This window comes from Chelonoidis abingdonii, chromosome 14, assembly GCF_003597395.2.
Source record: "Chelonoidis abingdonii isolate Lonesome George chromosome 14, CheloAbing_2.0, whole genome shotgun sequence".
NCBI classification, from domain to species: domain Eukaryota; kingdom Metazoa; phylum Chordata; order Testudines; family Testudinidae; genus Chelonoidis; species Chelonoidis abingdonii.
The window spans coordinates 36,994,339-37,065,517 of record NC_133782.1 but is presented as its reverse complement, the minus strand read 5'-3'; the positions used below and the strand labels follow the sequence as shown (position 1 = coordinate 37,065,517).

Genomic DNA, 71,179 nt, shown 5'->3' with positions numbered 1-71,179 from the left:
ATTCCAGCCCCTTGTGCCCTTTGAGACTCTCCTCCTGGGTTAGAAGCCAGAGCAGCTCCACCTACAGAGAGTTAACAAAGGGGCTGTCTTTGAAATATGTACATAAGAACATAAGAATGGCTGTACTGGGTCAAACCAAAGGTCCATCCAGCCCAATATCCTGTCTACTGACAGTGGCCAATGCCAGGTGCCCCAGAGGGAGTGAACCTAAACAAGTGATCTCTCTCCTGCCATTCATCTCCACCCTCTGACAAACAGAGGCTAGGGACACGATTCCTTACCCATCCTGGCTAATAGCCATTAATGGACTTAACCTCCATTAATTTATCTAGTTCTCTTTTAAACGCTGTTATAGTCTTAGAGTTCACAACCTCTTCAGGCAAAGAGTTCCACAGGTTGACTGTGCACTGCGTGAAGAAGAACTTCCTTTTATTGGTTTTAAACCTGCAGCCTATTAATTTCATTTACTGGCCCCTAGTTCTTGTATTATCGGAACAAGTAAATAACTTTTCCTTATTTACTTTCTCCACATCACTCATGATTTTATATACCTCATTCATATTCCCTCCTTAGTCTCCTCTTTTCCAAGATCACAAGTCCTAGCTTCTTTAATCTCTCCTCATATGGGACCCATTCCAACCCCCTAATCATTTTAGTTGCCCTTCTCTGAATCTGTTCTAGTGCCAGTATATCTTTTTTGAGATAAGGAGACCACGTCTCTACACAGTATTCAAGATGTGGGCGTACCATGGATTTGTATAAGGGCAATAAAATATTCTCTGTTTTATTCTCTTTCCCATTTTTAATAATTCTTAACATCCTGTTTGCTTTTTTGACAGCCACTGCGCACTGCTTGGACATCTTCAGAGAACTATCCAAGATGACTCCAAGATCTTTTTCCTGACTCATTGTAGCCAAATTAGCCCCCATCATGTTGTATGTATAGTTGGAGTTATTTTTCCCAATTTGCATTACTTTACATTTATCCACGTTAAATGTAAGGGTTGGAAGGGTTGGAAGTAATATCCTGGATCCTGTGAAAATTACTGGCCTGTAGATAAGCAGAGTTTGGAGATAATTAGGCTTCGCAGATTTGATTTTTTAAAAATAGTTTTGACAGCCAATATTGATGTCTATTTGAAACCATTTTTGATTGTTATATAGTTGCACAGAATTGTGTGTTTTCAGCATGATTTTACTTTGAGAATTTGTAAATTTCAATGCTGGTGGATGGTAATATGTTTTCGAAGGGGGGTCGGGATTCTGTATTTGATGAAATTCAGGTTTACCAACTTTTATCAATATAAATCTGCTCTGTCCAAGCCTGCAGATAATGCAAGACCTGAGATATTAAACACCCTGTTCCCCTTTTTGTGCCAGGCCCGCGTTGCTCTGCGTCATGGTGTATCAGGCTCAGTAATAGGTGGCGGTGTCTGCAGCTGTCAACGAGCGGAGCTGCAGGGATATCTGGTTCTTGGAGGAATCTGCTGAGAGGGTGACTCGACCCTTGAGGGACGGGGCATAACTTGTACCCTTGCTATTTGGAAGTAGGAGTCCCATACATTCCAGCCCTTTCCCAACAGCCTGTCGGATCAATTGCCAGTAGTAAGTGCCATCAGTGACGGAGACCCTGGAAACAGCACAGGTCAATGCAAGGGTCTCTCTGGGCCTCACTACTCCAGGGCCGGACTGGACCAGCCACACCTGGGAGAAGGAAACAAAGTGAAGAACGAGTTAGCCACTGAATGTCTCTCTGTGTGTCCCTAATTCCCCCATGTGTCCCAGAGACACTCACAGCTGGGGGTGGAGAACAGGGAAAGGAAAAGCAACAGAGATTTCATTCTTGTTTTCATGCAATGAGGCAAACTCTCCAGGGGTAGGACTGGGCAGTTCAGTGTCTGGGGAGAGACTGAGGCTCCTAGAACCAGGAATTTAACCAGGAACCTCTCAGACAGGGATTTGCATGCGACTTTCCCAGGGTGGGTATAAGAGATCATGGGGGTGAACGCTCAGTACATGGTGCTGTCCCCTTGGGGACACATGTCTCCTTTACATCCCAGAGAGACCTTGCGCTCAGCTCAGCGCACATGAAATGACAGGAAGTGGCTGTGAGAAGGTGGGTTGTGGAGTCCAGAGGACAGGGTCTGGTACTGGGACTCAGGGGAATCTGCTGGGCCAGGGATTTGCATGCTTGTTTCACGCTGTGTGAAAACACTACCAAGGAGACCTCTCTGCAGGGATTGCTGTCTGGTGCGTGGGAGAGCCACACACCCACTTCATGTCACAGGGTGTGATCCAAAGCCTGCTGAAGTCTATGCGTGTCTGCAACGTTTTCTGATTAAATATGACTAAAGAGATCATTGTTACAACCACTATTACATATTTGCAATGAATCTTGTAGAAAATGTGGCATATAAGACATCTATGTAAAGGTTATGATTTGCTGGTTATGATTATGCTATCTGTATGCATGTATAATTTTTGAATTTGAAGTTATAAGTATTGGTTCTATATCTGAATTTCAAATTTTTGCTCCTGGGGTAACATCCACAAGGTAGCAAGCCAGCACATCTCGGAGGGACTATTCAAATTGAGTGGCCCATTGAAAGGTCACTTAACTAAAGAGATTATGAAGGCAAGGACTATAACAGGGTTTAAAAGAGAACTGGATAAATTCATGGAGGTTAAGTCCATTAATGGCTATTAGCCAGGATGAGTAAGGAAACATAGATTATTAGGTTTGGAAGGGACCTCAAGAGATCATCCAGTCCAACCCCCTGCTCAAAGCAGGACCAATCCCCAAATCGTCCCTCAAGGACTGAACCCACAACCCTGGGGTCAGCAGGCCAACACCCAAACCACAGATCCATTATTCCTCCCCCCCCCAAATGGTGTTCCTAGCCTCTGTTTGTCAGAGGGTGGAGATGGATGGCAGGAGAGCTATCACTTGATCATTACCTGTTAGGTTCACTCCCTCTGGGGGACCTGGCATTGGCCACTGTCGGTAGACAGGATACTGGGCTAGATGGACCTTTGGTATGGTCCAGTATGGCCGTTCTTATATATGTTTTCTCAGGCAGTGTCTGGCAGAGACCAGAACTGAACCCAAATCTCCTTAACCCAGTCCAGCACCTTTCCCCGTAAACCTACCCTTCCTCTCATAATGCATTGCAGTGGGAGGGATGAATTTTGGAGGTGCTGGATCCCGGCAGCTCTCACTGACTTCAGGAAGAGAAGTACCTGCTTAGCACCTCTGACATTGGGTCCTATGGGGCAACATTTCCTACACCGGTTTATGAGTTTGAGAGTGTGAATTGTTCGGTGCTCAAGGCGAGTCAGAGAGAGCCGGATTCCCAGAAGTGGATAATCGCCCACAGCTGTGACTGACGTCACTCAGAGATGCAGGCGCTGAGCATCTTTTGGAAACCAGGTCCAGAGTATATCCCCATTCATGTCATATCACTGCTGTCTCAGTGAGTCCCTGGCTGCACATTTCGGTGCGCAGCGCGAGGAGGCGGAGTGTTTAACATCCCTTGTTAGGAGGGGCTGGGATGTAGGGGGAGAAACGGGGCTGGCTCCTGAGACCCCGCTGTCGGCAATGCCTCGTCTGTTTCTTCCCCTAGAGGAGGGGTTCTGAAACTTTTGTACTGGTGACCTCTTTCATATACCAAGCTTCTGAGTGTGACCCCCCCTTATGAATTAAAACCACCTTTTTAATATATTTCACACCATTATGAATGCTGACTGTTCACTGCCCTGTCCCTCAGTTTCCCATCTATACAATTACCTTTTTGTAAAGCACTTTGAGATCTACATTTTACCATAACAAATCATGAAACGTTCCCTATAAAAGGTGTTATTGTTATTATAGATCAGCTGATTCATTCCTGTCCAGTCTTTTCTTTTCCTTTTTCCTTTGTTTTTCTTTGTTCTTTCCTTTCCAGTCCCACTGAGTGACAATATTTATTATTTTACAAATAGAAAGAAGTGGTTCTATTTAAACCTATCACTAGAATTATTTCCTTCCTTCATTTTTCCTTAGAAACATGGAGGCAATTATGTTTTGCAAAGTCAGTTTTGAAAGAGAGGAAGAAAAAGATTTCTATGGTGCCTGTGAGGTGCCTTCAAAATCTCCAAGGTGCCCAACACTCTTTGATTTCAATGGGGAAAAGGCTCCTGTTTGTGTTTTGAAAATCCCACTAGGCACCTAGATACCTTTACAAATGCAGCCCCAAATGCATTGGACACCTTCAGCTTCCCTTGGTTTCGTTGAGATTTATTGGATGACCAGCACTTCTACAAAGGTTATAAATTCTCCCTGTTGGATTTTCTAAAGAACCTGAAAAATAACACGGAATATTGTGGCACCTTAAAGACTAACAGATTTGTTTGGGCACAAGCTTTTGTAGGTTAAAAAAAACACTTTTTCAGTTGCATTTGAAGAAGTGAGGTTTTTTACCCACAAAAGCTTAAGCCCAAATAAATCTGTTAGTCTTTAAGATGCCACCGGACTCCTTGTTGTTTTTGTGGATACAGGCTAACACAGCTACCCCCTGATAAAGAACCTGAGTAATTTAGGAGTAATTCCTTTGACTTTCAATGAGATTTAAACTCATAAATCACTGAGACATATCTACAAGGTACTTAGGAGCCTAAAGATGTTGATAGATGTTGTCACAGAGTGTCGGGGAGTCAGGGCCCTGCACCCCTCTTCCTGGGATTCACGGTGACTCTCAGCCAGACAGTAAGACAGAAGGTTTATTGGACAACAGGAATGCAGTTTACAGCAGAGCTTGTAGGCACAACCAGGACCCCTCAATCAAGTCCTTCTGGGGGTTCAGGGAGCTTAGACCCCAGCTTGGGGTTCCCTACATTGCACCACTCAGCCAAAAACTGAAAACTAAAAATCCCTCCATCAGCTCTCTTCCCCCTCCCCTCTAGTACTCCTCTTCTTTGTTCAGTCTCCCAGGCAGAAGGTGTGATTTTTCCCAACTCCCCTCCTGGCTCAGGTTACAGCTTAGGTAGTAGATTCCTTCTCGTCCCCAATGTAACCCCCCTGGTTGCAGCGTCATTAGATCTGGCTCACAACTTCCTATGCCCTGGCCTCCAATGTCAGTTTATTTCAATGGTAAATATATCTTCACCTCAAAAAAAACAAACAAACAAAACATTCCCAGGTCAAATCTGCCCTGCTCTGTCACAAATATCCAGTGGGATTTATAGAAGTTCTTAAGTGAGTTAGGTACCTGAGGCCTACTGTTGTAAATGCTACTAGGTATCTATCTGCACCTGTACATAATTGGGACCAGACTTTTTAAAGTATTTAGGAACTCAGCGAGAATTTTCAAAATCATTTAAGTACCTAAATACTTTGAACTCTGGCCCCTAGTTGCTTTTGAAAATCGCACACTTCATTCATGTGTGTTTTGTTAGCAATAAGTGATGCAGCAGGCAGAGTTGTAGGGAACAGATATGTATTGAGCCAGTGCTATGTGCTTGGAGGCTCATGTGTGTCTGTTTGCAGCCTGAACAAGCTTGCAATTCTGAGCCTGTGGTGTGACACCAAATTAGGCCGCATGTAGATCCTGATCCTCTTTTTTCCTGTTCTGCCCATCATATAATTCTTGGATATTTCAGTCAAAAAGCATGAAACTATTTCTTCTTGAAGTACAATCATAGAAATTATTTATCGGAACACACACACACACACACACAAACACACACCAACAGCATATTAAATTCAGATAATGAAGTGACCATCCATCCATCTACCCAAAGTTGAAAATAAAATAGAATGGTGTGACTGACCATCTATCTTCCATCCATCCACCTACCCATTCATCCATTCTTTCCTATCAAAAGCATGTACAGAGAGATCTCATTAATAGCCTGAAATCTATCTAGTCAGTTTTAATTAGTTAGAGAAGCCTAAAATATGGCATGTCCCCTCTCTGTGTAACGTGGAGAAATACACTGTCATTCCTTAACATCCTGGTGACATGTTTTTTTTAAATGGGATGAATCTCAGTGGGGTGGTATTTACAGAACAGTGATAAGTGGAGGTGTCTTTATTGGTCAGTGAATTCAACAGGAGATAATACCTATTTCTGGAAGTGTTCCTAGATATGAGTAATCGGTCTTGGAATGATCAGGAAGGGTGTGGACCACCACCTCCACCAATGTATTCAATCCATTCCAGCTGGCTCTGTCGAGTCCAACAGACACATCCCTAGTCATAAGAATCAGCCACTTCACAAGTCAGCCGGAGTGATCCTGGGGGTTTCTAAACCTGCTATCCTGATTGTAACTAGGACTGTGTCAATTGCTTCTGAGAAAGGACACCTGGGAAGAACAGAGATGGGAGAATTGAAAGCACAAGCAACCATACATAAGGAAGAAGGAATCCGTCACACATACAAAAATGATGTTAGACAAATAACTACGTCCCACTGCCTCCCATCAAAACTCTCAGGGCCACAGGATGACAAGGTCAAGGGAAATATTCAAAGCTTTAATTGTTCTTTTATGGGAAGAGTCAAGAAGAATGGAACTGTCCGTTCAAGATTCGGATGGACAAAATCCTCTGGGAGTTTCTATTTAAACAAGAAACGCAGATGCCTGGTTTGCGAGAAGTGTACGTGCTTCAGTGGCAGATATAAAAGCAACCAAGTGGTTATTTTGTTGCTACCTCTCTCCTCCCACTTCTGTTCTTTAGAGGAAGCATCTGTGTAGCTCAGGAAATGAATTTAAAAGCAAGTCAGAGATTAGAGAAGGGGTGGGGTACTGGGGAGTGTGGACTCCTGGGTTCTATTTTCACTTTTGGAAAGAGAGTCTAGTTTAGTGGGTTAGAGCAGGAGAGCTTGGAGTCAAGAATCCAGGCTTCTATTCCCAGCTCTGTGAAGAGACTAGGGTGCAGCGTGTCTGAGACTCTGGGAGTCAGGACGCCTGGGTTCTATCCCAGAGCTGGGAAGGGAATTGGGTCCAGTGATTTACAGAAGGGGGGCTTTGTGAGCCTGGGCTCTATCCCAGGTTTGAGAGCATGTTAGTGTGTAAAGCAGAAAGGGCTGGAAGTTAGCACTCCAGGGTTCTATTCCCAACTCTCAGGGGAGAGTGGTGTCAAGTGGTTGGAAAAGGGTTGTTATGAAGCTCCCCATCTCCTGACTGAAGTACTGACTTTATTTGTGACCCAGGGAATGTCATTAGAGTAAGATTTTCAAAGGAACTGAACATTCCAATTACTTTAGGCAGGAGGTTCTCCCAGATAACCTGGCACCTAACTCCCCTAAATCCGCTTGGAAATTCAAGCACTGCTGTGATCGTTTAGATATCTCCGGGCTTTAAGGGAATGGAATGATATGAAGGTACAAATGCCTCAAGCCATGTGCACTGCGGGGAGCCATAGAAATCAGTAAAATTCTCCTGTAATTCAGGATTACTTTTGTTTGATGCAAGGTTGGGGGTGGAGAAAACCTTGACCGTGTGAGAGCACATGAGAGAGAAGCAGAGAGAGAACAGATTTTTTTCAATATACAAGTGAAAGTCATATAAATAGCCAATTTTTTACTGTCTTGGATCGAAACAAGAAACACTCCCATTTCTTTCCCTTTCAGCTATGACTGATTCTGTTTTTGCATTAATTTCAGTTAACTTATACATATACATGAATGGTCTGTGACCCACCTACAGAGAAATTCACTGGAGTAGAAATTACTGCAGTTATGTCCATTTACACCGGGAGAGAATTATTTATATATTTAAATACACAGAAATTTCTTTTCTTTTCTTTTCTTCTCTTTTCTTTTCTTTTCAGTTGTTGGACCAAGCAGCACATTCTGCAGCACCTGGATTTAAAGCAGGAAGCTAGCCCGCTGAAACCAGTGGACATTGAAGTAAATAAGGAATCTGTTGACTGAAATGGGTGTCTGTTAAGAGATTGCCCATAAATAAATGTCATTTGAAGTTCTCAAAAGCATCTGATACGTTAGAAGCCTAAATCCCATTTTCAACGATGACGTGGGGGAAGATTTTCAGGAGCACTCAGTGACCTAGGAACCTACACCCCATTTTTCAAAAGTGACTTTAGGATTTAGGATTTTAAATCCCCTTCACTTCACTTAAGATTTAGGGAAACATTCTCAAAAGTACCTACATGACTTAGTGCTGGGTTCTGAAAGGTATGTAACTCTGAAAAAAAAAATGCCTCTGGGGGCTAAGGCTGAGGCCTGTTTTGTCCTACCGTGTATCATGGTGGTTTATACATCGGGTAGGTGCTCCTAGCACAGTAGTATGTTGCTGTGTCTTGTGGACTCAAGCTGTCCACTCGCAGGTAGAACTCGTCCTTGGAAGGGTTCACAGTGATGGCGGTTCGATTTTGAATATCAGGGAGATAGTGGGTGTTCCCATATCTGTCTATCAATGCGAGCCACACCAGACCTTTTCCTGGGGGCTGCCTCATCCAATGCCACCAGTCTCCACCAGTTGAGAGGGCAGAATCTGAGACAGCACAAGTCAGACTGAGGGACCCTGAGACTGTCACCTCTCCTAAACCAGACTGGGTCATCTTAAACCCCAAGTTGGGGCCTGGCAAGAGAGGGAAAATACATTAATGGAAGAGGTAATGAACCATCAATCAAGGCTGGTTTTCTCAAAGACATACACACAAGGTCCCACTGAGACTGAATGGGAAATGGACACCTCATTCCCTGAAACCCTGCCCAAGTCATTATTTCCCACATTCAATCCCCAAATACTCACATGTGTGGAAGGCTGAGACGGAAATACAGAACAATAATAGTTTCATATTTTTCTTTATTGGAGAAACTTCTCTGCCAGGAATCACCAGCTCCTTTCCTTGGGACAGACTCAGGTTCTGAGATTCTGGAGTTTCTCTTTAAAAATGAAAAGCAATTTGCATGCAGGTTTCACAAACAGAGTATAACACATCAAATGGGGCTGGACCAGGGGAACAGGTGAGTAAATCCAGAATCTCACCTCCTTGTGGGTGTGCCTCTCAATGGGCTAGACTGACTCCAGTGCAAAGAGACAACACAATGCCATAGTGACAAATTCACTGGAGTCGTGTCTACTTCATTCAGCAGAGTATTTATTCCTTTACCCCTATTTTGAGAGCTTAAGTGATGCACAGGACTTTTTCTAGCTCTCTACACCAAAGTTAATTTCACCCAGTGTCACACACAGAAAGAAGTAAAAATCGGGCATGTATTCTAGTTTATCGGGGTGAATGAGAATAGGGCCTTTTACCTATAGAACTTATATACCCCAATTACTGTAGTATCTGAGCTCATCAGAGACTTTAACATATTTCATCTTACATCATCTCTGTGAGGTAGAGAAATAATGTTATTCTCATACAGATAGGGAAAACTAGGCACGAAGGACCAGATTTTAAGGCTATTTAGTTACCTGAACATGAAGATAGGAAACTAGCAGAATTTTCAAAACTACCTAAGCTCCTACCTCCATCTTTAGGTGTCTAGATACCTTGTAAACATCTGTCCCAAAGAGATCAAGGACCAGATTTTCAAAAGTATTTAGGCAATTAAAAAAGGAGATATGCGCCAAGTGGTATTTGAAAAAGGACAGAGCAGCCTAAGATCTTTTGAAATCAATGGGAGTTAGGTGGCTTTTGAAAAATCCCTCTGGATACCTAAATACCTTTGAAAATCTGGCTCTAAGTTTTCTTCTGAAAATCTTCCCCACAGTACAGAATCTAAGAACGGTCTCCTGGCCCTCGTCACATGAAACGTAATCCTGTCCTTCAGTGTCTCAAGCTAGTGTCACCAGCACCAGAACATCCTTCCCCTGACAAGGATAAACAAAGAAGTTGAGATTCGCAAAGCTGCTTAGAGGCTTTCAATACTCAATTCCTTCCGGAAAACAAGTGAGTGTCCAAATCCTTTAGGTGGCTTAGAAAATTTCAGGCCGAAACTTTAACAATGAACATGAAAACAAAGGAGGAAAACGCACAAAGAAAAATGATGAGCAAAATATAAAGGGGCTGATTCTTCTCTTGCATACACCAGTTTTACAGCAGTGGAACTGCCTTGACTTTAATGGAGTTGGTCCCTACTTAAGCCTGTGTATGTGAGAGGAGAATCAGGCTCAGTATTTCAAAGACTGGACACTGGGCCCTTTGAAAGGAATGGGACTCTTCCACTGGGAGGAGAATAAGGAGATAAAAAGAATAACTGGAGAGGGTGTGAATGGAGAATAAGGGAACAGTCTGTCAAGGGCAGTTGGGCACCTAATTCCCATAGGCTTTGACAATCCCTGCCTTATCTTGTGCTGCATGCATCTCACTCCTATTTTTATAGTTAGTTTAGGTTGGGATTTTCCAAAACATCCAAGTCCCTTAGAAGCTAAGGTGAGATTTACAGAAGAGCCTATGGTCTTTCTACATGACGGGTGTTCAGAAAAGTTAAGGTTATTTAACTAAAGATGTGACGAGAACATGCATTAAACCCCTGTGTGTGGATGCTCTCATTCAGAAAAAAAGTGGCCTGGATTCCCTTAAGGGGGGATTTTCCCAGTGTCCCTATGTACACAACACAGCCAAGCAGCACAGTAATATGAGTGTCAGGACTAGAATCCAGGGCTCCTGATCTTTAGTGCCAAGCCAAGATTAGAACACAGATCTTCTGACTCCCAGTTAGCTGCCCTGCCCATTGGGGGTGACTTCCTCTCCTTTCTCCTGCAGGATGGTGACTACTTAGTTCCACAGGTGTCCTCCCCGCCCCCCTTCTTATTAACACACACAGCTGCATCCCAACAACAGCAACCAGAGGTGCGCATACAGCACCTGCACAACACACTCTCCACAACTCTACAATAGAGATATACACAGCCAGACCAATATCTCACACACACACGCAGCAGCAGCAGCACCTCCTCTTACTGTTTAAATAATTTCTAGTAACACCTACATGGATGAATAGTACTTAAAACCAATCACCATCAGCAGCGTTTCTTCTCATTGTAATTGCTTTCTCACACTGACAGAGATTGTTCTCATGGTGTGTGTGAAGAGAGAAGCTTCTAGACTGGGATTTTGAAACAAAACTAAGAAAATTCGATATCCAGTTCCCATTGGATTTGGATGCCATGTGGCCACCTATCTCTCTTAAACGCCTTTGAAAAATCCCACTCCTACCTCGTAAGAACACTAGGATCTTTTTAGGGGGGACAGACTTTTTCTGGAGCCAGGGGATACAAGCGCTGGGTACGCACAAAAGTCAGTGTTGGGATTCTCTAGCTCCAGCATATTAGAAGCCCAGCGGAGACCGGGAGGTAAAGAGGAACGCGGCCCTTTTAGAAAAGCTCATTCCCCAGCCCCAGAGACACCCTCTCGGGGTAACGTGAATTTATTCCCATGTCAGGAATGTCCCTGCAGGACTGCGGTTTATTATCGAGCCAACACTGCCGCCACATGGCAGCTGTGAGAAGTGCAGGGTGTAAGCTGGTAACAAGCTTGGTTCTTGTGGATGGTGCTGGAAGGCAAATATTCTTCACCAGGCAGCGTGTGAAAGACAAACACAGCTGCTTTTCAGTCCTCTTGCCTGCTCCGGGTTTCATTGTGTTTCTGTAAGTTAGAGGTTCTTGTCCTACCCACCCCCTGAAAAGTAAAGTGTCAGTCTGGGATCCACAAATGCTTTAAACCCCAGACACTCATTTTATTTCTCAGACTTTCTCTCGGTGATGTTTATCGCCACTCCCCTATCGCCACTGATAGGGAAAAGCTTTACAATGAAACTTTTCCCGAAGACAAGTGAGTTGGATGCCAGCGAGAACAGGGATCCAGTAGCAGGATGAAAAGAGCACAGTGACATGGACAAGGGAAGTGATCTTTGCAAAGCCTTTCTGAAGAGAGGTGGGCACGACTGCCTACATTCTCTCTCTTTCAAAGCCAATTATATAGTCAATCGCTCATGAGGTGTTTTTTGGGGTGGCTGCGCATGTAAATATCAGCCGCACCATTGAGAATCTGCTTTCTCTTTTCGTACAGGTCCCTGCTGAGTTCAGTGTCACTGTGTCACTGCCTGGCGCAGTAATAGGTGCCGCTGTCTGCAGCTGTCAGCGAGCGCAGCTGCAGGTACAGCTCGTTCTTGGAATTGTCGGTGGTGATGGAGATTCGGCTCTGGAGGGAGGGGATGGAGCCGGAGGTGGAGTAATACACATTGATGTAACCCAGCCACTCCAGCCCTTTCCCAGGAGCCTGTCGGACCCAGTGGTGAGCGTAACCGCTACTCGCAATGGAGAAACCAGAGGCGGCACATGCCAGCTGGAGAGATTCTGCGGGCTTCACGGTTCCAGGACCAGACTGGACCAGCTTTACTTCAGAGAGGACACCTAGAAAGGGGACACGGATTAAAAACTGTGTTAAAGCTAATGCCAAAATTATACAATATGCAGGTTAAGGAAATTGTGTCTGTACATCTGGGAGTAATAAGGCTTAAATTACCCAAAAGTACAAAGTTTGGTTTGGAAGTCACCCAATACATACAGTACATAATCACAGCGACGCGCATTTAGAGCAATACATTTAAGGACGCAGTTTAGGGATTAGCATCCACATTTTCCGGTTCATCACTCATGAAAAGTTACACAGAGAGCTGGTTGTAGAAAGCAAATATAACAGTGAGTGGAGTTTGTCCCTCAGTAGGTGAGAGTTTAGGATGGGTTGCTGTCCCTCAGTAAACACAGACCACCCGAGAAGGATTTCTTTCACTTTCCTGATTTCCCTTCTCAATGGCGCTGCAGCTTCTCCCATATCAATAGGTCACTCTGGATAAGTGCATCCCCTTCCGACACGCCGCGAGTAATAACCCTCCTCCTAGTCCACCCCCGCCCGCACTGGATACTCACAAGCGGTCGGGGTAAGGAAAGGAAGTAAAATGAGCAGCACCTGTTTCATATTTTCCCCAGACTATATAGCACAAAGGAAATATGAGCTGGCAGCGCAGGTCCAGTAATTTATAACGGACGGTGGTGTGTGTGTGTGTCCATTTGAGTCAGGGAAGTCAGAGACGTGATTCTGCATGAAAATTTCCACACCTCTGTATCAGACATGAAAAGGAGCTGAAGGCTGGCAGCTCTCAGGGTGACATTCACTCATGGATAGGGAGACCAGGAAAAAGGTTTATGAACCGTTGGCATCCTGCCCCTTCTACTGAGGAGACATTTCTACAATCTCCCAGACCCCTCACTGTGAGTGAAATTCACGCACGTGCCCACACCTGTATGTCACTCAAGTCCCTCTTTTGCAGGGTTTCTCAAACAGGGGTCACTGCTTGTGTAGGGAAAGCCCTGGCTGGCCCTGCGGCTTTGTTTACCTGCCCTGTCCGCAGGTCCAGCCGATCGCGGCTCCCACTGGCCGCGGATCGCTGCTCTGGGCCAATGGAAGCTGCGATCTGCTGGACCTGTGGACGGAGCAGGTAAACAAACCTGCTGGGCCAGCCAGAGGCTTTCTCTACACAAGCAGTGACCCCTGTTTGAGAAACCCTGATCTACAGGAAGAGCCCTCTACAGTCGATTGTCTTGGTTAATGGGAGCCATCAAGATTTCAAACCCCCATTAATGCCCCACACTTTGCATAATTACAATAGGCCCTCAGAGTTATATTTCATATTTCTAGTTTCAGATACAAGAATGATTCATTCATACAAATAGGATGAACACATTTAGTGGATTGTAAGCTTTGTAATGATATCTTACTAGAGACCCTTTCCATGAAGCATATTCCAGTTATATTATATTCATACTCATTAGCATATTTTTATAAAATCATAGAGTGCAAAGTCACATATGTACTATCGGGTTCCTGCCTTCCATAGACCATCTCTTTGTTTTTTGGTGAATAACATTACTGACCCCTAGTGCCTAAACTCAAGGCACTTCCTCTTTCTTTCTTTCTTTCTTTCTCTCCCTACATTTCTCTCTCCCCCCCCCAACATAACACAGGTAAGGAAAATCAGACGCATATAAAAGTGCTCGTATTTTTGAAGAACCTCCTAATTTTTTCCATACATATATTTACCGCATTTGTTGACCTATTATGTTACAGGAGGCAGAGCTATTTAGGTCAGCTGGCAGGAACAGGGCTAGTTTTCTTGCCTTTGTATTCTGATAAAGTTATGAACCTTAGGGTTTTTTTTTTCGTAAAAGGACAGTTTTCTCCTATCTATGGTCCCCATTTCCCACAAAAAAACCAGAGGGAATGGAGTCACTGGCTGGCTGATTGCGAGAGCCAGTAAAACCTTCCCCTTCCTTTGCAACTTGGAAATGACTGCAAAGGAGGCAAAGCAACGGAGAACAAGTCTACATCCCTCCAAAGAAACCAGTGGGAACGCAACTGCTGTTCTCTGCGCTGTTGAAAAGACAGTTCCCTTTTTTGGAGCGAGTACCAGTTTTCTTCCACCTTTGTGAACTTGCAGCTGGTTTTGGTCCACAGGCCGAGCGCCCCTTTACATAAGTGTCTATAGTTAGATCATGATTCCAGAGGTAAAGGCCCAGGTTTGACATCGTGGAAGTGGAAATTCTTGATTGTTTTTCAGGGTGTTCATGGAAAATGTGGAGTTACCCAGTGCTGATGTGTCCCTTGGCCCTTCTGCGTCTAGGGTGTGAACAGTCCCCTATTATTGTATCCTCTTCCAAATGTGACTCCACGCCCCGTGTCTGCCCCCCCCCCCGCCCCCCGGGCTAGATCAGAAGGAAACAGACCTAAAACCCCATTGATCATTCGGAGCGGTTCCCAGGGACTTAGGTGGGGAAATCCCACTGTGCAGTCAGAGACCTGGTTTTGCTTTCCCTGCCTCCCTCCGCAAGAAATCACCATGCTGGTCCTCCTGCTGACTCTTGCTTCCCCTTCAGTGTAAACTTTCCCAGGAAACGTTGACTTGCTGTTAAGTGTAGGACACCCGAGCCCTTAGGGCCAGATTTTTAAAGACATTTAGGCACCCAGAGGGATTTTCAATAGCATCTAGGTGCCAAAAACTAATTAATGTCAATGTAATTAGGTGCCTAGATGCTTTTGGGAGTCCCACTAGGCCCCTAAACCCCTTTGGAAATCTGACTGGACCGGGGCACTGGAATAATTTGCATGGCGGGGACGCAGAGAGCCATTGAACCAAACTGTAAATCCTGTATTTGACCGAAACCACTTCAAATCAGGGGGCGTGGCAGCACCCCTAGTTTCAGCACTTACGGACCGACTGGAATTATGTCCTTATATATTGAAAAGTCCCTTGGCAGTTCGACTGGTTTTTCATAAGTTGGATGGCGGGTGTGTTCCCACCAGTGGGGCGAGAAGGCGTCTCCAAAGCCCAAAATCTAGGGTATGGCGTTGGGCACAAAATCCAAGATGGTTCCCCGGGATTTCTCCACCTCCAACTCGACCAACCTCCCCTGCGTATTTCCTTTCGATTTGCGTGGATTCTAGTTGGGGAAACCCCATATCTGGCTTGTCTACAAGGACAAATGTATGGCAGCTAGGTAGGGGTGTGAATCGATCCCGCTATCGCACATTGTCGCCTAATTGCTGGTGCGCACCGTGGAGATTTGCATTCACAGCTCCTTAGAACGCTTTGGTCAGGTTCCCTTTGAACTCGGAGCAGCTCAGAGCGCTCTGGCAAGCTCTTAATCCGGGTCATGAGGATACACGCGAACAGTTAGACCGCAGCAGGCTAGTGCAGGGCTAGATTCACCCCCACCTCACTGTTGCTGTAGACAACCCAGCTGAACGGGTCTCTCTGCGCTGCTCAGAAACCCCTTCCCCTTTTTGTGCCAGTCCCGCTCTGCTCTGAGTCACTGTGTCTCTGGCACAGTAATAGGTGCCGGTGTCTGCAGCTGTCAGCGAGCGGAGCTCCAGGGAGAACTGGTTCTTCGAAGGGTTCACCGAGATAGTGGTGCGACTCTGGAGGGAAGCGGCGTAGTTCGTGCTTCCCCCTTGAGCTATACGCCCGATCCACTCCAGCCCTTTCCCAGGACTCTGCCGGATCCAGCTCCACCAGCAACAATTACTGCCCAGAGTGTCCGAGGAGGCGCCTGAGATGGAGCAGATGAGGCTCAGAGTCTCTGAGGGTTTTACAATCCCGGGCCCTGACTCCACCAGCTGCACTTGTGACAGGACCCCTGTGGAAAAGACAGAGCCGTGTGAATTCATCCCACAACCCATTCATCACCAGGTGCTGTGCAGATCGGTCCCACCCAATACTCACACGAGGGGGCGGCCAGCAGGAGAAGGAAAACAAATATCGGCTTCATGATTACACTGTCAGAGAATATAGCCTCTCTCCGAAACGCCAAAGAATCTGAGCTTTCTGCCTCCAGGAGCCCGTGTTTATACAGGACACACGTGGGCAGGGATTTGCATGCATGTTCCCCTCAGGGGATATAAGAGAGGAGAGGGGTTGAAAGGGAAATGAAAACGCTCTGGGCCTTACACAAAGGAGACACACGAGTCAGATCTACAGTTACAGATTTTGAATCATAGGATTGTCCAACAGAATTTAGAATGACCCAGGCGGCTCAGGGCGTGTGCAGGGCTGAGTCTGGGCATGTGTCTGTAGAGATGATGATTCGACCTCTCCAAGCTTGGGAATAAACGGAATCTCTCCCCATGCTTCATGTGGTCTATCCATTACAGTCCTTTCGCAGCCAGACCCAATTCCAAGAGTGATAACTGTGAGTTCTGGGAAGGTTTGAGACATCCCAGGTCAGCGTGAGGTTCTCTCCTCCCTTCCCCAATCTCTGGGTGTACTTGGCCCTGCCTCAGCTTGGGGCGATGGACCAGGTGACTTCTGGAGATCCACTCCAGCCCTACATTTCTAGGATTCTGTGATTCCTGGCATGGACTAGACCAGGGGTAGGCAACCTATGGCGCGGGTGTGGAAGGCAGCACACAAGCTCATTTTCAGTGGCTCTCATACTGGCCAGATTCTGGCCAGCAGTCCAGGAGGCTCTGCATTTTAATTTAATTTTAAATGAAGCTTCTTAAACATTTTAAAAACCTTATTTACTTTACATACAACAATAGTTTAGCTATATATTATAGACGTGTAGAAAGAGACCTTCTAAAGATGTTAAAATATATGAGTGGCAAGTGAAACCTTAAATTAGAGTGAATAAATGAAGACTCAGCACAGCACGTCTGAAAGGTTGCCGACTCCTGGACTAGACCAACTGGATTTCAGAGAGGACATCTTTCTGGGAGTAAAGAAGGAGCAAATATATGAGAGAAAGGCAGTTATAGAGAGAAACGATTCTCTCCCTGTTTTTCCCAATACACATGTGAAGGAATAGCTAATAGAAGATTGAAGTCTGTAGGGATTTTATATTTATGTACAGTTACTGTGGAACTAATTTGGGCTCCAGGTTCTGGACGACATATTCCTGGATGAACATTGGAGTATCTAGGATCAGACCCTTGTGTTTAAACAGAGACTCACTGGGGGCAGAGCTGTACACGGGGCTTTCACCCAATGATGAAGAGATTTTAAAGGGTTTGAGAGAGAGGTTTCCAGTTTAAAAAAGATGCTTCCTCTGGGATATGCCCTCATAGAAGGAGAGAGACGTTTCAGAGTTGTGGGCTTCAAGCACAAAGTGTAGTTTGGGGCATACGAAGTAGCACTGGGTGGGAAGTGTTTACTCCTCAGTCAGCTTTACTTGCTCTTGTCCTTGTCCTTGTGGCTCTCAGTTTTCTTGGGTAGCAGCATGGCCTGGATGTTAGGTAGGACACCATCTTGAGTGATCATCACTTTCACCAGGAGCTTATTGAGCTCCTCGTTGTTACGGATGGCAAGCTGCAGGTGACGGGGGATGATCCTGGTTTTCTTGTTGTCCCGAGCAGTGTTGCCAGCCAGTTCCAGAATCTCAGCAGTCAGATACTCCAACACCATGGCCATATAGACCGGAGCTCCAGCCCCCACCCGCTCAGCATAATTACCTTTGCGAAGCAAGAGGTGCACTCGACCCACTGGGAGCTGTAGCCCAGGCTGTGAAGAAGGAAACTTCGCCTTAGCCCTGGCTTTGCCTCCCTGCTTTCCCCGGCCTGACATTGCAACTCACATTCTACCTAACACCCTTTGCTCGAGAAGAGAAATGCAGTCTAAGCATTGGGTGGGAGTTAGGTATGTAGCCCAGACTTTCTTTCATAACTGCTACTTGATGCATATCTGCATTTTAGGCACCTGTGACGAAGTGGGGCTGTTCTTAATGTTTCCCCTGAATACTGTGAGGGGGCCTCAGTTTCTGGCCGGCCCTCTGTCTCCTGGCAACTAATGGCCAGGCCCTTCCCCCTGCAAGGGGATGCTAAAGGTGTGGGAGAACAAAGAGATCAGGTGACCTCCTGGCCGGGGAAAGGAACTCGGCAGAGAAGGAGGGGCTGGAGGGGGTTTTCAGTCTGTGACTGGCTGGGGACAAGGACTGAGAGCAAAGGTGGGGGTCTGCCTCACTGGGCCCCAGAATGGACCCGGGTGAGGGATCCTGTTCTCTGCACTTACAAGCTCTGTTTTAGACTGTGTTCCTATCATCAAATAAATGTCTGCTTTACTGGCTGGCTGAGAGTCACGTCTGACTGCAAAGTGGGGGTGGAGGACACTCTAGCTTCCTCAGGACCCGCTGGTGCGGGCTCGCTTTGAGAAGCGCACAGGGAGGCAGAGGATGCTGAATGCTCCAAGGAGAGACCCAAGAGGTGAAGCCGTGTAAGTTTCTTGCCCTGAAGACAGTCTGCTCCAAGGGAAAGGAGGCTCCCCAAAGTCCTGACTGGCTTTGTAGGTAGCAGTTCTAGAGCATCGCCCAGGGATTCTGTGACAGCACTTAAACACCATTGAAAATCTGGCCCATGATGCTGAAAACTATTTATAAAGGCCAGCAGCTTCACTGAAAGTGTTTGCCTCAAACTATTTTTCTCCTCTTTCAAAGGAATACTTTTCCACAGACTTTTGAACAATTTACCTGTGTAACTCATTGCCGCAGGAGATCATGAGGGCCAGGTTTTGTCACCACAAATGATCGTTTTATTGTTAGATTATGTTGGTCTACACATGTATGAATACTGTAGAAAATGGGTTATTTCTTCTCTTATTCACCTTTGGTGTAAATCAGTGGTAACTCCATTGGAGTCAAAGTGGATGGATCTCCATTTTCTTTCTTTCTTTTTTATAATCACCCATGCAATGAAAAATCAGATGTGTACAGAGAAGTTTATGAATTGTACAGGGTATTCTAGATATTTTTAATAAATACGTTTACCATGGATTTTTCACTTTCTATGTTACAGGAATTTGACATCTATGTTATCAGGTGGAAGGAATACACGTTGTTTGATTGCTATTGTGTTCTGAAAGCAGTTCTATTCCTTATCCCTGTGACGAAGTGGGGGTTTTCTTGGGGCTTTTTGTCTTTTCCAGGGTTTGCATGCACAGGGGGTGGGACTCAATGTACCTGGGTGTTACTGGTTTAACGAGGTGAGGGGAGAGGGAGTTTGTTGTTACAGAGGACCGGAGAGGGACCCCCAGCCCAGGAGACACAACCGCGTTCTGGCCATGTGAGGACAATGGGCTGCAGAGAGAGACCGCGTGACCTGACCAGCCGGTTCCAGCCAGAGGAGAGCTGCAAGGAAAGGACTCAGGCCTTCCTGTTTATGACCCTGTTTACCGGAGAGAGAAACAATGGACTGAGGCGGGGCTTGAGGCGGGAATATCAGAACCCAGCGGGAAAGCAGGGGGGCTCGGCTGGCGAAGGGGAAGCAGGCAGAGCCCACCTGGATGCAGGAGACTGGGATGTGCGGTTATTGTGAGAGGCCAGGCCTGAGGCCCTGAGAGTTTCCTGTGCTGTGTTCAACTCTCAATAACCCCTGTTTTGTGCTGGCTGAGATCACTCTGTCTAGAGAACAGGGTTTGCATCAGCCCCTTTGGGGGTGAGAAGCAGGCCAAGGGGTCCAGAGTGCGTGGACTCCCGGAGGGGCCCACGCAGAGACGACGTGCGAAGGCTCAGAGAGTGCGGCTCCAGGAGGTGGAGCCTCCTACCCCGAGAGAGAGATGGACCCCCGAGAAGGGCTGTCTCACTGAAAGGGGCACCCCCCACGGACCGCACAGGGCCAAGTGGGCCGATCTGTGAGTCCGTGACAATCCCCCCATTATCCTCCCTTTAACATGCCCACTTCTCTAGAGAGAACTCAGACTGAATGGAGGTCGCTAACTGATTTCAAGAGTCAGTTACAATCTCCCCTTCCATTACAACTTGCAGATGACAAGACCTGGGTAAAGGCGATGCAGAAACCACGGCCGGAGTCCTTCCTGCTGTACTCAGTGCCTCACTGCACTATTCAAAAAAATTCCCTTTCGTACAGCTGCCTGCTTGTGTGCCCCAAGCGTTGCTCTGGCGCAGTAATAGGTGGCGGTGTCTGCAGCTGTCAGTGAGCGGAAGCTGCAGGACAAACTGGTTCTTGGAAATGTCTTGTGTGAGGGTCACTCGGCTCTGCAGAGCGCTGGTTAGTAGTGTATTTACCACTAGGGAGCTATAGAATGCGTGTCCTACCTTCCAGCCTTTTCCCCATGGGGTGCTGGACCAGTTCCAGGTGACGCTGGTGCTAGAAACTGAGTCTCCAGAGATGGTTCAGGTGAGTGTCAGGACTCCCAGTTTCACTGCTCCGGGCCTGGTCCCACAGCTGCACTTGGGGAAGGACAATCTGGGAAGGAAACACAGAAATGAATCAGTGAGCCAGGCCCCTGTCCCTGGAGTGGAGGAACATGTGAAAATAACATCACCGAATCGCGCCTAAGTAGCAAAACACCAAACACCACTGAAATTCCTTTGGGATCAGGACATCTCTTTCCTTAGGCTGCCTTGAAACAGCTCCTTTCTGGAGTCACTGCAGCAAGGAACCCTCCTGACCCCCACTAGGCACGTACCTGAAAGAGCCACCAGCATGAACAGAGAAATAAACAGCAGCAGGTTCATCTTAAGTGAAGGTGCAAACTGTACCCAGCAGCCAGCCTGGGCAGTTCTGTGTCTGGAGGAGTCTGAGGCTCCTCCAATCAGGGGGGGCTGATTTTAACAGGAAGCCTCCGGTGCAGGGATTTGCAGGCGGGTTTCACACGTGACCAGAGAGATGCAGGGTGTAGTTCTGTCTACACTCGGGGATCATCTCCCTGGGATGCGTGTCCACCTCAGCAGGTGTTCTACTCAGCAAGGGTGTTTGGTCATTTAGCACGTTTAAGGTCCTTGAAATTCTCAGCCAAATACAAGGGCAGACAGTGCTTCTTAGGAAGAAGGAATATTTGAAGAAGAGAAAGTTATAACTCTTCTCTAGTGGTTTTATAGGTTTCAGAGTAGCAGCCGTGTTAGTCTGTATCCACAAAAAGAACAGCAGTATTGTGGCACCTTAAGACTAATACAAATTTATTTCAGCATGAGCTTTCGTGAGCTGTAGCTCACTTCTTCAGTTCACAGAATGGAACACCACAACAGGAGTAATATTTATACATACAGAGAACATGAAAAGGTGGAAGTATGCACACCAATAGGAAGAGTCTAATCAATTGAGATGAGCTATATCTAGCAGGGGAAAAAAAACATATTGAAGTGATAATTAAGATGACCCATAGAAGGTGTGAGGAGAACTTAACATAGGGAAATAGATTTAATTAGTGTAATGACCCAGCCATTCCCAGTCTCTGTTAAGGCCTGAGTTAATTGTGTCTAATTTGCATATTAATTCGAGATCAGCAGTCTCTCTTTGGAGTCTGTTTTTGAAGTTTTTTTGTTGCAAAATTGCCACCTTCAAGTCTGCCACTGACTGGTTAGCGAGGTTGAAGTGTTCTCCCACTGGTTTTTAAATGTTATGATTCCTGATGTCAGATTTGTGTCCATTTATTCTTTTGCATAGAGACTGTCTGGTTTGGCCAATGTACATGGCAGAGGGGCATTGCTGGCCCGAATCGGGCCCCGTGCCTAAGAGGGCCCCGCACCTAGTGAGAATCTCTTCCCTGGCTAGAGGAGCCTTTTTAATTTTAATTTTTACTCACCCGGCAGAGCTTCGGGTCTGCGGCGGCACTTGGGTGGCAGGTCCTTCAGTGCCACCGAAGATCTGGAGCAAGTGAAGGACCCGCCGCTGAGGACTCAGTGCATCGCCTGGTGAGTACAAGCTCCAGGTGTTTTTTTACATTTTTTTTTATAATTATCCCTGACGGGGCCCCTTCGAAGCTATTCGAATTGGGCCCCACACTTCCTAAAGCTGGCCCTGGAGGCCACCGCCTCGCTGGGAGACCCGAGCTTTCTCTGGGCTCCCCTCCATTTTCAGCCAGCTTCCAAAAACTACCAAACCCCCTCCAGCACCTCCTCTCTGGGCTGTGCCTCTTTCCCCGGCCAGGAGGTTACCTGATCTCTCTGTCTCCAACACCTTTAGCATCCCCTTGCAGGGGGGAAGGGCCTAGCTATTAGTTGCCAGGCAACAGAGGGTCCTCCAGATCTGAGGCACCAACACAGTATTGAGAGGAAACATTAAAACCAGTCCCATTTTGTCACACAGGGGTTAACCCCTCCTTCCTAGCAGAGGAAGCCAGGCCCTAGAAGCTCTGCTGGACATGCGCCAACTGGAGAACAGTCTGGGCTGACCGCCGGAGGGGCAGGAGGCCTCCATCAGCTCCCAAGGAAGGACAGATTCGGGAGGCAGGCCAAGCCAGGCCACACCCTGATGCCCAGAAGTACGTCACAGGAGGGGAACAGACTGGACGACCCCACAGAGCAGACAATCCAGTGTTTATGGTAGGAAGTGACCAAGGGGAACTTCAGAGGCAAATGGCGTTAGAGCCACACAGACACTTGGCATGTTGTGAGCTGATCCCCGCTGAGCTGGTGGCAAGGGGAACTAGCCACTACCGGTGCCCTGGGTCAGGGCCCGGTGGAAAGGGTGGGCCTGGGTCTCCCCTACCACCCTCCCACACCCCGTGGGGATTGTATGGACTCTGGCCATTAACCCGCACTGCCCTGACACTTGGGGTGAGTCACCTGGATTCCAGCCGCTAGGCCACACTATCCTGCTTTTGAGGTGGATTGTATGGACTCTGGCCATTAGGCCGCACTGCTCCCACATGGGAGGGGATGTATATGGACCCTGGCCACTGGGTCACCCCACTTAGACGTTTGGTCTGATTTACCTGGATTCTAACCACTAGGTCCACTACCCCAACCAAGGGGTGATTGTGTGGAAGGAGACCATTAGGCTGCAACTGGCCAGCCACAGAGAGACGGGCACGTGAACTTGAGAGTGGCAAGGTTCCGACACCCCATCCCACCCCTGCCACAAAGGGGCAGTGCGGGGCCAGGGCCGCTACAAGGATCCAACCCTGAACATTATTATTATCATCATCACCATCATCATCATCATCTTCATTCTCCTCATGAACCTGATTCAATTAGGTGCTCCTGGAAGCTCTACAAAAAAACCTCAATTTTTCAGTCAGTGCCTTCCTGTCTCTTTCACTATTTCTCTTTCCCATCCAGTAGGGGAAGGACTGGATTTGTTTGTGTGTTTGTCCGCAAAGCCTTTAGAAGATCTATAATATTTCATTTTGCTGGACAAGAGCTGGTAGTGCTTTTGGAAATATTGCCAGCAGGGGGTTGATGAGTGTCACTGAAGCTCATGATCCTCCTGTGCCTGCCAGCACCTTGGTCCACAGAGATACAAGAAGTTTGCTCAGATTCCTTATCCACCTCTCCTTTGCATTTTCTTTTGATGTACATGGAGAGGTTGTTTTTTTGGGGGGGAGGGGATGTTGGGGAGCCAGGGGTGGAGGAGAATGTCAGCTCTTTCAGTTCAAATTGTGACAATTAAGTGTCAGAATCCACTTCCCCCTCTTGTGCCAGTCCCTTCTTTGCTCTGTGTCTCTATGTCTCTGGCACAGTAATAGGTGGCGGTGTCTGCAGCTGTCAGTGAGCAGAGCGGCAGGGAGAACTGGTTCTTGGAAGTGTCTTGGGAGATGATCTCTCGACTCTGCAAAGCGCTGGCATAGTCAGTGTGCCAACTTCTAGATCTATACAATATACATGCCACCAGTTCTGGCTCTTTCCCCACAGGCTGCTGGAACCAGGCCCCCGTGGTGCTGGTGCTAGAAACCAAATCTCCGGAGATGGCACAAGTGAGTGTTAGGGACTCCCTCGGTTTCGCCGCTCCCAGGCCCGTTTCCTTCAGCTGCGCTTGGGAGAGGACACCTAGGAAGGAAATACAGAAATGAACCAGTGAGCCAGGCCCCTGTCTCCTGGGAGTGGGGAACATGAGAAAATTAAACACCGTGAGACCATGCCTAAGGGAGTGAGGCACCCCACTGCCACTGAATTGCTTTGGGATCTGGGCATCTCATTCCCTTAGGCTGCCTTGAGCATCTTCTCTTCTACAGGCACTGCAGCCAGGAACCCTCCTGACCCCCACTAGACACATACCTAAAGGGATCACCAGCATGAACAGGAAAATCAGCAGCAGGTTCATCTTAAGTGAAGGTGCAAAATGTCCCCAGCAGCCAGGACCGGGCAGTTCTGTGTCTGGGGGGAGACTGAGACCCCTCCAGTCAGGGGTTTGTATGTAAACGGGAACCATCGGGGGCAGAGATTTGCATGTGGGTTTCACAATGTCAGTATAAGAGATGGCAGAGTGTGAGCTCTGCCTACACATGGGAGTCTCTCCCTGGGATGCGTGTCCACCTAAGACTGTGAATTCAGCTCAGGAAGCTCCGGAACCACCTAAGGTGTTTGGATGCCCAAACTCATTTTAAGTAAATAACATTTAATCATTTAACACTCTTAAAGGTCTTTGAGATTCTCGGCCGAATATAAGTGTGGGGTGGCACCATTTTAATAATGAAGGAATATTTGGAGAAGAGAAATCATACCCCTTCTCTTGTAATTTTAGCTGGTATTTCAAAAGAACACAAGGGAATTGGGTACCCAAATGCCATCCAGATTCAGTAGGATTTTGGCATTTAGTTCCCTCACAACCATCTCTGAAATCCTATCCCATATTAACAGGACCGGCTTTAGGCACCAGCAAAGCAAGCACGTGCTTGGGGCGGTACATTTCCCAGAGGTGGCATTCCAGCCACTGTCTTCAAAAATTCCAACATCAAGCCCCAGCTCTCTTCTGGTAACAAAGTCCCAGCAACTGCCTGGATGTGTCAGGCAGCGGCCCTCCGGGCTACAGCTACAAAGTCTGCCTGACCCCGGAGTTTGCCAAGAGCACCTTCATGTTCCTAAAGCCCGAGTCCCCTGAGGAACAGCGAGAAAGCCACTGAGAACTTACCAGGGCCAGGCAGGAAGCCCCAAGCAGCCAGTAACACTGTCAGTGCCACCAGCCAGGTAACACTGTGCTGCAGTACAGCCAGTGGCACTCAGTGAGGAGAGAGCACCATGAAGTATACCCCCCCGCCAAGGGTTAGACTGGCTTTCCCCCTTCTTCTCTCCCACCCCCGCCCCCTTGGAAATTAATCTGAGCCGGGAGAAATCCTTTCATTCAGGCACAACTTTTTAAAGATAATGACCGGACCCTTCGATCAAGTGGCAGCAGGACCAGCTCCAGGCACCAGCTCAGCAAGCAGGTGCTTGGGGCGGCCAAGGGGAAGGGGTAGCACATCAGGCTCTTTGGGGGCGGGTCTTTTGGTCCCTCTCAGAGGGAAGGATCTGCCGCAGTATTGCAGCAAAGTGCCTATCGCAGCTTTTTTGTTTTCTCCCACCCCTTAGGGCAGCAAAAACCCCGGAGCTGGCCCTGAGTGGCAGTGTTGGAATTAGCACCCGTCGGACAGCAGGCAATTCTCCAGCGCTCCTCACCCATGTCAGTTAATGATCTGGGGAACGTCGGGCTCATTTTAAATGAGCGAAAGGAGCGGAACGCTCAGAAGCAGCAGCCCAGCTCCTAGTAAGACTGAAATACGAAGCGTGTCCAGGAAGGACAGATGCTGTCTCAAGAGATAACTGTCCCCCTTGGAGGGCTCTCGCTCAGCCTCTGATTGAGACTGCACAACCCCGTAGCCTTCGTTCAAGAGACCCAGGCGTGATGCCGGGGCCGCAAAGCACGTGGTGATTTAAGCCTCTTGAAATGCCCCTCTCTGGTATGTATTTCCCCCCCGCATGTATCACAAGGGCATGAGTTACTCAGGTGCTTTGGTGGCCCACGGGGCTTTTCAGCTCCTCTGTCTCAATAAGAAATTCAGGCAGATACACCCGGCTCAAGCACATTCAGGTGCAGTCATTGCCCAATGCTGCATCAGTACCGCACCCAGTAAAAAAACAACAAACAAAAACAAACAAATAAACAAAAAAGAGAACAACAACATTGCAAAGTGCAAATGTGTAAAAGCCAAAGAAAAAGTGGTGGGGGGTGCATGGCCAACAATTATTTTGCTTGGGTCTGCAAAAAACCTAGAGCCGGCCCTGCCCGCAGGGATCAGTTCTGGGTCTGGTTCTGTTCAATATCTTCATCAGTGATTTAGATAATGTCATAGAGAGTACACTTATAAAGTTTGCAGATGATACCAAGATGGGAGGGGTTGCAAGTGCTTTTGAAGATAGGATTAAAATTCAAAATTATCTGGATAAACTGGATAAACGGTCTGAAGTAAATAGGATGAAATTCAATAAGGACAAATGCAAAGTACTCCACTTAGGAAGGATCCATCAGTTGCACACATACAGACTGGGAAATGACTGCCTAGGAAGGAGTATTGCAGAAAGGGATCTAGGGGTCATAGTGGATCACAAGGTTGATAGGAGTCAACAATGTAACACTGTTTTAAAAAAGTGAATATCATTCTAGCATGTATTAGCAAGAGTGTTATAAGCAACCCACTTAATTCTCCCACTTTCCTCCAGACTGATTAGGCCTCAGTTGAAATATTGTTTCTGGTTCTGGGTGCCACATTTCAGGAAAGAGATGGACAATTTAGAAAAAGTCCAGAGAAGAACAACATGACCTATGAGGGAAGATGGAAAAAATCGAGTTTGTTTAGTCTAGAGAAGAGAAGACTGAGGGGATGTGATAACAGTTTGCAAGTACATAAAAGGAGGAGTACAAGGAGAAGGGTGACTGTCATAAATGGATAGGTAAGGTAAGGGTTAAGTTTCTTTTACCTGGAAAGGGTAACCAAACACCTGACCAGAGGACCAATCAGAGAACTGGATTGTTTAAAGTCAGGGGCGGGAATTTGTATACCAGGGGTCTTTGTTGTTTGCTCAGCTGTGAGTAAACAAGGTTTCCTCCTAACTCCATCTTATCTTAAAGTTTCTTCTAAACATCTGTAAGTACCCAGGGAACGCAAAGTAATTCGGCTATGATGATCTTTGTGGTGTATTTACCTGTATGTTGATTTGTTGGACTGGTTTAATTGGGCTATCTTTAAATCAGACTGTTTTTTCATATCTTCTTATAAGCAAGAGCCTGTATTGAGTTTCTTAATGCAAGATTATTGTTTTATATTTTCTTTCTATTTTTATATAAACTTTTTCTTTTAAAACGTGTGGAAGTTTCTTTTCCTAGGGAGGCAAAGGGAAGGGAAAAGCCAGGCTGTGAGCTATTTTCCTATTGCTTTCAGGGAAGGAGCAGACTACGGGGCAAGAGACAAAGAATCATCTCTGTTCTCTTGTGGTTGAAGTTTTTTTCCTGTTACTGCTACGAGAGCAGGCACCGGGGAAGGCAAAGCCAAGCTGGTGGCATTTTGCATCTCAATTGTCCTGAGGGTAGAGAACGCTTATCGCTTGGGAAGTAGAGAAACCGGTTTCTGTGCAAGGCGGGGAAGGAGGGGAGAAGGGATTTTTTCCCCTGCTTTTAGCATCCAAGGGATTTGGAATCTGGAGGTCCCACCCAGGGAGGGTTGGGGACACCAGAGAGAGGAAAGGGGGAGGTCAGGCCCCCTAAAGTAAATTACCTACCTGACCTGGTGGCAGCCCAAATACCCAAGCTGGTAGTGAGCTTGGGGGAGTTTCAGGTAAGCCCCCAGACTTTTGGACGCAAAAGTCCAGGTTTGGGACAGGACCAGATTGTGGACGCTAAAGTTCAGGTCTGGGACTGGGAGGCTGAATTACCACAGTGACAAATTATTCTCTTTAACATCTGTGGATGGGACAAGAAGCAATGGGCTTAAATTGCATCAAGGGAGGTTGGACATTAGGAAAAGCTTTCTAACTGTCTGGGTGGTTAAGCACTGGAATAAATTTCCAAGGGAGGTTGTGGAATTTCCGGCGCTGAAGATTTTTAAGAGCAGGTTGGACAAACACCGGTCAGTGATGGAGTCTAGATAACACTGAATCCTGCCATGAGTGAGCTCTCGAGGTGCCTTCCAGTCCCAGGGTTCTATGAGTCTATAGCTGGATATTGGACTCTGAAACCTGAGGACAGATCTGTTCTTCACTCTGCTTGTAGATCCCGTCCATGTGCCCGGTGGTAGATGGTTTGTGGAAGTGCTGCCCCCACGCGGCGCATGGGAGAAGGGCGGGTTTTTGTATTAGCTGTATCGGGATTCCTCTCACTGTGAGCAGTGTCTCCCGTACAGAGATACCGGGCGGTGTCCTCGGGCTTCAGGCCGGTCATGTCCAGGTACAACAGGCTGTTGGGATTGTCTCTGGAGATGGTGAATCGCCCTTTTACCGAGTCACTGTAGTATATGCTGGTGCTGTAAATGTAGGCCACCCACTCAGCCCCTTCCCGGGAGCCTGGCGGACCCAGCTCATGCCGTAGCTGCTGAAGGGGAACCCGGAGGCTTTGCAGGAGAGGCGGAGAGAGTCTCCGGGCTTTTTCACATCCCCTCCGGACTCCACCAGCGCCTGGGACCGGACACCTGGGAATAAAGACAGATCATTGATATCGGTATAAAAACAGCGATAACACAATATTCTTCTGACTGTGCAAGTTATTCAGAGGAAGAGAATACCTTCCAAAGCGGCTACAGTGAAAATTAAAAGGAGCAATATTTTCATGTTTCCTGCTGTTCGAGGGGAGAGCTGGCTGGTAATTGCACAACCCAGAGGGCTGCGGATTGTGTCTCCGGCTGCAGCCTGGACAGAGATAGAGACAAATTTAAACAGGAAAGTGTCTCCCTCATTTGCATGCCCTCTCCTTATAAGAGGCACACACTTCTGCTGCCAGTGATCTGAGTGACTCGTCCTAGGGCTCCGGGTGCAGGAGTCAGATGGTCCCGTCCTGTGTGTCTGTGCAGCACCAGGCACAGGGCGCTGGGCTCCTCCTGACACTTTCGGCCCCCTGGGAGGAATGAACAGCTCCCTGCAGTGACTGTATTTCCTCACCCAGGAACTGAGGGCCTGGCTATTGTGAGGTGATATTGGGGGTGGGGGGGTCACTCAGCTCTGGAGCCCCATTCCACGCGCACGAGGGCCATGCAATGTCCGGTCAGGGGGGTCAGCGTCCCAGGGGAGGGGTCATGTCCCAGGGATCCACTGGGCTGGGCCACCCACTGGAGAGGGAAGAGTCCCCGTGGCGCTGGGAGGGATTGGTGACGGAGGCCCTTTCCCTTCCCGGCAATGACCAGCTCCATTGAAATGATCCGTGACACTAGGAACGTGATCTGAGCAAGCCTGGCTCGTGCTTTGAGCCGGGTCTGGGGCCCGCCTGTGGGTGCAGGTGGGAGAAGCTGGGCGGGAGGGAGTCTGAGGGCAGAGTTAAGGTTTTGCAGTGGAACCTCCCTGAGATTAGTGGGCCGAGAGCAGCATCTCTGGGGCTCCTCCTTAAGAGGAGAGACGAGGGAGGATTCAGGCAGCACTGAAGGGAAATTATTATTCACAATTGCTTGGGAACCCGAGAGAAGAAAGGGATATTCAAACTGATCTAAAGCACTGAGTTTATCCATGGTGTAAAATTTAGCCCAGCAGTTATTACAATCTTGGATGATGAAAATACTCAGCCCTTTAACAGAGCTTTGGGAAAGGATGATGAGCTTTCGTCTACACACGGGATTACTCTGATTTTACAGAAGTCGGTTTTGGGGAACAGATTATATAAAGTTGAGTGCACATGTCCACAGTAAGCACATTAAGTCGGTGGTGCGCATCCATAGTACCGTGGCAAGCAGTGACTTTTGGTGCAGTGCACTCTGGTAGCTACCCCACAATTCCCACAGTCCCCACTGCCCATTGGAATTCTGGGTTGCGCTCCCAATGCCTGATGGGGCCAAAATTTGTCACGTTGTCATTGTTATGGGTAAATATTGTCAGTCAACCCAGAATTCAAATGTTTGGTGGAGACTGCGGGAACTGTGGGATAGCTACAGTTGTCAGTCGCCCCTTCCTCCATGAGAGCAACTGCAGACAATTGTTTTGTGACTTTTTTCCATGCAGACGCCATAGCACAGCAAGCATGAAGCCCGTTCAGCTCACTGGAGCACTTATGAGCATTGTAAACACCTCACGCATTATCGTGCCGTTTATGCAGAACCAAAAGCTGAAAAAACAGGTGAGGAGGCAACGGCAGTGTGGTGATGAGAACAATGAGGACATGGACACAGACTTATCTCAAAGCGTGGGCCCTGGCAATATGGACATCGTGGTGTTAATGGGGCAGGTTCTAGTTGTGGAACCCCGATTTTGGGCCCAGGAAACAAGCACAGACTGGCAGGACCGCATAGTGTTGCAGGTCTGAGATGATTCCCAGTGGCTGCAAAATTTTCGCATGCGTAAGGGCACTTTCATGGAACTTTGTGACTTGCTTTCCCCTGCCCTGAACCACAATAATACCAAGATGAGAGCAGCCCTCACAGTTCACAAGTGAGTGGTGATAGTCCTCTGGAAGCTTGCAAAGCCAGACAGGTACTGGTCAGTCGGGAATCAATTTGGAGTGGGCAAATCTACCGTGAGGGTTGCTGTATGCAAGTAGCCAACACAATCACTGAGCTGCTGCTATCAAAGGTAGTGACTCTGGGAAATGTGCAGGTCATAGCGGATGGCTTTGCTGCAATGGGATTCCCTAACTGAGGTCGGGTGATAGACAGAACACATATTCCTATCTTGGCACCGGAGCACCAGGGCAGCCAGTACATAAACCACAAGGGGTACTTTTCAATGGTGCTTCAAGCACTGGTGGATCACAAGGGACGTTTCACCAACATTAAAGTGGGATGGTCAGGAAAGGTTCATGATGCTCGCATCTTCAGGAACACTAGTCTGTTTAAATGGCTGCAGCAAAGGATTTACTTCCCAGACCAGAAAATAACTGTTGCAGTTGTAAATGCCTATCGTTATCCTTGGGGACCCAGCCTACCCCTTAATGCCCTGGCTCATGAAACTGTACACAGGCACCCTGGACAGTAGTAAGGAGCTGTTCAACTATAGGCTGAGCAAGTGCAGAATAGTGGTAGAATGTGCATTTGGATGTTTGAAGGGTCACTGGCACAGTTTACTGACTTGCTCAGACCTCAGCAAAACCAATTTCTCCATTGTTATTGCGGCTTGCTGTGTGCTCCACAATCTCTGTGAGAGTAAGGGGGAGACATTTATGGCAGAGTGGGAGGTTGAGGCAAATCGCCTAGCAGCCGATTACATGCAGCCAGACACCAGGGCAATTAGAAGAGCACATCAGGAAACTCTGTGCATCAGAGAAGCTTTTGAAAACCAGTTTCATGAATGGTCAGGGTACCATGTGACAGTTCTATTTGTTTCTTCTTGATGAAAACCTGCCCCCTTGGTTGACTCTAAAATTCCCTGTAAGCAAACTGCCCTCCCCCCTTCGATCACAGATTGGAAATAAAGTCACTATCATTTAAAACCACGTATTCTTTATTAATTGATTATAAAAATAGGGAGATAAGTCACAAGGTAGCCCAGGTGGGTGGGTGAGCAGGGAAGGAAAAGGCCACTTCAGTACTTGTTGAATGACAGCCTTCTGTCCACTGGAGTGGAGTGGTTGGGTGTCTGGAGTCTACTCCCCCACGTTCTTGGGCGTCTGGGTAAGGAGGCGGCTATGGAACATGGGGAGGAGAGAGGTTGATTAAACAGGGGCTGCAGTGGCAGTCTCTCCAGGTGACATTCATGAACCTCCACCAGACTCTGGATCATGTCCGTTTGTTCCTGCAATAGCCCCAGCGTTGCTTCGTGCATCCTCTGATCTTCCTGCCACCACCTTTCCTCATATTCCCTGGCCATTTTCCTGTCCTGTGCTGTTGTGTTCCTCCACCCTTTCTGCTGAGCTCTTTCAGTGTGGGACACCTGCATGAGCTCAGAGAACATTTCATCATGGGTGTGGTTTTTTTGGATGTCTTATCTGAGATAGCCTTTGGGACGGAGGAGGGAGGCTTGAAACATTTGCAGCTGCAGGAGGAAAAAAAGGGAGAGAAGTATTTAAAAAGATACATTTTACAGAACAGTGCTTATACTCTTTCACAGTGAACAACACTATTCACAATACATAGCACACGTGATTTTGGTACAAGGATTTCTTTTCAGCCACAGGCAAACAGCCCAGTAGGAATGGCCACCTAAGAATGTCCCCTTAATTAAATTCACATATTTAAACCAGGTTAGGATGAAAGATAAAGAACAGATGTTGCCTGAAGGCCAGCAAACACCATGACCATACGCTGCCAGGCTTTGTCATGCAATGATACCAGATTACTTGGTACTAGCATGGTGTGGTCAATTGTCCTACCATGGAAGATGGAATAAGGCTGCTGGCCCCAGAAACTTTCTGGAAAGGCTTTTGGAGTACCTCCAGGAGAGCTTTATGGAGATGTCCCTGGAGGATTTACGCTCCATCCTCAGACACCTTAACAGACTTTTCCAGTAGCTGTACTGGCCGCGAATGTATCCCAAATCCTCAGGGCAAATTAATCATTAAAAAACATTTGCTTTCAAACCATGTTTTATATTTAGAAAGGTACACTCACCAGAGGTCCCTTCCATGGCTTCATGGTCTGGGATACTACCTTGAAAGGGTTGGGATGGTATTTCAGTCAGGGTGAGAAAAAGATCCTGGTTGTTGGGGAGAATGCTGTGCTGTGTGGTCTCCTCAACATCCTCATCCTCTTCCCCATCTGCAAAATTCTCAGGCATGGTGACGGAAAATACCCCATCATTGGTATCCACGGACAGAGGTGGGGTAGTGGTGGCAACCCCCCCCCCTAGAATTGCCTGCAGCTCAGCATAGAAGTGGCATGTCTGCGGCTCTGTCCTAGAGCATCCATTTGATTCTTTCACTTTCTGGTATGCTTGTCTCAGCTTCTTACGTTTCACATACCACTGTGTTGAGTCCCTATTGTGGCCTCTGTCCATCATGGCCTTGGAGATTTTTTCAAATGTTTTGGCATTCAGTCTTTTGGAATGGAGTTCTGTTAGCACGGAATCCTCTCCCCATACAGTGATCAGATCCAGTACCTCCCATATTGTCCAGGCCGGAGCTCTTTTTCGATTCTGGAACTGCATGGTCACCTGTGCTGATGAGCTCAGCATGGTTACCTGTGCTGATCAGCTCTCCATGTTGGGCAAAGAGGAAATGAAATTCAAAAGTTTACAAGGCTTTTCCTATCTACCTGGCCAGTGCATCCGAGTTCAGATTGCTGTCCAGAGTGGTCACAATGGGATAGCTCCCGGAGGCCAATATTGTTGAATTGCATCCACACTAACCCAATATTGTTGAATTGCATCCACACTAACCCTAATTCGAACCAGCAATGTCAATTTCAGTCCCCTCTTCGTAGAGAAGTATAAAAATTGGTTTTAAGAGCCCTTTATGTCAACAAAAATGGCTTTGTTATGTGGACGGGTGCAGGGTTAATTCAATTTAATGCTGCTAAATTCGACCTAAACTTGTAGTGTAGACCAGGCCTCTGACACAGTAATTCAGGGCTGTGTCCTCCGCTCTCAGGCTGCTGATTTGCAAATGCACCAGGCTGTTGGCATTGTCTCTGGAGATAGTGAATCGCCCTTGAGTGATATTAGCGTAGTAGGTGCTACCCTGGCTAGCAGTTCTGGCCAGTCACTCCAGCCCACTCTAGGGGCCAGACGGATCCAGTCCATGAGATAACGGTTGAAGGTGAACCCGGAGGCTGTGCAGGAGAGGTGGAGAGAGTCTCCGGGCTTTTTCACATCATCTCTGGACTCCAGCAGCTGGACCTGCGTTTGGCCTTGGAAATACAGATTTGTTTAGTTTAGACCCTGATTCTATCAGGGTCCCCCGGGAACCCAGGATACACTTGGTGCCTTAATTGTTACCTGGGGGAACTGACAGAATGAGAATTAAGTTTACCCAAAAGTTCATCTTGGGTTTTGTGAGAGTTAGAAATTCCAAGGGAAAGACTGAAAATGAGAGTGTCTTAAAACCAGCGTCTTTTTCTGGAAGGAGCTGCAGGGCCAGAGACATGGCGGAATTTAAACGTGGTGATTCGTATTTGATTTGCATAGACACTGCTTCATAAAAGGTAGAAGTTGCTCAGGCTGAGCACTGTAAGCAGGCGGGATATTTAGATAGACAGCTAGATAGATAGATAGATTCGATACTTTGGTAAGGGAATGTTTAATAGACAGTTTTATTGAATGATAATCAATAGGGTGGTTGGCTGGCTCCAAGTGATGTGGTACGAGACTCTCAGACTGGCTGGAGACCAGTTCAATGAGGAAGCTAATAGGAGTGAGACAATGTACTGAGCGTGGAGTCAAATCACATAATCAAAGTGACTTGCCTGTGCTGACACTGAGGGACTGATACTACAAATAATAGTGTGGAAGAGGTAGAGCTTAATTTGGGCTTCATGTCAAAGTTGTTGGGTTCCATGAAGGCTGGATACAAGTGGGACCTCAGGATGTAATTCTCTGGCTGGTTTTCTTTTGAAAAAACTTGCCAGTTATTTTTCTCTCAGATTTCAGGTGGAACAGCCAGAGTCAAAGTGCAAATGCAGTTTCTTTACACAAACGAGTAGTTTATGTAGGGATCGAGATGAAAAATGATGTTTTCCAACCTCTGACATCCCTTTCAGTCTTGTCCCCAAAGCTGTGCTGCGCTGTTTTCCTCATTGCTGCCCCCTTAGGTTATGTGGGAAAAGGGGGCTCGGCAGCCCCCCCTCACTCTTTCTTCTCTTTTTGTATTATTATTAAAACCAGAAAATGAATATTTTTGGACAGGAGTTATTTATTTATTCATGTAAACCAGGATTTTTCTCTGCTAGGAAAATGCTCCTTGTGCCAGAAAAGCCATCTTTGGTGGGAAAAAATATTCAACTCAAACAACAAATGAACAAACAAACCCCAAACACAAAACCAAATAAAACAAACAAGCAAACCTGATGTGTTCTGGTGTCCAAAGCTGAGATATTGGTGTCTTTCCACAGGAATGCGTCACTGACAGGATGACACTGAGCTGAATCCTAGCACTGTGAATTGAAGAGGGTGCTACAGGGAACCGGAATGAAGCAGGTTGAGGGTTTATGGCCTGTGTTATGAAGGAGCTCAGACTAGTTTTTCATCCTGCTCCATTCCGGCCTTTATGTCTATGGATCTGTGACTGTCTGGGAGATTGGGTGTGGGCTCAGAATTTGCCCCTGGAGAGGAAAGGAAGAGGCAGGAACCCAACTAAGAATGTTCTGTGCGTTGCGGGAACGTGTATAAATTCCTTCACCTTGTGTAAAAGCAAAGAAGAGGGATAATGATAACAATAAAAGGGTTTGTTGCTGCTCGCCCCTTTCCCATCACTGATCTCATTGTCACTTACAGGCCTTGGGCGCTCCGAGCACCAAACTGCTTCTCTGATTACTGCGGTGGAAGGTTTTTATCTGAGCTCAGCCTGGCTTCCCCTCACTGTGTCTCTCACCCAGTGATACCGGGCAGTGTCCTTGGGCTTCAGGCCGGTCATTTGCAGATACAGCTCACTCTTGGGATTATCCCTGGAGATGGTGAATCAGCCTTTCACTGAATCAGGGTATGCAGTACCCCCACTTTTGTGTTGGCTGTTGCGGTTGATTCCTGTGTTTTCTTAAATGTGGCCATTTTAAGAGCTAAACACGAAGTTAACCCGCTGTCGGTTTTGTTGACGGGCTTTGTCACTCTGGTCTAGTCTCTCACGCAGTGATACCCGGTGGTGTGTTCTGCTCTCCTGCTGCTCCTTTGTATATACAGGGGGTTGCTGGGATTGTCTCGGGAGACAACGAACTGCCCTTTCGCTGAATCTGTGTAATGAGAACAATTTCGAGTGTACTGCACCCTGGAGACCCTCTGCAGACGCTTCCCAAGAGCCTGACGGACCCAGCGCTGAAGTGGAACCCGGCGACTTTAGAAGAGGCAAAGTCAAAGGGCACCTGCAAGTTCCATGTACAAATGACCGTTTATATAGGTAAAGAGTTGAAAAAAACAATGAGATCCTTGCAGACCTGGCTCCAAGAGAGATTGATACAAAATCTGGGGGCTCCCCACTATCTTCAGGAAAACCTTACACCTGTGGAAACTGTTGCAATCTGTGGTAGATTTAGTGGGGCCCTGTGCTCAGCTTCATTTTGGGGTCCCCTCCTTGGGACCCAGCCAAGAAAAAGAACCGGACCAGGCCGGTGTGTTTACCTGCCTTGTCTTCAGGTCCCCCCAGTTGCGGCTCCCACTGGCGGCAGATCGCTACTCCAGGCCAATGGGGGCTGCTGGAAGCAGGAGTCAGTAAGTCCCTTGTCCCGCGTCGCTTCCAGCAGCCCCCATTGGCTCGGAGCAGCAATCCGCGGTCAGCAGGAGCTGCGATCAGTGGGATCTGTGGACGGGGCAGGTAAACACACCGGCCAGGCCCGCCAGGGGATTTCCCTGCACGAGGGGGGACCCCTGTTTGAGAAACCCGGCTGTACAGGGAATCCCCATGTTCTGCCTGTGAATGTAGGACTAGCGACCTTGTTAGCCTCCCTCCTTCAGAACGGCTATACAGGTTACCCATGTAATTTTGCAAATGAAGCACAATTCCGCCTTCCTTAGGTGTGTGCAAACTGTGGCAAAATCCCGGTGTGAACAATTCTAGGGCAGGTTCCACCTTGGCTGCATGGCTCATGCTTCCTGCCTGTCTGCTCAGCTAAAGCTGCTGGAAGGACGGGCAGCTAAGTGTTAACTGAAATTTGGAGAAGGAATCTATGTCCGCATGTCTAGGACATGTACAAGGCGGCCTCGGTTCTGTCGGATTGTTCATCACCACAGTAAATGTTCAGAGGATCGAAGCCGGGATAAAGGACTAGGGACTTCACACTCCGGGTTCCGCTCTGCGCTGGCAGCGGCTGGGGACACCGAGAGGGAGGGGGCTTCGCGCTGGAGGTTTCTGTGCTAACCGCAGGAGGTTTCTGAGCGCTGTGTCTCTCGCACAGTAATACCGGGCGGTGTCTTCGGTTCTTAGGCTGTTCATCTGCAGATACACCGAGCTGCGGGACTCGTCCCTGGAGATGGTGAATCGCCCTTTAACCGCGTCACTGTAATGTGCTGCTGAGCTGTAAGCAGGATTGCGTATTTGTGCGACCCACTCCAGCCCTTTCCCCGGAGCCTGACGGACCCAGTCTATGAAGTAGCTGCTGAAGGTGAATCCGGAGGCTTAGCAGACGAGACGGAGAGATCCCCCAGGGGTTTGAATCCCTCCTCCGGACTCCACCAGCCGGACCTGGGACCGGACACCTGAAAAGACAGAACAAGAATCACATTCACCCCCGGCCTGGGTCAGAGCCGCTTGGAAGCAGTAGAAAGGTTCCCAGTGATGTCACAGCACTCTGGGTAAGGTAGGGATGTGCAGCCTCCCCTGGTGTCTCCAGTCCCTGTCCCTGGGAAGGAGAGAACATTACCTGGAAGGGCGGCTAGAAAGAAAGCGAGGCTCAGCCACAGGCTCATATTGCTGACGCTGAGGGGGGTTCTGGTGGGATCTGCACAGACAGCCGGACTTGACCCTTCTCCCTCCCCACACTGCAGGGTCCCGGAGATCACGGGGTTTCTATAGCGCGCCGAGGCACTGGATTTGCATCTCGTCGTCTTTATAAGACACATCTTGGACCTGAGCCGTCAGCGCAAACAGCCTCCCGGAGGTGGGTGTAGTGGGTTAACTGGGGAAGAAGAGGAGGACGACCTGCACTCACAGAATAGTTTCTGTAGTTGCGCTAGTTGCTTTTTAGAGAGAAAATTCCCTATTGACAGCTCAGCTTCCGCTCAGTTCTGTCTGTTTAGGGTTAGGAAAGAGAAGACAAAATTATTATAACACCTTAAAATTAGCGGGGAATGTGGGGGTCAGGAACCCCTCTATTGTGAAAGACGTAGCCCCAGGGGCGCCATGGTGCGGGAAGCTGCTCAGTCACGCTGTGAATATTATTTCCCAGGTTGGAGGCAGTGTGCTCAGATGCCAGGCTCAGTTTCCCTAAGGGGTGGGCAAACCCTTGCAGAGACTGGTTTGTAAAATCTGAGAGCTGGAGTTGGGATATTCAATGGTTTTTAGGTGAGACAATAGCTCACTGAGTCTCCGAGTAGCGCAATGGGATATATAAGGCCGGGGAGAATTTGTCCCATGATACTGAATCATAGAGAAATACCTAAACACCTACTAATATTGACTTCCACCAGACGGGTTATTCACTAGTCAATACAAGGGTTTCCCTACTTCTGCTTGTAATAATCACTTCAAGCCACAATAGGAAACAGGTTTATTTCTCCCCCGGAATGCTGCACTCTCTATTTTCCTTTGCTGTATGTTTTCTGGGGTGTGAGTGCAGTTATTTAAGATGGAATTTTGTGTGTGCCAGGCGTCTAGGAATTGATACATTAAGGGCCAAGCTCACCCGGGAACATGGCTGTTGCAAGGCTGTTGCACTTGCTATAAATAATTAAAGACTCCTTAAACTAGGGACTTGAGTCTCCTAAATCCCAGACAGTGTCCTCACCCCTGGGCTGTAGAGTGACTTCCTTTCCTGCTCTCTCTGCCCCAGCACATATCCTCAGCCAGGCACCTAATGAATTTCGGTGCTTACAGAGTGCAGGCTTTGAGGATCTTGGTGGCATGTCCGATTTAGGCACATAAGGCCGCAGGTAGGTGCTGAATTAATCTTGTGGATCTAGCCCTGAACACACGTTGAAAACCCCTGGCAGGTGGCTGTCTAGCTCCCGTAGGCTCCTTCCAGAATTCAAACCTGTCTGCCCGGGCTGAGATTTTCTAGAGCTCCCGAGGGGTTACAATAGGCATGAGGTGTCCTTATCTCTAGGGCAGCTTGGAAACCCTTTGCCTGGCTGTTAGAGGGGGGTTAAAAACCATGTTTTCATTCATTCACTTTAATGTCGGTTCTCGCCCCCTGGGATAGTGGGAGGTGGGGGGGGGAAGGCGGGGAGGGGCGGAGTGAGGCGCACAGAGTGTCCTGGGGAAAAGGGGAAGTTGCGGGCTGGTCTCCGCTAACAGTGCGGTTAGTCCGTGTCTGTATCTGTGCGGGGGAGTCACAGGCGGGCAGCTGCGGACGGGAGTTTTCTCGCTCACGGTCTCTGCGCTGCGAGCTGTAGAACTGCGGCGCCCCCCAGCGGAGAGTTTGTGCTTAGCCAGCGAGGGCGGGTTTGTGTCTGAGCTCGGCCCGGCTTCCCGCACTGTGTGTCCCGCACAGCGATACCGGGCGGTGTCCTCGGGCTTCAGGCCGGTCAGCTGCAGATACAGCAGGTTGTTGGGGTTGTCTCTGGAGATGGTGAATCGGCCTTTCACTGAGTCTGCGTAAAATTGTTGGCTCCCATCAGTGTAAATATATGAGACCCACTCCAGCCCCTTCCCAGGAGCCTGCCGGACCCAGCTCATAGCGTAGCTGCTGAAGGTGAAGCCGGAGGCTTTGCAAGAGAGGCGGAGAGAGTCTCCGGACTTTTTCACATCCCCTCCGGACTCCACCAGCGCCTGGGACTGGACACCTGGGGATAGAGAGATATTATACATCGCATTGATATTCAGAGCAATAACAGACTATTCCCCTGCCCCGCCAATGGGTGAGAAGGGAGAAAATACCTTCCAAAGCCACGGCAAGGAACACTACATGGAGCCAGAGCCTCATTGTCCAGGGTGCTGCAGGGGAAAGTTCTCAGGGGACTGGCTGGTCACTGCACAGACCCATGGGCTGTGTATTGTCTCTCCGGGTACAGCCTGGGCAGACAGAGTGACACATTTAAACAGGAAACTCTGACCATCATTTGCATATCCTCTTCATTATAAGGGACACCCTGTATTTCCTAGCACGAACTCCGCTTCTTCGTTTCAGAGCAGCAGCCCTGGTAGTCTGTATCTGCAAAACTAACAGGAGTACTTGTGGCACCTTACAGACTAAAATCAGTTTGTTAGTCTCTACGGTGCCACAAGTGCTCCTGGTTTGTTTTTCAAGTTCTTCCTATGACTTTGAGAGAGAAGGGCTGGGCCGACCCTTCTCATAGCTGGGCTGCTAGCACGACTGCATTTGAGATTCCTACCTGAATTTACACCTTCTTTATCCTCTTCCTTCGCTCTTAATCTTACAGTTGTCTTTTCCCTTTCAAAAATGAATGTTAAAAGAAAAAGTGGCTCGTAGATATCAGGTTTCCATACAGAATAGAACGCAAAATATATTTTCACAAATGTGAACTTGGAGGCTGTATGTCTGATTTGTCAGGAGAGCATCGCAGTGTTCAAGGAGTACAATTTGAGTCACCACTTTTCAGTGAAACATTCTAAGTTTGGCAGCTAACAAGGAAAGGGAAGAAAAAATTGAGGAACTCATCACAAACTTAAAAACTCAGCAAAATATTTATGTGCGACAAGCTGCAGCTCGTGGGCGTGACCTTGAGAGGAAAACTGCTCTCCCCTCTGTACAGAATGAGACTCTCACAAACACCGGCAAAGAGACCGACACAGGAGCCCCGAGTGATTTTCTGTTACTGTATTGCCAGAAACCTTTCTCTGCCTGCTACTATAATTCTAATGGAACAAACGACACATTTCTCAGTAAGTTTGCAAAGATTCCTGTGGCAGCGGAAAGGTAAATGGTGTCCAGAGAAACTGGGTGGCTGCTGGAGGCATTTTTAAAAACTATCTATTACTAAGTGGTGTCACGGAGTTCCTGGGCGATGCTCTGGAACTGCTCCCCACCAAGCCAGTCAGGACTTTGGGGAGCCTCCTCTCCCTTGGAGCAGACTTGTTCAGGGCAAGAAGCTCACACGTCTTCACCTCTTGGGTCTCTCCTTGGAGCATTCAGCATCCTCTGCCCCTCCGTTTGCTTCCCACAGCGAGCCCACCCAGGCGGGGTCCTGGGGAAGCCACAGGGTCCTGCACCCCCACTTTGCAGTCAGATGTGACTCTCAGCCAGCCAGTAACACAGAGGTTTATTCGACGACAGGAACAGGGTCTAAAACAGAGCTTGTAGGTGCAGCGAACGGGACCCCTCGGCTGGGTCCGTTCTGGGGGTCATTGAGCCAGACCCCCCATGTCTGCACTTCACTCCTCGTCCCCAGGCAGCTCCAGACTAACAACCCCCTCTAGCCCCTTCTCTCTGCTTAGCCCCTTTCCCCGGGCCAGGAGGTCACCTGATCCCTTTGTTTCCAACACCTTCAGTTGGCACCTTTGCAGAGCAGGGGCCCAGGCCATCAGTTGCTAGGGGACAGGCATTTAGGTGCACTGGCCCTTTGCTCTGCAGCAGTCACACACCCTTATTCCACCACCTAGATACTTAAGAACTGCCTAGGGGACACTGAGGCACCAACACAGTATTCAGAGCAACATTAAGAACATTCCCAGTTCGTCACAGGTGGGTTATTCATATTCAGCCTTGTGTATGTGTCTTTATCTCTGAGGGACACATTTCCCCCTGCTTCTCTGGCATCACTCGGCTGCTTAGAACCAGCTTCCTCTTTTTGTATGGTCCCTGCTTTGCTCTGGGTCACTGTGTCTCCCCTGGCGCAGTAATAGGTGGCGGTGTCCGCAGCTGTCAGCGAGCGGAGCTGCAGGGAGAACTGGCTCTTGGCGGTGTCTGCAGAGATGGTGACTCGGCCCTGGAGAGACGGGGCGTAGCTTGTGCTCCCGCTACTATACGGGTACACGTACCCCATCCACTCCAGCCCTTTCCCGGGGGGCTGCCGGATCCAGCTCCAGTAGTAATACTGAGTAGAGATGGAGACCCCGGAGACAGCGCAGCTCAGGGTGAGGGTCTCTCCGGGCTTCACCGTCCCCGGGCCAGACTCGACCAGCTGCACCTGAGAGAGGACACCTGGGAAAGGGGAAAGGAAGCAAGAAAGGCATTAGCGACAGACAGACTCCACGGGCCTGTCACCAATTCCCCCCAGTGCCCCACAGACACTCACAGGAGGGGACATAGAGCAGGGAAAGGAAAAGCAACAAGGATTTCATTCTTGTTTCATGCAATAAGGAAGCTCCCCAGAGAGTAGGAATATGACACTATTCTGTGTCTAGGGTGGGACTGAAGCTCCTTGAATCAGGGGTTTGTATTTAAACAGCAAACACCCCCCCGCAAGGATTTGCATGCGGGTTTCACCCAGCGGGTATAAGGCACCAGGGAGATGTCTAGGTAGGGAGTATTGTGTGTTGGAGTGGCCTGCAATACGTCTTGATCACGTCTGGGATGGGATGGAGATGTCCCTGTACTTTTTACATCCTTTCCCTGGAGATTAATGTGTTTTAGAACAGGGCTTAATTGGGTCTGTGAATCCCAACCTCCAACAGTGGTTATTGAGAAATGTATTGGGAATATACAAGAAATATAAACAGTGCACAGAAGCAATCAATAGAAATGAGCTGTCCCAGGGTGAGTAAAGAGGAAGGTGCTTCCCCTCTGTAATACTAATTAATAAATATCGTGCATTGCAGATATAAACGAGAAAAGCGGTGCAGGTGTGCAGAGAGGCTGTGCCTTCGGTAGCGCATACAGACAAACAGGGTCAGTGAGTGAGGAGGAAATGGAGACACAAAGGAACGATGCAGCTTTGGGGCTTTATGCAATGAAGAACTTTTACTGCATTCAGGGGGTCCTAAGGGTAAACAGGAAGGGAAAGTAGCATCTTACACATTTTAATATTTTTGAGTTAATAGCTTCCTATTATATTTAGCCCATAAGAGACCATTTGAACCACCTGATCTGACCTCCTGCAGAGCACAAATCAGTGGATTTTCCTTAGTGGTTAGTGGATGCTTGTTAACAGGCCAGCAGTGAGTGTTGGTAGGTAACTCTTGTCCCCCGCCGCAGAAGATGAGAATTGTTGACTCTGCAAATAGAAATATGTGTTTGAATACTTGTGTTTTTCACTGATGGTCCCTACTGAAGGGAATGAGCCCAGTGCAGTGAGTGTTTGTGAAATATGCTCTCTCTTTCTCTCTGTGTGCCCCGCCCCATACTGAAGGCAGTGAGAGCGTCTCAATTTGTGTACACAGAACACATCAACCTACACCGCGTGTTGACTTTCTCTTATTCTTTTATACTCATTGTATCTTTCCCTGTCTGTGCCCTTACCTTATTTGATTTCTGTTTCACATAATTCCCAGGGCATGTCGGATTATGCAGAGAAACACTTTTACAGAATTTTTGTATCACAACAGAATTTTGTGACTGTGTATTGTGCGACACTAGGCAGACTTTGCTCTGGCTGGGGCATGTAATAGAGATAAATTATCTGAAATCTGTTTAGTTTAATACATTTTTAATATATTTTGTTCATATTGTATTCACTTTTGGTGAGTCTGTAAGTGAATCTGTGAGATTGTGTGTGTGTGTGTGAATTTCGCATATGGTGTTCACATTTAATTTACTGAGGATGGAGGGATTGCCGTATGTGAGTTTGTGTTCGTGTGAATGCATGTGTCACAGCGAGGATTCAACACTCCATCTAAAACTGGTCTCACGGCACTGCATAGAATCCTCTTCTCCTTTTTGGGGAGCTAGGCGATTAAATAACATTAAAAATCTGCTCCAAAGGGCATTAGAGTTCCACTTGTTTTGATTCTGTATTGTCGACTTTCTTCCTATCAAGGTAAAGAATCATTTTACCTCTGCTATCCAAAAACCATAATTTTATTTTTTCATTGTACCCTTCCCCAACCATAACCCTGCATTTATTTCTAACCCTACCCCAATCCTAATTATATCCTCTAGATCAGGGTTTCTCAAACAGGGGGTCGCTGCTTGTGTAGCGAAAGCCCCTGGCTCGGCAAGACCAAGTTTTTACCTGCCCAGTCCCCAGGTCCCGCCGATCGCTGCTCCGGGCCAATGGGAGCCGCTGGAAGTGGCGGCCAGTAAGTCCCTCAGCCCACGCCGCTGTAGAACAAAGCAGTCATCTTCCTGTAGGAGGAAGGTGAGAGCAAGTCACTCCCAATGGGTAGGGCAGCTAACTGGGAGCCAGAAGGCCGATGTTCTAGTCTAGGCTTGGAATAGGCTGTCTGGAGCCCTGGACTCCAGTTCTGATGCTTATACGTACATGGGGACACTCAGGAAAATCCCCCGTTAAGGGAATTCGGGCCACTTTTCTTCTGAATGGGAGCATCCACACGCAGAGGTTTAATGCGTCACATCTTTAGTTAATTAATCTTAAACTTTTCTGAGTTATATCATGTAGACAAGACCCTAGGCCAGAGGTGGGCAAACTGCCACCCGCGGGACAGTCCTGCAGGGCTCCTGAGCTCCTGGCCTGGGAGGCACCCTTGGCCCCTCCCCTGCAGCCTCAGCTCGCCCAACCCGAAGCAGCGCTCTGGGTGGCGGGGCTGTGAGCTCCTGAGGCTGCGCAGCTGCAGAGCCCGGCCTGACCCAGTATCTGTGCTGTGTGGTGGCAGCAGCATGGCCCGGCTTCAGCCACTGGTGCTCCAGGCAGCATGGTAAGGGGACAGGGAGAGGGGGAGTTGAATAAAGGGCAGAGGAGTTCGGGGTAGTGGTCATGAGGTGGAGGTGTGGATAAGGGTCGGGGGGAACAGAGGGATTGAATGGGGGCAAGGGACCTGAGGGGGGCAGTCAGGGGCAGGGATTCCGGAGGTGGTCAGGGGACAGGGAGAAGAGGTGTTTGGATGAGGCAGGGGTCCCCGGGGGGTGGGGAAGGGCATCAGGAATGAGAGGAGGGGTTGGATGGGGCGATGGGGATCCAGGGGCAGTCAGGGGACAGGGAACGGGGGGGGAGGGGTCCCAGAGGGGCCTGGAATGGAGGTTGGATGAGGCAAGAGTTCCGAGAGGGGTGGCAGCCAGGAGGTGGGGGCCAGGCCACGACCCTGTCCCACCAACCGGCCCTCCATACAATTTAGATACCTTGTGCGACCCTCAGGCCAAAACGTTTGCCCGCCCCCGAGCTAGAACCTCCTCTTAAATACTGATGGCATTTTTCAAAGCAACTATTTTAGGTGTTGCGCCTACAGCTTAAGATATCAATAGTGCCCCTGTGTTAAATAATGGACTTTTTTCTATTTGAATCCTCAGCTTTTGTGTATAGGAGTAAGGTTATTGAAATCAGTGGATCTTCCACAACGTGAATGTGTTTCTGATGTTGTTTTGAAAGCCAGGGTTTCATAGTTTCACTGCCTAAACAGTGTTCTGTTCCTGCTTGTCATGGCTGGGGCGCATCAGCCCAAGAGCAGATCTATCCAAAGATGAATGAGGAGCCCAGACGAGCAACCACCAGATAAGGCCACCATCCCTGCGCTCTCTGAGCCTGATAACTCCTGTTGGCACCTCTCTTATGGAGGTGCTGCTTCTCTCTGCACGATCTCAATAAGCCCTACCAGGCTTCCTCCCTCCCTGAACACTTATTGGCCACTGCCTTCAGTGCCAACCTTTGGGAGTTTCCTGGAATAAAGGGCTGCCAGTTGAGTCCTTTATCTCCATGGTCTCCATATTAAATTGGTGGACCTATGTTGCCAGTGGAATCTTTAGTTCCATCCTTGGACAGCAGCAGATATTCTGGACTATGATTGTCAAATGTGAAGTGGGTTCCTCTATCCATGAGGCCCCTTTGAAACTCCCAGCCCTGCCCCATATTTCCAGTAATAGCTGAGTGGGGTTTCTTCAGGAACTGAGTGGTCTCTGCACCACAGACCCATGGGGTCTTGGCATAGCAATGGGTGACGTTGGCTGTGAATTATAGGGTAACAAACTGATGGCAGGCTTTCATTCACCCCGGGTGCTGGGGGGAGTTCTCAGGGGATTGGCTGGTAACTACACAGCCATGGGGGGATGCAGATTGTCTCTCCGGCTGGGTGCAGCCTGGGCAAAGAGAGACAGATCTGAACAGTGAATTGTGGCTTCTATATGCATATCCACCTCATTATAGGAGACACAAATTCTGTTGTAATTTGTTATTTTTCTTAGCACTCTAGGAGAGGGTTTCCAGCTATCAGTTACTGGGGAGGGTGTGTACTGGACCATGCTCAGTGCGGTGGGATCCCGAGTGTATTTGGATAAGAGAAAAATAATAAAATAAAAAGAACAGGAGTACCTGTGGCACCTTAGAGACTAACAAATTTATTTCAGCATGAGCTTTCATGAGCTACAGCTCACTTCTTCCGATGCATAGAAGTGAGCTGTAGCTCAAGAAAGCTCATGCTGAAATAAACTTGTTAGTCTCTAAGGTGCAATAAGAACTCCTGTTCTTTTTGCTGATACAGACTAACACGGCTGCTACTCTGAAACCTAACAAAATAAAAGATTCCCTGAAAGAACAGCATTCTAGAGATCGATTTTACATCCTGTTTCTATTCCCTTTACTTAGTGAGGGAAGATTCTCAGATCCAAGCAGGAGTTGGGACACCCACTGGCGCTGAGAGACAGGACCGAATCCCCTTCCCAGCAGTGACCAGCTGCACTGAATTGTGCAGTGACCAGAGGGGGATGTTCCCTGGCAGGTTTAGCCATATGAAGAAGGGGCTAATTGCTCGTTGCTTCACTCCCTGGAGATCCCCCGTTAACTCCAGTGTGAGGAGACTTTTGCGTGAGGCGAGCAGCGCTTTGCTATGCACTGGGGTGGGGGACGTAGTCAGGACATGAAAGAGTTAATCTGTGATGTCAGAGTTTTCAGTCCTGAGGCCCCTCCCCCTCTTGCGCCCAAGCCAGGAGAGTTTTGCTTGCGTCGTTGCTGCCCCCGTGCGGCAGGCCCGGGAAGTTCCGCAGCTCTGGTTTTTGTACGTGCATCGCTCAGTGTGTGTCTTTCACACAGTGATACCGGGCGGTGTCCTCGGCTCTCAGACTGTTCATTTGCAGATACAGCAGGTTGTTGGAGTTGTCCCTGGAGATGGTGAATCGGCCTTCAACAGCCGGGGAGGACCACTGCTTGGATGCATCGGGTCTAATCTGAGCCACCCACTCCAGCCCCTTCCCGGGGGCCTGTCGGACCCAGTGCATATAGGCGCTGTGGAAGGTGAAGCCGGAGGCTTTGCAGGAGAGATGGAGAGAGTCTCCGGGCTTTTTCACATCCCCTTCGGACTCCACCAGCTGCACCTGGGACCGGACACCTGGGGATAAAGACAGGTCGTAAATATTGATATAAAAAACAGTGATAACACAAGATTCTTGACACTACCAGTTATTCAGAGGAGGAAAATACCTTCCAAAGCTGCTACAGCTAAAATTACAAGGAGCAAAAATCCCATTTTCCCTGGTGCTGAAGGGGAAATTCTCAGGGGACTGGTGGTCACTGCACAGACCCCGGGGCTGCAGATTGTGTCTCCGGGTGCAGCCTGGGCAGAGGGAGACACAGATTTAAACAGGAAACTGTCTCCCTGATTTGCATATTTCCCTTCTTATAAGGGACACACACTCCTGCTGCCAGCGATCTGACTGATGCCCCAGGTCTGTGGGTGCTGGAGTCAGACTGTCCCGTCAGGTGTGTCTGTGCAGTTACAGTGGGGATTGCGGGGACTCGGTTCTGGAGCCCCATTCCATGCGCACAAGGGCCATGCAATCAGGGCCAACCAGAGGGGAGTGGGCAAATGGGGCAATTTGTCCCCAGCCCCACGGGGGGGGGGCATGAGAGTTTTTAGGGGCCCCCCACGAGAGTTTTCGTTGGGCCTTCAGAGGCAGGTCCTTCAGTGCTGACACACTCTGAGCGAGTTAAGTGCCTAAGACCTGGAGCAGAAGAAGCCGCAATTCCTAAGCCGATTGGCGCCGGCAAGCCTGGGAGGAGGGAGAAGTGAAGCAGCCACAGCATGTTCCGGGAGGAGGTAGCACAGGGGTGAGCTGGGGCAGGGAGTTCCCATGTGTGCCACCCCTACTCCCCTTACTTGCTGCAGGCTGCCCTCCCTGCGCCCCCTGTCCCAGCTCCCTCCGCTTAAATGCCGGCAGCGACCAGAGCAGCCGAAGATCCGGCTGCTGTGGTCGCTAATGAAGAAAATGCCACCCCCCGAATGCAAAATGCCACCTCCCGAATCCTAGCACCCTAGGCAACCGCCTAGGTCACATAATAGGTTGTACCGACCCTGGCACTGGGTCCGTCAGCCTCCCAGGAAGGGGCTGGACTGGGTCGCCGGCATCAGCAGCGGCAGTGGGAGCAGAACATACTATGCTGATGCAGTCAGAGGCCGATTCACCATCTCCAGGGACAACCCCAACAACCTGCTGTATCTGCAACTGACCGGCCTGAAGCCCGAGGACACCGCCCGGCATCGCTGTGCAGGACACACAGTGCTGGAAGCCGGGCCGAGCTCACACAGAAACCTCCCATTGCGGTTACCAGAGAAAGTCCCAGCTGGTCTGATGCTGACAGGCCGCGCTGGGAGCTCACAGGAAACAGTAATTTCCTTCCTTTGAAATGGGGGAAATAAACCCGGCTGCTCAGTCAGATCTAGACCCCCAGGAGGGAGATACCGGGAACGGGGTGTTCCGCACTGGGCATACTCGGGATTCAGTCGGTCCTAAATGCTCTATTACAGACACTGATAATGGTGAAAAGGAACTATTATCCACCAAAGAAAAGTCTTAAAATTCCCATGTAAAGCTCTCAGTTCCCGTGTGAGGATAGAACGCAGGATAAGCAAAACCCTGACCTCTGGCAGGTACAAAAGGGCCCAAGGCCGCTGCCGGAATCGCTGTTGGTCAGTGTCACAGAGCTGTGTCGGGTAGGTTTAAAATGTTACATAAGGTTATTCGACTCCCTGCCCCGTGCATTGTCTCACCTCTATTAACCTCATCAATGAACTGGTCTCCAGCCAGTCTGAGAGCCTAGGACCATATCGCATTACGGATTCAACCATCCATCCTTATCGTCTGAGCATCACTCTGTAAATCCGTCTATTTAACATTCCCTTGCTACATATCTATCTTCCCCCATACAGCCTATCTATCCCCATCCCCATACAGCCTATCTATCTATTTATCAAATATTCATCCCATATCTGTACCTGTTCACCACGCTCATGATGCTTGGCTCAGGGAACCTCTCCCGTATATGAAGGGGTGTCCATGCATATGAAATGCTAATCACCCTGTTTAAATCCTGCCACGTCTCTGGTCCTGCAACTCCCCTAAGAGGAAAATGCTTTCGCTCCCCCCCTCGGAATTTCTAACTCTCACAGAACCCAGGAAAATGAAATTTCGGCTAAACTTGATTCTCATTCTGTCACTTCTCCCAGGTAACCATTAAGGCAATTAAGTGAATCCTGGGTTCCGGACTCTGACAGAATCAAGCTTTTAAACAAATCTGTATTTGCAGGGGCCAGGCCGCAAGTCCAGCTGGTGGAGTGCGGAGGGGATGTGAAAAAGCCCAGAGACTCTCTCTGCCTCTCCTGCAAAGCCTCCGGGTTCGCCTTCAGCAACTACAGCATGAGTTGGGTCCGACAGGCTCCTGGGAAGAGACGGGAGTGGCTTGCCAGACCTGCTACCCAGGGAAGCACCTACTAGTAGTTATTGCTGATTCCATGAAAGGACGATTCACTATCTCCAGAGACAACGCCAACAGCCTGGAGCATCTGCAAATCAGCAGCCTGAGAGCGGAGGACACACACAGACAGGTACCTAAGACATAAACCAAGCTCTGTCTTATAGCCAGGCTCTGGAGTTGGCTGGTTGGGACGCTTGGGGTTTTAACGTCTGTGGAAATATGGGAAGAGACTCAGACAACATTTAAACACCAGATCCGCTCCACTGGGGTCACTGCCTGGATCAATAAGCTTGGGAGTCCTGGGGGAACGCGTCATATAAGGGTCTAAGGGTCATTACTATAACATCTGCCTATAGGTGCCTGGTTCCCACTGGAAATTACAGCCTCGAATTAAGCACCTTGACTCTCTACCCTACTCTGCCTGAGCCAGAGACTGGACTTGAAGGAACATCTTGTACCTCCCAGGAGAGTGCCCAGGGACCAGACTGGAAGGTTTTCCACAGGACTCATTTCCACAGAGCTGCCTTTGAAGTTCTTCCACTTGGTACAGAATCCTGACAGAGTAATTGTGACGAGAGAGCAATAGCCTCGGTGTTCAGAGTATTCTTTTGAGATCTAGGGAGGCCCATCTTCAAGTCCCTGTTTTGTAATAATTAGTTAAATGCTGCATTAATAGGTGGCAGGCAGTGTAATGTTGTGGTGAGAACACTGGGGTGGGTCTCAGGAAACTTGGCTTTTGTTCGAACAGACTTTTGTTCAAACAGGCCTTGGGCAAGTCCAACAGCCAATAGGCCTCAGGCAAATCAGTTTCCTTCTCTGTACATCAGTTTATCCCCCTCAGAAGAGAGGACACTAAAGGTCGCTGTCCTTTCTCAAATCTCCGTTACAGAGCTGAGTATTTTTATCATCCAAGGCTATAATCACTCCTGAGCTAAATTTTACAGCACGGATCAATGCACTGCTTTAGATTAGTTTGGATATGCTTTTATCCACTCAGGGTCTCACAGCATATCATGATATCTCCCACGGGCTGGACAAGGGAACTCGTTGAGAAATGAAATCCTAGCCACTGGGGCTCCATTTTAAGCAGGACGGGCTCTAGGCATCAGCAAAACAAGCACATACTTGGGGTGGCACATTTCCAGGGGCGGCATTCCGGCCATCCTCTTCCAGGAGTTGAGGGTTTCAGATGTTGCAAGGAAAAGAGCTCCAGCCCATGTGCTTACTCGAGATTCAAGGGGTTTACTGTAGAATTGCCTGCTAGAAAAGAGAAGCTGGGCGCATGGAAAGCTAGAAGGAGCTCAGGTGCTGGGAACAGAGCCCAGGGCTGGACCAGACAAACGCCTGCAGGGTCTAGTTCTCTTTAAGATCTTGCCATCCTTACTAATGGGACTGACCCCACTGCCTCCGGTGGAACAATTTGTGGGGTAAGGATTATTCAGGCTAGAAAGGGTTTGCAAGGCCACTCTCAAAATCCCAATGGAGCTGAAATCAAGAACCTCTCCCAGCGCAGACCTCACTGTTTCCAATCAGGTTTGCCTCTCTGGGCTCCAATCCATGTAAGGTTTAAATGGAAATTGGTACCGTTTCCAAGCTAACCAGTTTGCATGAAACTCAGGAGCCCTCAATCCTGAATTTTGGGCATGTGCAAGGGGGCAGCACCTCTGGGAAGAGGAGAGCAAATAGGTGCTAGCACAGATGTGTCAGCCAATGCAAGGTCCCTTCACTGGGATGTCTTGTAACCGTAATGGTTTATAATGTCAGAAGGCAGTAAGGCACCTGAGGGGGAGAGATCGAACAGCTGGTTTATGGATCTCCAGAGTGAAGTTCAGCATGAGAGTTAGCAGGACCAGCTCTAGGCACCAGCAAACCAAGCAGGTGCTTGGGGTGGCATAATTCCAGGGAGTTTTTTTTGTTTTGTTTTGTTTTGTTTTGTTTTGTTCTGTTTTTTTGCTTGGGGAAGCAAAAAACGTAGTGCCAGCCCTGGCTCTGGTGACGCTTGGGAGTTTTCAGCTCCTCTGTCTCAATAAGAATTTCAGGCAGATACACCGGGCTCAAGCAGATTCAGATGCAGTAGTTGCTCAATGCTGCATGAGTATCACACCCAGTCAAACAAAACAAAATGCCGCCCCCGAATAATCCTGGCGCTCTAGGCAAAAGCCTACGCTGCCTAAACGGTAGCGATGGCCCTGGCTGGGGGTCATGTCTGCTGCTGGCGGCTTGTTCCCCAGGTGGGATGGGAAGCTGAAGCCCGGCGCTGACTCTGAGAAGGGTAAGCGGCAGGGACTGGGCTATGAACAGGGCCCCGGGTACAGGGGCGGATCTAGACATTTAGCCCGCCCCAAGCACAGCGGCATGCCGCGGGGGCCGCTCTGCTGGTCGCCGGTCCCGCAGCTCTGGTGGACCTCCCACAGGAGTGCCTCCGAAGGCTGCCTGCCTGCCGCCCTATCGGCGACCAGCAGAGCGCCCCCCGAGGCATGCCCCCCCCAAGCACGTGCTTGGAGTACTGGGGCCTGGAGCCGCCCCTGCCCCAGGAGCTCATTTGCATGGGCCGGGGGGTGGGGATAACATAACGAGGGGACCCAGGAGGTGTGTGATGCAGCGTCACGTTGTTAAATCTCCTGGCAGGTGGGTTGGGAGCCCAACGTCAATAAAGAAACTTCCCATAAGAATTATATATATATTGCCCTCATTACACTGATAACACACAATTAAATGGTCAATTGTGTAATCTATCGAGCTAGCTGTCTGCCCCACTCCCATTTTGATGTTTGTGTCACTGTAATAAACTAGGGGCCAGTTTCATTATTGAACCATTCCTTGTTCATGAGAATCTGGAAAATTAGAAAGGACACAAACTGGAAAGATGCTTCTGGAAAAAATGCTTGGGGCTATGTTTTTGGAAAGGGTTTTGGGGTCAAATCGCTTAGTCTGAGGAGAAGGGTCAGTGCTGCGGGGGCAGGAGAAAAGTCACCTCTGGTGCTCAGTAGCTGGACACTTCCCTGTGATGCCCCTTTACAAAGGGGAGAATTTCACACAAAGGATCACCAATGGGCTGCCGGGGAAGGTCACTTCTAGTTTATTGGCCAGATCCTTTCGGCCCATAATCCGCACTCCGGGCTCAGCGTTCCCACTGCTCTTCGCTGTGGGCTCAGCTTCTCCAGTGGCAAACGGACGGAGCCTGAAACTGGAGCGTATCTGATCAGAGAGTCACTGGGGGCATCCACAGAGCGAGGGCGGATGCACTTGCTCCTCCCTGGTCCACTGAAATCCACCCTGGACATCTGCTCCCTGCGCTCCCAAAGGGAGATGGAGTCAGCGGAGTCACTGTGCAGTTCCGATAAGGGGAGAGATTTTGGTCTGTTCTCATTGCTGCGGAACGAGAGCGCCGCCCCCACGAAATCCCTTCCCCAGGCAGCGCAGGGGGAGGTTTTTGTCTGAGCTCAGACTGGCTTCCACTCGCTGTGTGTCTCTTGCACAGTAATATACGGCGGTGTCCTGGGGTTTCAGGCTGTTCATTTGCAGGTAGAAATTGGAGCTGTCCTTGGAGGCTGTGAATCGCCCCTTGATGCTGTCAGAGTAGTAGTTTGTAGCTGAAGGTGTGTAATAGCTGACCAGCCACTCCAGCCCCTTTCCCGGCTCCTGTCTGATCCATGCCATGTAATAGCTGGAGACAGCGAACCCGCTCACGGCGCATTTCAACTGAGTGGATTCTCCGGGCTTCTTCAGTTCTGGACCGGACTGGGTCAGAACAACCTGTGACCGGGCCCCTGCGTAAGAAGAGGGAAGAATGAGGGGGAATAAAATAAGTAAGAGCACTTTGCAATATATGTCAATATTATTGCAGACAAGCAGTGATAGTCTCCTGCTTCCGCAGTGGATTTGTGGAGAGAAAATAGCTCCCAGCGCTGCCACAAGGAAAAGTAAATGGAGCCAAAGTCTCATTTTCTCTGGTGTTTGAGGAGAAAATTCTCAGGGAGGCTGGCTGGTAACTCCACAGACACAGGATTTGCGGATTGTCTCCCTGGGTGCCTCCTGGGTAGAAAGAGAGAGAGAGATTTAAGCAGGAAACTGTCGCACTATTTGCATATTCCCCTCCTTATAAGAAAAAAAAATATCTTGCCTGCTCTCTAGATTTCAGTGACATTTGAGAAAACGGTATCTCTGCCAAGGAGCCTCGTTCGTAAGAGCCCATTCCCAAATTATAAACAGGGGGCCTTTGGGTTTTTCAGAATTCCTGTCTGGGTTGTTGATATGCTATCGGTAATCAATAACTGAGAACTGCATGTCGATAACAGTAAAGGGTTCTCATTTCTTCCTTTTTGCTTATTGTTGACTGATTGTTGCTGGGTACTGACACTGGCAGGGCCAGTGCAAGGATATTTTGCACCCTAGGTGAAACTTCCACCTTGCGCCTCCTCCCCCCCACGCCCCCCGGAGCATCGCTTATTATAAATTTTCAAAAATGAATACAGTGGAGTCACATTTTACGCGGGGGCTAGGTTCTAAGGTCAGTGCATAAGAGGAAAATCGCATATAGTGAAAATTACCATAAACTACAGTACACACAATATACACTAGAACAGGGGTTCTCAACCTATGGCACACATGCCAAAGGTGGCATTTGAGCTGATCTTTTTTTTTTTTAATGGCAGGCTGCGGGTCCCAGCCACCACTGATCGTGCTGCTGGCCTGGGGTTCTGTTCACTCAGCTGCCAGCCGGGGTTCCAGGTGGCGATTCCACTCAGCCTCCTGCCATTCACCCAGGCTGGCAGAAGGCTGAGCGGGGCCGTGGCCGAGACCCTGGCTGGCAAGGGGCCAGCAGCCAGAACCCCAGATTGTTCCCCCAGGTCGGCAAGAGGCTGAGCAGGGCCAGTGGCTGAGACCCTGGCTGGCAAGGGGCCAGCAGCCGGAACCCCAGACCATTTCCTCAGGCTGGCGGGACGCTGAGCGGGGCTGGTGGCCGAGACCCTGGCTGGCAAGTGACCGGCAGCTGGAACCCCAGATCATCAGTGGGCTGAGCTGCTCAGTCCACTGCCAGTCTGGGGTTCTCTCCGCTGGCCCCTGCCAGCTGGGGTCCCAGTCGCCGGACCCGCTCAGCCTGCTCAGCCCGTTGCCAGCCAGGGTCCCAGCTGCTGGATCTGCTCAGCCATCTGGAGGCCTGGGTGAACGGAACCCCAGGCCGGCAGATGGAACTCTGGCTGAACAGAAGCCCAGATCATTCCCCCAGGCTGGCAGGAGGCTGAGTGGAGCTGGCTGGGACCCCAGCAGGCTGAGTGGGGCTGGTGGCTGGAGCCCGGCTGGCAGGATCCGGTCTACTGCTGGCCCTGCTCAGCCTGTTGCCGGCTGAGTGAACAGAACCCCAGGTTGGCAGCAGACTCAGCGGCAGCTGGGACCCCCAACCTGCCATTAAAAAAAAATCGCCTTGCGTGCCACCTTTGGCACACGTGCCGTAGGTTGAGGACCCCTATTCTAGTGTATACTGTACTCTATGGTAATTTTCACTATATGCAATTTTCCTTTTATGCGGTGACTTTAGAATCTAACTCCCATGTAAGATTTGACTCCACTGTAGCGTAAAGTAAAAATTTGGGGCACCGCTTTTTGGCATCCCCAAATCTTGGCACCCTAAGCGATTGCCTAGTTCACCTAGTGGTTACACTGGCCCTGACAGTATCCCCAAGTGGCGCGGGCGGAGAGACTTACAGGCTGCCGCTTCAGCAGCTCCCATTGGCCTGGAGCAGCAATCCATGGCTAGTGGGAGCCGCAATCGGCCTGACCTGTGGCCGGGAAAGGTAAACACACTGGCCTGGCCTGCCAAGGGCTTTTCCTACACAAGCAATGACTCTTGTTTGAGAAACCCTGGAATGGGACATTTTTTTAAATTTCATGTACTGCTGACCTCTGCAGTTCATTGGGAAGATTGCACTGCACCCAAATCAGTTTTTGTCCGGACCGCACTAGCTTTCTGCTCACTGTGGGATTCTCGAGCTATAATACAGGGCGGTGTCCTCCGGGCTTAGACTGGTCACTTGGAAATACGCCAGGTTTTGGGGATTGTCTCTGGAAATGGTGACACGTCCCTTGAAGGGCTGTGCATAGTTGGTGGTAGTTGAAGTTGGGTGTATTTCCCCCAGTGGTGGCGCCGGGCACCAGCGCACCAAGCGCATGCCTGGGGTGGCAAGCCATGGGGGACGCCCTGCTGGTCGCTGTGGGGGCGGCAGTGAGGGAGCCTTCAGCGGCATGCCTGTGGGAGGTCCACTGGTCCCACGGCTTTGGTGGCAATTTGGTGGTGGGAACGTCCTGCAGGCATGCCGCTGAATCCGCATTGCAGCCAGACCTCTCACAGGTGTGCCGCTGAAAGCCACCTGACTGCCATGCTTGAGGTGGCAAAATACATAGAGCTGCCTCTGCTTGCCCCGATCCACTCCAGTCCCTTCCCAGGGGCCTGTCTGATCCATTGAATCCAGTAGTCGGTGAAGGTGAACCCAGAGGCTTTGCAGGAGAGGCAGAGAGAGTCTCCAGTTTTTTTCACATCCCCTCCGGACTCCGCCAGCTGAGACTGTGAAAAAGGACCTGAAAATAAAGACACAATGAGATTCCTAGGTACCCTGGTTCCCAGTGAGATTGTAACAAACACTGGAGTCTCCAGTGTCCTCAGGAAATCAATGCACCTGTGAAAGCTGTTTCAGTGAGAAGGAAAAATAACCACAGCGCCATGTTCCTGGTGTGGAGAGAGTTCTCACGGGCTTTGGCAGGTCTGAGCAGACACAGGGGCTGCAGACTCTGAAGCCCAAAGCTGCAGGGTCAGGGGAAACACTGACTTTAAACAGGAAACGTAAGGGGGTAATTTGCATGGACTGCTCTATATAACAGAGCAGGGCCAGCTCTAGATTTTTTGCTGCCCCAAGCAAAAAAATTTTTGGCTGCCCCTCTTCCCCCCCAGACATGAGCTCCAGCTCCCCCTCCTGCCCCCCCACTCACACCCCCTGCTGCCCCAGCATTGGGCTCCCCCCAGAACGTGGGATCCGCTACCAACAGACGGCAGCCGAGCCCTGGCCCAGCTGCGACTCTGTCCCCATGCAGGTGGAGCTGCTGGGCGGCGTGGAGCGGGAGTACTTCCAGGCGGTGGTGTGGCTGTGGGGCGGCACAAAGAACACGGCCCCCTCTCTGGGCTTCGAGGAGCTGGTGGTTACAGAGGTGGATCAGTTCGTGCTCATCGCCCGCACCCCAGGCATGCTGGGGGCCGAGGACCTGGAGAGCCCCCTGGACCTGCTGCTTTTCAGCCTCACGGTGCCCTGGCCCAGCCCCGGCGGGAGGGAAGGTGAGGATCTCCAGCTGCGGGGCTACCTGCTCAGCACCAATGAGCCCAGCTGGCTGCTCACCTCCTCACACACTCTGGAAGCCCCTCTCACCGCCACCGCAGTAGGGGCTCAGCTCCAGGGGACCCCGTTTCCCTCCCTCCCCGGCTCCTCACACACTCTGGGCAGGGCCACCCAGGGGATTCAGGGGGCCTGGGGCAAAGCAATTTCAGGGGCCCTTTCCATAAAAAAAAAGTTGCAATACTATAGGAACATGTATTTGGAAATGAAAAAATCACTAGTGAAATACATTCAAAAATTAATTTGTAATAATTTGAAAATACACCAAATCCATGATTTAAAAACATTAAATGCTTTACTAGCATGTCTACCTTTGAAATTATATAATGGGCTGTTGCTGGGTGATGGTGATGGTTGATGCCAATGTGCTGTCGCTGCCTGGGGGTGGTGCTGGGTGGGGAGCTGGGCTCTGGGTTGGGAGGTGCCTGGCTCACAGGGGCTGGACTCAGGACTGTGGGGAGATGGGGTCAGGGGTTGTCCAGCTCAGAGGGGCTGGGCTCGGAGCTGGGGGTCAGGGCTGTGGGGGATGGGGTTGGGGCAGGGCAAGCTCTAGGCACCAGCCCTCCAAGCATGTGCTTGGGGGGGGGCACTTTCTAAGGGGTGGCACTCCGCCCCTCCTTTTTTTATTTTTATTTTTTTCTTGGGGCATCATTGCCGGGCATCAGCAAAACAAGCACGTACTTGGGGCAGCACATTTCCTCCAAGCCCAGCCCCTCTGAGGTGGGCACCCCTCTAAACCCATCCTCTCCACCCAGTCCTGACCCCCAGCTCCAAGCCTAGCACCTCTGAGCTGGGCACTCCCCTGGCCCCATCCCCCCCCACAGCCCTGACCCCCAGCTCTGAGACCAGCCCCTCTGAGCTGGGCATCCCCCACAGCCCTGACCCCCACCTGAGGGGGATGCCCATGCCTGTGGAAGGTACACTGGAGCCTCCTGCAGCCCTCCCGGCAACCAGCAGAGCGCCCCCCATGGCATGCCGCCCCAAGCACTCCCTTGGCGTGCTGTGGCCTGGAGCCGGCCCTGGTGAGGAGGTGAATGGCCAGCTGGACTCGTTGGTGCTGAGCAGGTAGCCCCGCAGCCGGAGATCCTCGCCTTCCCTCCCGCCGGGGCTGGGCCAGGGCACCGTGAGGCTGAAGAGCAGTAGGTCCGGGGGGATCTCTAGGTCCTCGGCCACCAGCATGTCAGGGGTGACGGCAGTGAGCATGAACTGATCCACCTTGGCCACCAGCAGCACTGCGAAACCCAGGGAGGGGGCCATGTTCTTTGTGCTGCCCCGCAGCTACTCCGCCACCTGGAAGTACTCCCACTCCACGCCACCCAGCAGCCCCACCCGCATGGGGACAGAGTCGCAGCTGGGCCAGGGCTCGGCTGCCGTGTGCTGGTAGCGGATCCCACATTTGGGGGCAAAGCCCAGTGCTGGGGCAACAGGGGGTATAAGGGGGGGGCACTGGTGGGCAGGAGCGGGAGCTCATGTCTGGCAGGGGGGAGGGCAGCCGAAAATTTTTTGCTTGGGGTGGCAAAAAAACTAGAACCGGCCCTGACTGTGTGTCTCGCACAGTAATGGTGGGCGGTGTCCTCTGGCTTGAGGCCAGTCATTTGCAGGTACAGTTTACTCTTGGGATTATCCCTGGAGATGGTGAATCGGCCTTTCACTGAATCAAGGTATGCAGTATCCCCACCGCTGCTTATATAAGCGACCCATTCTAGTCCCTTGCCAGGAGCCTGTCAGACCCAGTTCATGGAGCTGCTGATTCTTTCTGCATGATCCCAATAAGCCCTACCAGGCTTCCTCCCTCCCTGTACCCTTACTAGCCACCACCCTCAGCGCCAATCTTTGGGAGTTTCCTGGAATTAAGGACTGCCGGTTGAGTCCTTTATCTCCACAGTGTCCGTATTACATTAAATCCCATGCATCCGACAAAGTGGATATTCACCGAGGAAAGCTTATGCTCCAATAAGTCTGTTAGTCTATAAGGTGCCACAGGACTCTTTGCTGCTTTTACAGGTCCAGACTAACACTGCTACCTCTCTGATACTATATTAAATTGGTGGACCTATATTGCTAGCTGGATCTTTAGTTCCATCCTTGGACAGCAGCAGAAATTCTGGACCTTGATTGTCAAATGTGAGGTGGGCTCCTTTATCCATGAGGCCCCTTTGAAACTCCCAGCCCTGCCCCATGTTTCCAGTAGTGGCTGAGTGGGGTTTCTTCAGGAACTGAGCGCTCTCTGCATCTCAGACCCGTGGGAGCTTGGTGCACAATGGGTGACATTGGCTGTGAATGATAGTGTTACAAACTGACGGCAGGCTTTCATTTGCCCCAGGTGCTGGGGGGAGAGTTTTCAGGAGATTGGCTGGTAACTGAACAGCCATAGGTGGAGGCAGATTGTTTGTCCGGCTAGGTGCAGCCTGGGCAAGGAGAGACAGATTTAAACAGTGATTTGTGGCTTCTATATACCGATCCGCCTCGCTACAGGCGACACAAATTCTGTTGTAATTTGTTATTTTTCTTAGCACTCTAGGAGAGGGTTTCCAGCTATCAGTCACTGGGGAGGGTGGGTACTGGACCATGCTCAGTGCGGTGGGATCCCGAGTGTATTTTGGATAAGAGAAAAATAACAACATAAGAGATTCCCTGAAAGAGCAGCATTCCTGAGACTCGATTTTACTGCCTGTTTCTATTCCCTTTACTTAGTGAGGGAAGATTCTCAGGTCAAGGCAGAGTTCTGCCGTATAATGGGGTTGGGACACCCGTTGCTGATTCCCCTTCCCAACAGTGACCGGCTCCACTGAACTTTGCGGTGACCAGAGGGGAATGTTCCCCGGCAGGTTTAGCCATACGGAGAAGGGGCCAATTGCTCGTTACTTTGCTCCCTGGAGATCCCCCATTAACTCCAATGTGAGGAGACGTTTGCATGAGGCGAGCAGCGCTCTGCTATGCATTGGGGTGGGGGACGTAATCAGGACATGAAAGAGTTAATCCGCGACGTCAGAGTTTTCAGTCCTGAGGCCCCTCCCCCTCTTGCGCCCAAGGCAGGAGAGTTTTGCTTGTGTCGTTGCTGCCCCCATGCGGCAGGCCCGGGAAGTTCCGCAGCTCTGGTTTTTGTACGAGCATCGACAAGTTTAATCTCAGCGTGGGTCTCCAGCACAGTAATAGCGGGCGGTGTCCTCGGGCTTCAGGCCGGTCATTTGCAGATACAGCAGGTTGTTGGGGTTGTCCCTGGAGATGGTGAATCGGCCTTCAACAGCCAGGGAGTACCACTGCTTGGATGCATCGGGTCTAATCTCAGCCACCCACTCCAGCCCCTTCCCGGGAGCCTGTCGGATCCAGTGCATATAGGCGCTGTGGAAGGTGAACGCAGAGGCTTTGCAGGAGAGGCGGAGAGAGTCTCCGGGCTTTTTCACATCCCCTCCGGACTCCACCAGCTGCACCTGGGACCGGACACCTGGGAATAAAGACAGGCCATTAATATCGGTATAAAAACAGCGATAACACAAGATTCTTCTAACTCTGTCAGTTATTTAAAGGAGGAAAATACCTTGCAAAGCTGCTGAAGTGAAAATCACAAGAAGCAAAAATCTCATTTTCCCGAGTGTCCGAGGGGAAAGTTCTCAAGGGACTGGCTGGTAACTGCACAGACCCAGGAGCTGCGGATTGTGTCTCCGGGTGCAGACTGGGCAGAGAGAGGCACAGATTTAAACAGGAAACTGTCTCCCTCATTTGCATATTTCCTTTCTTATAAGGGACACACACTCCTGCTGCCAGTGATCTGACTGACTCGCCCCAGGGCTCCGGGTGCGGGAGCCAGACTGTCCCGTCAGGTGTGTCTTTGCAGTTATAGTAGAAATTGGGGGGACTCCATTTGCAGAAGGGCCATGCAATCAGGGCCGACCAGAGGGGGATGGACAAGTGGGACAATTTGCCCCGATCCCCACGGGGGGGGGGGGCATGAGAGTTTTTAGGGGCCCCCATGAGAGTTTTCGGCGGGTCTTCAGGGGCAGGTCCTTCAGTGCTGACACACCCCGAGCGAGTAAAGTGCCCAAGACCCATAGCAAAAGAAGCGGCAATTCCTAAGCTGACTGGCACCTCAAGCCAGGGAGGAGGGAGACATGAAGCAGTCACTGCATGCTCCGGGAGGAGGTGGGGCAGGGAGTTCCCAGATGTGCCACCCCCACTCCCCTTACTTGCTGCAGGCGGCCCTCCCCTGTCCCCCTGCCCCAGCTCCCTCCACTTAAATGCCGGCAGCGACCAGAGCAGCCGAAGATCCGGCCACTGCGGTCACCAACGAAGAAAATGCCACCCCCCGAATGCAAAATGCCACCTCCCAAATCCTAGCACCCTAGGTGACCGCCTAGGTCACAAACTAGGTTGTACCGACCCCGGCACTGGGCCCGTCAGCCTCCCAGAAAGGGACTGGACTGGGCGCCCGTATCAGCAGTGGCAGTGGGAGCAGCACATACTATGCTGATGCAGTCAGAGGGCGATTCACCATCTCCAGGGACAACCCCAACAACCTGCTGTATCTGCAACTGACCGGCCTGAAGCCCGAGGACACCGCCCGGTATCGCTGTGCGGGACACACAGTGTGGGAAGCCGGGCTGAGCTCACACAGAAACCTCCCGTTGCGGTTACCAGAGAAAGTCCCAGCTGGTTTGATGCTGACAGGCCGCGCCGGAAACTCACAAGAAACAGAAATTTCCTTCCTTTGAAATGGGGGAAATGAACCCGGCTGCTCAGTCAGATCTAGACCCCCAGGAGGGAGATACCGGGAACGGGGTGTTCCGCACTGGGCATACTCGGGATTCAGTCGGTCCCAAATACTCTATTACAGACACTGATAATGGTGAAAAGGAACTATTATCCGCCAAAGAAAAGTCTTAAAATTCCCATGTAAAGCTCTCAGTTCCCGTGTGAGGATAGAACGCAGGATAAGCAAAACTCTGACCTCTGGCAGGTACAAAAGGGCACAAGACCGCTGCCGGAATCGCTGTTGGTCAGTGTCATGGAGCTGTGTCGGGTAGGTTTAAAATGTTACATAGGGTTATTCGACTCCCTGCCCCGTGCATTGTCTCACCTCTATTAACCTCATCAATGAACTGGTCTCCAGCCAGTCTGAGAGCCTAGGACCATATCGCATTATGGATTCAACCATCCATCCTTATCGTCTGAGCATCACTCTGTAAATCCGTCTATTTAACATTCCCTTGCCACATATCTATCTTCCCCCATACAGCCTATCTATCCCCATCCCCATACAGCCTATCTATCTATTTATCAAATATTCATCCCATATCTGTACCTGTTCACCACGCTCATGATGCTTGGCTCAGGGAACCTCTCCCGTATATGAAGGGGTGTCCATGCATATGAAATGCTAATCACCCTGTTTAAATCCTGCCACGTCTCTGGTCCTGCAACTCCCCTAAGAGGAAAATGCTTTCGCTCCCCCCCTCGGAATTTCTAACTCTCACAGAACCCAGGAAAATGAAATTTCGGCTAAACTTGATTCTCATTCTGTCACTTCTCCCAGGTAACCATTAAGGCAATTAAGTGAATCCTGGGTTCCGGACTCTGACAGAATCAAGCTTTTAAACAAATCTGTATTTGCAGGGGCCAGGCCGCAAGTCCAGCTGGTGGAGTGCGGAGGGGATGTGAAAAAGCCCAGAGACTCTCTCTGCCTCTCCTGCAAAGCCTCCGGGTTCGCCTTCAGCAACTACAGCATGAGTTGGGTCCGACAGGCTCCTGGGAAGAGACGGGAGTGGCTTGCCAGACCTGCTACCCAGGGAAGCACCTACTAGTAGTTATTGCTGATTCCATGAAAGGACGATTCACTATCTCCAGAGACAACGCCAACAGCCTGGAGCATCTGCAAATCAGCAGCCTGAGAGCGGAGGACACACACAGACAGGTACCTAAGACATAAACCAAGCTCTGTCTTATAGCCAGGCTCTGGAGTTGGCTGGTTGGGACGCTTGGGGTTTTAACGTCTGTGGAAATATGGGAAGAGACTCAGACAACATTTAAACACCAGATCCGCTCCACTGGGGTCACTGCCTGGATCAATAAGCTTGGGAGTCCTGGGGGAACGCGTCATATAAGGGTCTAAGGGTCATTACTATAACATCTGCCTATAGGTGCCTGGTTCCCACTGGAAATTACAGCCTCGAATTAAGCACCTTGACTCTCTACCCTACTCTGCCTGAGCCAGAGACTGGACTTGAAGGAACATCTTGTACCTCCCAGGAGAGTGCCCAGGGACCAGACTGGAAGGTTTTCCACAGGACTCATTTCCACAGAGCTGCCTTTGAAGTTCTTCCACTTGGTACAGAATCCTGACAGAGTAATTGTGACGAGAGAGCAATAGCCTCGGTGTTCAGAGTATTCTTTTGAGATCTAGGGAGGCCCATCTTCAAGTCCCTGTTTTGTAATAATTAGTTAAATGCTGCATTAATAGGTGGCAGGCAGTGTAATGTTGTGGTGAGAACACTGGGGTGGGTCTCAGGAAACTTGGCTTTTGTTCGAACAGACTTTTGTTCAAACAGGCCTTGGGCAAGTCCAACAGCCAATAGGCCTCAGGCAAATCAGTTTCCTTCTCTGTACATCAGTTTATCCCCCTCGGAAAAGAGGACACTAAAGGTCGCTGTCCTTTCTCAAATCTCCGTTACAGAGCTGAGTATTTTTATCATCCAAGGCTATAATCACTCCTGAGCTAAATTTTACAGCACGGATCAATGCACTGCTTTAGATTAGTTTGGATATGCTTTTATCCACTCAGGGTCTCACAGCATATCATGATATCTCCCACGGGCTGGACAAGGGAACTCGTTGAGAAATGAAATCCTAGCCATTGGGGCTCCATTTTAAGCAGTACGGGCTCTAGGCATCAGCAAAACAAGCACATACTTGGGGTGGCACATTTCCAGGGGCGGCATTCCGGCCATCCTCTTCCAGGAGTTGAGGGTTTCAGATGTTGCAAGGAAAAGAGCTCCAGTCCTTGTGCTTACTCTAGATTCAAGGGGTTTACTGTAGAATTGCCTGCTAGAAAAGAGAAGCTGGGCGCATGGAAAGCTAGAAGGAGCTCTGGTGCTGGGAACAGAGCCCAGGGCTGGACCATACAAACGCCTGCAGGGTCTAGTTCTCTTTAAGATCTTGCCATCCTTACTAATGGGACTGACCCCACTGCCTCCGGTGGAACAATTTGTGGGGTAAGGATTATTCAGGCTAGAAAGGGTTTGCAAGGCCACTCTCAAAATCCCAATGGAGCTGAAATCAAGAACCTCTCCCAGCGCAGACCTCACTGTTTCCAATCAGGTTTGCCTCTCTGGGCTCCAATCCATGTATGGTTTAAATGGAAATTGGTACCGTTTCCAAGCTAACCAGTTTGCATGAAACTCAGGAGCCCTCAATCCTGAATTTTGGGCATGTGCAAGGGGGCAGCACCTCTGGGAAGAGGAGAGCAAATAGGTGCTAGCACAGATGTGTCAGCCAATGCAAGGTCCCTTCACTGGGATGTCTTGTAACCGTAATGGTTTATAATGTCAGAAGGCAGTAAGGCACCTGAGGGGGAGAGATCGAACAGCTGGTTTATGGATCTCCAGAGTGAAGTTCAGCATGAGAGTTAGCAGGACCAGCTCTAGGCACCAGCAAACCAAGCAGGTGCTTGGGGTGGCATAATTCCAGGGAGTTTTTTTTGTTTTGTTTTGTTTTGTTTTGTTTTGTTCTGTTTTTTTGCTTGGGGAAGCAAAAAACGTAGTGCCAGCCCTGGCTCTGGTGACGCTTGGGAGTTTTCAGCTCCTCTGTCTCAATAAGAATTTCAGGCAGATACACCGGGCTCAAGCAGATTCAGATGCAGTAGTTGCTCAATGCTGCATGAGTATCACACCCAGTCAAACAAAACAACAATATTGCAAGTGCAAACGTGTGTAAAAGCCACACACACACAAAAGAGGGGGTGGAGGTGGCCAAAAATGTTTTTGCTTGGGACAGCAAAGAACCTAGAGCTGACCCTGGCTGGCAGCTGCTGCTCTCGAAGGCTGACATGGTTCTCTGCACGGTTAGTTTCAGTGCTGGCTCTGATCAGGGGCGGCTCCAGGCCCCAGCATGCCAAGCATGTGCCTGGAGCGGCAAGCCACTGGCGGCTTGCCTGAGGAGGGTCAGCTGGTCCCGCGGCTTCGGCAGACCACCTGCAGGCAAGCCGCCGAAGGCAGCCTGCCTGCTGTGCTTGGGGCGGCAAAATAGCTAGAGATGCCCCTGAGTTCAAACAAGGGATGGGGCATGGAGAAAAACCACAGAGACGGAGAGAAGGAGAAGGCAGGAGTCTGTGTCTCTGGAGTGAAGGCCTGGACAGAAGCAGGGAAGGGATTGCAGAGGACAAGCAGGGCTATTCACTCAGTTTCCCCGTGGGGCCCTGTGGCATTGGGTAGCAGGGCCCAGGAAATGAAAATCTCTTAACCACACAGAATTGTTAACTGCTCCCAAATCCTTTTGTGCCATGGTATGTGCAAGTTTAGATGAACTTAAGCTGTGAGATGCATGAACTTCCTCAATATATACCTCTTGTGCAGTGCCTCAAGCAAGTTTGCATTGTATTACCCAGATGAAGAGCCTAGCGAGAAAGCTTGCAACTGTCCTAGCTCTTTCAGCAGCGTTTGGGGCCTTTAAATCACTCAGACAGCATCTTCCAAATGAAAGGCATTAAACTGATAAGAACAGATATAACTTAGATAATACTTTCACCTCAAGGTCCCAGAGACACAGACAAGGTTTTCATCTCCAGACCAAAAGACCAGAAACATCAAGACACTTGATCACGGCCTTGGATAGGCCAAGAGACTACTCACACTTGATCTTAGCCATGAGGCTGAGAAGCAAGCAGGCTGGGTGCTGTGCAGGCTGCCCCGGCAGCTGATAGTACTTCACACTGAAGGCTGCTTTTATATGCTTGTGTTTTGCTGCTGGATAGAGCCCCAGACTTCCTCCTATCTAACTCCCTTGCTCCCTAACTGCCGCAGCCCCTCTCCCCAGCCTCAGAAAGTCCCCCCAACCATCCAACCCTCCCCCTGCTCCCTGACTGGCCCCCGGGACTCCCCTTACCACCACGCAGCTCGAGCCGCTGGCTGCCGCTAGAGTCAAAGGTAAACACGCTGCCAGCACACAGCCCGTCCCCAGCAGCGCTGGGGGGGGGGGAGGGAGAAGAGGGTCCGGCCCCTGGAGGCCCAATGGGAGCGGCTCAATCAGGCCCAGGCGGCCAATCAGCAGTGCCTCACTCTGCACCGGTGGAAAGGAGAGGGGGATAAAATTGAACGTTTCTACCTTATTACAAATTCCTACTAAGGCACCACTTAGGGGGAATATGCTGAGTGGGGGAGCCGCGGCCCCTCTTGTTTTCCTCCAGCAACGCTCCTGCGTGTGAGGCCTCCTGCAAGACTTGGAGCCTGGGGCAAATTGCCCCACTTGCTCCCCCTCTCTGGGCGGCCCTGTCTTGATTCCCCTACTGGACTCCACCAGGCTAACCTGGGAATAGACACGTGCAGAGAGGGAAATAAAGGGGAAATACTGCAGCGATTCCCAGAGGCGCAGTTATTAGGGAACACGCGGTACCGGGCGCCGAGCTGCAGCGCAGATCCCGCCCATACCCGCTGGGAGCAGCAGGAGGAAGGCGATGGCCAGGCTGGGGGCAGGACCGGCGCTAGGGTTTCTCGCACCCTAGGCGCACGGCCATTTTGCCGCTCCCCTGTGCTGATCCCGCGGCTCCGGTGGAGCTGCCGCAATCATTCCTGTGGAGGGTCCGTTGGTCCGTGGCTCCAGAGGAGCTGCCGCAGTCATGCCTGCGGGAGGTCCACCGGAGCCGCGGACCAACGGAACCCTCTTGTCAACTCAGCCAAGCTGACTTGCGGCGGGGGCTTCTCAGGGCCGCCTGCCGCCCCGCCCCCCCCCCTGAGATGAAAAGTCCGCCCCCGAATAATCCTGGCGCCTAGCCAAATGCGCTACGCTGCGCAAACGAAGTGATGGCCCTGGCTGGGGGTCGTTGCTCTCCTGCGTCTCGTTCCCCCAGGCGGATGGGAAGTTGAAGCCCGGCGCTGACTCTGATGCAGGGTAAGAGGAGATGGCTTGATGAACGCCCCGGACAGGGGGGATCTAAATGCACCCGCCCCCAAGACAACGGCATGCTGCGGGGCCGCTCTTGGTTCGCCGTCCCGCTTTCTGGTGGACCACCTCCAGGGAGTGCTGCTGAAGGCACCTGCCTGCCGCCCTATCGGCGACCCGAGCAGAGCGGCCCCCGAGCATGCCCCCCTCAGACTTGCTTGGAAAGTCTGCCTGGCCGCCCCTGCCCCAGGAGTCATGGCATGGCCGGGGGTGGGGACAACATAAACGGAGGGGACCAGGAAGGTATGTACGCACCAGTAGGAGCCGGTTGCAGACTATTAAGGCCTGACTAGCGGTTGCCTAGGGCACCCGGAGATTTGGGGTGCCAAAAAAGGCCCCGCGCCAATTTTTTTTTTAAATGGTTGAGCCAGCCCTGCTGGCTAGACCAGGAGGAGTAGGCTGGGCTGCCAGCAGACCCCTTGGCTGCCGGATTCCCCTGCAGGCAGCCGGCAGCCCAGGGAGTTATCCCCTGAATCAGGGCGCTGCCGCGGCAAACCGGCAGCCTAGTAAAGCCCCTGTCAGGCGCTGCACGGGCCAGCCGGCAGCACAAGGGTCCCCTTGGCCAAGGGAAACCCCCGGCTGGCCGGCTGCCGCGGAGGCGCTCTGACCCTGGGTCAGGGGACCCGCCTGCAGCGGCAGCCCAAGTTGTCCCTGGGTCAGAGGCGCTGCCGGAGGGGGCAGCAGGCAGCTTCCATTGGAGCTTGCCACAGTGTGCTGGGGTTGGTCATGGCTGTCTTGCGGCTCGGATGGAGCACGCCGCAGGTCGTGCCTGAGGATGGTCGTTTGCTCGCACGGCTCCAGTGGACTGCCCGCAGGCCTACCGGAACTCCTCCGCAGACCACTTGTCGGCAGCTCCACCGGCGCTGCAGGATGAGGGTGCGGGGTAGAGAAATTGCCCATCCCGGCCTTAAGGCGCTCAAACCCCTAGTACTGGGTTCGCTGCGAGAGGGTGGGTAACTGGTGTCCCCAAGGGTCTTCCGACCAATCCTATTCAATTATTCACAAATGATCTGGAAAGAAAGGGGAAACAGTGAGGTGCAAGTTGCGATGACACTTGAAACTTACTCAAGATAGTTTAAGGACCCAAAGGCGATTGTGAAGAACTTGCATAAAAGTCACAAACTATGATGCAACAAATGGCAAATGACATTTATGTGGATAAACGTAAGTGATGCAAACATTGGAAAAGAATAACCCCCAACTCTATACATACAATATGATTGGGGCTACTTTAGCTACAACCAGAGTCAGGGAGAAAGATCTTGGCGTAATCGGATAAGTTTCTGAGACGTCCACCGCAGTGTGCAGAGCGGTGTCGAAAAAAAGCAAAACGAACGATGGTTAGTCGCAATGTCATTAAAAAGGGGATAGAGAAATTTAAGACGTGTAGATATATTATTCCCTTAATATAATGAATCCATTGGGACTGCCCACATCTCGGAATACTGTTACAATTGTTCTCATCCCACCTTCCAAAATATTCTAGCACTAGAAAATGGGTTCGAGAAGGAAAAGCAACTTAACTAAAATGATTAGGGTTTGGAAGAGGGTCCCATATTAGGAAAGTTTAAAGAGGGTGCTAGCCTCTTTCAGCTTGGAAAGAGGAGGAGGACTCAGCGGATATGATAGAGGAGGTATAAGTAAACATGAGTATGAGAAAGGTCGATAAGGGAAGAGTTATCTTACTTATTCCCATAAATACCAAAAACTAGGGTCACCAAATAAAAGTAGCGGTAGCGACGGTGTTAAATAGAAAAGAAAGGATGTTCGTCTTCACACAGTGCGGAGCGGAGTCAGAACTTGTGGAATCTCTTAACCCTTGAGGAAGTGGGTTGATAGGCGGGGACGTAACGAAGTGGAATGTTTAAAAAGAGACCAACTGGATATAAAGATTTCATTGATAGGCATAATGCGCCCGAGAAGTGGCTATTAACGCCCTGGAAAATGAGTAAAAATAAAAGAATGGTGATCACCAACTAAGCCTCATGGTAGTCATCAGGGATGAAGGAAATGAGATGTGGGCGAGGAGAGAGATCAATTGATCATGCCCTGTAGGGTTCATCCCGCTGGGGCACCTGGGACACTCAAGGATGGAACTCCACACTGTTCAGGGTAGAACTGATATATGAGGGCTTATTTATGAAGCCTTTGGTTTGACCCGGGTATCAAAGACCATTACTTATTTGCTTATCTTAGCATGTGTTATCGCATTAACAATACATAATTTAAGCAGGTTGCTCCTGTAGTGGCAAAGACATTCCGCTTACGGCTGCAGCTTCGTTGAACATTGTTGCTTAGAAATGTTGTATGGACGTGTTATTAATTGCTAGTTGTTTGATTGGTCTAATTATTGGGCAATTGGAAGATGAGTAATATACATATCCGCAGCAAAAAGAGTCAGTAAGAGCCTAGAAGGTCCAACCGCCTACCAGCGACTTAACCCATCTAAATCGTGGGTTGGCCTCCATGCTGTTTTTCAGGCTGCCCACTCATGATCTTTCATCAGTAAATTAAAGAACTCTCCACAGCAAATTTTGAACGAAGATCCACGGTTACTTAGACAAGAATTTTTTAGATACATCAGTAAACGCGAAAGTGTTATGCAACCTGAATGACTGGAGAGATTCCTTCAACATAATCCCGCTATATGAAACAAAGGTAATAAAGTCATTCTGAAGTTGGCCCGCAATGATGCAGTTTAACTATACGACTTCGAATATCGTAATATGCAACTTATCGCGAAAATCCTGAACAAAGAGAGAATACGTTAAAGATTGCGAACAAACAATCAATAAGTAATTCGTACTAAAATTTACCAACATTAGTTGACACAAAAAGTGTTTACTCAGTCGCAAACCAACATGATGATTTCCTTTCTTTGAAAATATGGTACAGATTTTTTATGACAAAGAAATGTAGAGGCACTCACATCTGTACTTAAGCAACGTTTCAATAAAAGGCATTTTAATAACGGTTGCACTATGTGGGGGAGGATGGAGTGTATTAGTTTTTTAATAGTATTTGAAAAGATATGGGTATCAGTATTGAAAACTATAATTCTTCGGTAGTATATCTGTATGATGTGAAGGACAGTAGAGACACAAATGAGTTGATGTAAACTCCACATGGTGATACTTGAGGATGGAGAGGAGCATGTGGGCACTCTGACCTAATGGTTGCCTCACTGAGACTGGGTTTGCCGAGATCTTCACTTTAATCCTTTGAGTTTCCCTGATCCTGCCACAGGAAAGCTATGAGGATCGTGCTAAATTAAAGTCTTGCTCATTACAATCCAATCTGGAGTATATCCTATATACATTAAGAATCGGCGTATTCATACAGGAATATTTAATACCTTGTAAACGGAATAATAGTAATATGGATGAATCCAGTTGAAAGTGCACCGTCTTCGTCATTTAGTGAATATAAATATTAAAGAAATTCTATATCTAGGGACGCCCTCACTTGACAATAACAGAGAAAGAGACTTCAGAGTATGGTTGATCACGATAAACTAGACCGCCAATGATATGCCATGAAAAAGCTAATGCTCGATCATTGGATGCAACTAGACAGATTCCAGTGAAAGAAGGTGCTCGTTATACCGTATACAAGCACTAGTGAACAGAACTTCCATCGAATAACGGTGCGTTTGTTCCCAGATTTAAAAGATGAATTACAACTTGCACAGTACAGAGAAGGCTATAGAATCCAAGAATCAAAACCTGTCTATATGAAAGAGACTCAAAGAGACTGATATTTAAGCCTAACCAAAAAAAAGGCCTGATGTGGGATATATTGAGCTCCTACTCTCGAACTATATCAAGTATGTATGTCATCTGTATGTCGGCGGTATTAGAGCAGAGGAATATTCCATTCGG

General features: G+C 49.6%; 2 protein-coding genes, 1 pseudogene and 1 gene segment (V, D, J or C); 1 reads left to right on the top strand and 3 right to left on the bottom strand.

Moving 5' to 3' along the window:
• Window positions 1–17,675: 17,675 nt before the first annotated feature.
• On the bottom strand, window positions 17,676–18,071 carry LOC116839748 (histone H2A type 2-C-like). Its single transcript, XM_032805928.1, has one exon. The coding sequence runs from the start codon at window positions 18,069–18,071 to the stop codon at window positions 17,676–17,678; it is 396 nt and encodes a 131-aa protein (XP_032661819.1).
• A 13,785-nt stretch (window positions 18,072–31,856) lies between these two features.
• On the bottom strand, window positions 31,857–33,450 carry LOC142047772 (uncharacterized). Its single transcript, XM_075072449.1, is given in 3 exon segments — window positions 31,857–32,247; window positions 32,249–32,313; window positions 32,889–33,450. Coding segments are annotated over 3 exon segments (1,011 nt in total). The 3' UTR covers window positions 31,857–31,863.
• A 3,144-nt stretch (window positions 33,451–36,594) lies between these two features.
• LOC142047771 (immunoglobulin heavy variable 3-21-like) lies at window positions 36,595–37,852 on the bottom strand. The segment is given in 3 exon segments: window positions 36,595–36,705; window positions 37,202–37,617; window positions 37,782–37,852. Coding segments are annotated over 3 exon segments (573 nt in total).
• An 11,624-nt stretch (window positions 37,853–49,476) lies between these two features.
• Window positions 49,477–61,861, top strand: LOC142047770 (uncharacterized; annotated as a pseudogene).
• The last annotated feature ends 9,318 nt before the right edge of the window (window positions 61,862–71,179 follow it).

Coding starts and splice junctions, on each gene's coding strand:
- LOC116839748 (XM_032805928.1), bottom strand. CDS start 18,071: ATGTCAGGCCGGGGAAAGCAGGGAGGCAAAGCCAGGGCTAAGGCGAAG.